The sequence below is a fragment of the Loxodonta africana genome, chromosome 7, assembly GCF_030014295.1.
Source record: "Loxodonta africana isolate mLoxAfr1 chromosome 7, mLoxAfr1.hap2, whole genome shotgun sequence".
In the NCBI taxonomy this organism is placed as follows: Eukaryota; Metazoa; Chordata; class Mammalia; order Proboscidea; family Elephantidae; genus Loxodonta; species Loxodonta africana.
Window position 1 is genome coordinate 23125477 of NC_087348.1, and position 72089 is coordinate 23197565.

The following is a 72089-nucleotide window of genomic DNA, read 5'->3' on the forward strand; positions in this document are numbered from 1 at the left end:
TTCTCGTATTCTTTGTTCAGCATACAGATTAAATAGGTATGGTAAAAGAGTACAGCCCTGGTGCACACCTGTCCTGACTTTAAACCAATCAGTATCCCCTTGTTCTGTCCGAACGACTGCCTCTTGATCTATGTAAAGGTTCCTCATGAGCACAATTGAGTGTTCTGGAATTCCCATTCTTCCCAGTGTTATCCATAGTTTGTTGTGATCCACACAGTCGAATACCTTTGCATAGTCAATAAAACACAGGTAAACATCGTTCTGGTATTCTCTGCTTTCAGCCAGGATCCATGTGACATCAGCAATGGTATCCCTGGTTCCACATCCTCTCCTGAAATTGGCCTGAATTTCTGGCAGTTCCCTGTCGACATACTGCTGCAGCCGTTTTTGAATGATCGCCAGCAAAACTTTGCTTGCGTGTGATGTTCATGATATTGTTCTATAATTTCCACATTCGGTTGGATCACCTTTCTTGGGAAAAGGCATAAATATGGATCTCTTCCAGTCAGTTGGCCAGGAAGCTGTCTTCCATATTTCTTGGCATGGACGAGTGAGCACCTCCAGTGCTGCATCTGTTTGTTGAAACATCTCAATTGATATTCCATCAATTCCTGGAGCCTTGTTTTTTGCCAACGCCTTCAGATCAGCTTGGACTTCTTCCTTCAGTACCATCGGTTCCTGGTCATATACCACCTCTTGAAATGGTTGAATATCGACTAGTTCTTTTTGGTATAATGACTCTGTGTATTCCTTCCATCTTCTTTTGATGTTTCCTGCATCGTTTAATATTTTCCTCATAGAATCCTTCACTATTGCAACTCTAGCCTTGAATTTTTTCTTCAGTTCTTTCAGCTTGAGAAACACCGAGCGTGTTTTTCCCTTTTGGTTTTCCATCTCCAGCTCTTTGCACATGTCATTAGAATACCTTACTTTGTCTTCTCGAGAGTTCCTTTGAAATCTTCTATTCGGCTCTCTTACTTCACCAATTCTTCCTTTTGCTTTAGCTGCTCGATGCTCAAGAGCAAGTTTCAGAGTCTCCTCTGACATCCACCTTGGTCTTTTCTTTCTTTCCTGTCTTTTCAGTGACCTCTTGCTTTCTTCATGGATGGTGTCCTTGATATCATTTCACAACTCGTCTGGTCTTTGGTCACTAGTGTTCAATGCATCAAATCTATTCTTGAGATGGTCTCTAAATTCATGTGGGATATACTCAAGGTCATACTTTGGCTCTCGTGGACTTGCTCTGATTTTCTTCAGTTTCAGCTTGAACTTGCATATGAACAATTGATGGTGTGTTTCACAGTCAGCCCCTGGCCTTGTTCTGACTGATGATATTGAGCTTTTCTATCGTCTCTTTCCACAGATGTAGTCAATCTGATTTCTGTGTGTTCCACCTGACAAGGTCCAAGTGTATAGTCACCGTTTATGTTGGTGAAAGAAGGTATTTGCAACGAAGAAGTCGTTGGTCTTGCAAAATTCTATCATTCGATCTCTGGCATTGTTTCTATCACCAAGGCCATGTTTACCAACTACTGATCCTTCTTCTTTGTTTTCAACTTTTGCATTCCAATCACCAGTAATTATCATTGCATCTTGATTTCAAGTTTGATCAATTTCAGACTGCAGCAGCTGATAAAAATCTTCTATTTCTTCATCTTTGGCCCTAGTGGTTGGTGCGTAAATTTGAATAATAGTCATATTAACTGGTCTTCCTTGTAGGCGTATGGTATTATCCTATCACTGACAGCATTGTACTTCAGGAGGGATCTTGAAATGTTCTTTTTAATGATGAATGCAACACCATTCCTCTTCAAGTTGTCATTCCCAGCATAGTAGGCTATATGATTGTCTGATTCAAAATGGCCCATACCAGTCTATTTCAGCTCACTAATGTCTAGGATATCGATGTTTATGCATTCCATTTCATTTTTGATGATTTCCAATTTTCCTAGATCCATACTTCGTACATTCCAGGTTCTGATTATTAATCGATGTTTGCAGCTGTTTCTTCTCATTTTGAGTTGTCCCACATCAGCAAATGAAGGTCCCAAAAGCTTTACTCCATCCACGTCATTAAGGTCAACTCTTGTTTGAGGAGGCAGCTCTTCCCCAGTCATCTTTTGAGTGCCTTCCAACCTGGGGGGCTCATCTTCCAGCACCATATCAGATGATGTTCCATTGCTATTCATAAGGTTTTCACTGGCTAATGCTTTTCAGAAGTAGACTGCCGGGTCCTTCTTCCTAGTCTGTCTTAGTCTGGAAGTTCAGCTGAAACCTGTCTTCCATGGGTGACCCTGCTGGTATCTGAATACCAGTGGCATAGATTTCAGCATCACAGCAAGCCCTCCACAGTACAACAAACTGACAGACACGTAGGGGAATGTACAAACATACCATATGTTATTTTTCTAATCCAGTTCAGAGGTAAGCAACCTCTGACCTATAAGGTTTAGTTGATCCCCTCATTCATTTATGTATCATTGCCTATGGATGATTTTATCAATACAACAGCAAGTGTGAATGGCTATAACACCAAGTTTATGGTCTCCAAAACCTAAAAAAAACTACCTGGCCAACTTACTGGAAAAGAAGCATATTTATGCCCTGTCATGGATTGAATTGTGCACCCCTAAAATATGTGTCAACTTGGTTAGGCCATGATTCTCAGTATTGTGTGGTTGTCTTCCATTTCATGATTTTTAAATCATAATCGCTGCCTGTGGTTAAAGAGGATTAGGGCGGAATGTCACACCCATACTCTGGTCACATCCCTGATCCAATATAAAGGGAGTTTTCCTGGGGTGTGGCCTGCACCACCTTTTATCTTACAAGAGATAAAAGGAAAGGAAAGCAAGCAGAGAATTGCTTTCACCAAGACAGCAGTGACGGGAGCAGAGCACACTCTTTGAATTTTGGTCCCTGTTCAGAGAAGCTCCTAGTCCAGGCGAAGGTTGGTGCAACGACCTTCCTCCAGAGCTGGCAGAGAAAGAAAGACTTCCTCTGGAGCTAACACCCTGAATTTGGACTTCTCGCCTACTACCCAGTGCTGTCAACTCAATTCCGACTCATAGAGACCCTATAGGACAGAGTAGAACTGCCCCATAGAGTTTCCAAGGAGCACCTGGTGGATTCAACAGATGTTGTGAAAATAAATTTCTCTTTGTTAAAGTCACCCACTTGTGGTATTTCTGTTATATCAGCACTAGATGACCAAAACACACCTATTCCCAAGAAAGGCGATCCCACCAAATACAGAAATTTTGAACAGTATTATTAATAGCACACACAAGTAAAATTTTGCTGAAGATCATTCAAAAGTGGCTGTAGCAGTATACCAACAAGGAACTGCCAGGAATTCAATCCAGATTCAGAGGATGAAGTGGAATAAGGGAGATCACTGCTGATGTCAGATGGACCTCAGTTGAAAGCAGAGAATACCAGAATGATGCTTACCTGTGTTTTATTGACTATGCAAATGCATTTGACTGTGTGGATCATAATAAATTATAGATAACATTGTGAAGAATGGGAATTCCAGAACACTTAATTGTGCTCATGAGGAACCTGTACACAGATCAAGAGGCAGTCATTCAAACAGAGCAAAAGGATACTGCATGGTTTGAAGTCAAGAAAGGTGTGCATCAGGGTTGTAACCTTTCACCATACCTATTAAATCTGTATGCTGAGCAAATAATCTGAGAAACTGGACTATATGAAGAAGAACGGGCATCAGAGTTGGAGGACTCATTAATAACCTTTGATATGGATGACACAACCTTGCTTGCTTAAAGTGAAGAGGACTTGAAGCACTTACTGATGAAGATCAAAGATCACAGCCCTCAGTAGGGGTTACACCTCAAAATAAAGAAAACAAAAATCCTCACAACTGGACCAATAAACAATATCAGGATAAGTGGAGAAAAGTTTGAAGTTGTCAAGGATTTCATTTTCCTTGGTTCAATAATCAACACCCATGGAAACAACAGTGAAGAAATCAAAAAAGATGCTTTGCATTGGGCAAGTATGCTGCAAAGGACCTCTTCAAAGTTTTGAAGAGCAAAGATGTCACCTGGAAGACTAAGGTGTGCCTGACCCAAGCCATGGTGTTTTCAATCGCCTCATATGCATGCGAAAGCTGAACAATGAATGAGGAAGACTAAAGAAAAATTGAAGCCTTTGAATTGTGGAGTTGGCAAAAAATATTATATATACCGTGGACTGCCAAAAGAAAGAATAAACCTGTCTTGGAAGAAGTATTACCAGAACCCTTCTTAGAAGGAAGGGTGGAGATGCTACATCTCACATACTTTGGCCATGTTGTCAGAAGGAATCAGTCCCTGGAGAAAGACACCATGCTTAGCAAAGCAGAGGGTCTGTGAAAGAAAGACCCTCAACAAGATAGATTGACACAGTGGTTACAACAATAGGGTAAGCACAATGATTTTGAGAATAGTGTAGGACAGGGCAGTGTTTTGTTAGGTTGTACATGGGGTGGCTATGAGTCAGAACCAACTCAATGGCACCTAACAACAACAAAGCCTAACATATCCTGATTCTAATACATTCACTGCCACTCTGTCAATTTCAACTCGCAGTGACCCTGTAGAGTTTCCAAGGCTGTAAAACTACAGAAGCAAACTACCATGTCTTTCTCTGGCAGAACTTTTGGTGGTTTCGAACTGCCAACCTATTGGTTAGGAGTGCTTTAACCACCGTGTCGTCTGACTTGAAGACAATGTTAATCTGTTTCTGATTGAATGTGTTGATAGAAATTTGAGTTCTTAGTTTTACGCTATTGCAAATAATGTGACTTTTAATATTTTTGTACGTGTTGTGAATGGTGGATATTCACTTATTTCTCTTGGGTATAAAGCTAGGAATATGATTTTTGAGCCTTTGGGCACGTGTATGCCCCGCTATAGTAGGTACTGCCATACAGTTTTCCAATGTGGGATGCCAATGCCCACTTCTACTATCAATGTATGAGAGGTATGATTTTTATGCATTCTCACCAATACTGGATATTGTCCATTATTTTTGTTTTTGCCATTCTGTAGCTGAGGTATTGTACTCTATTGAAATTTACTTTTTATTTATCTGAGCACAAATAAAGTTGTATAACCTTTTTTCAAAATATAAAATGCATATTAAATTGTCAATGCAGACTAGGAGGCCAGTGAAAGGAGCAATTTTTAAAGGCATTTGGCTTTCTGTAACTAACAGTATTAGCTGACTTCATTGTCACAGGCATTTCAGATCAAACAGACTAGAGGTGCAATGTAGTCCTTTTGTAGGAAGATTAAGTCAGTAATCTTTTTTTTTAATGTGTTCAGTAGTGGGGATGGGATTACACAACAGTAGAATCTTATATTGGTCCCTGGGAGGTGCTAACAGATTATGCTCAACTACCAGCCTAGAGGCTGGAGGCTTTTAACCCACCCCACAGCACCAAAGAAGAAAGGCCTGGCTATGTATTTCTATAACAATTACAGTCAAGGAAACCTTGTAGAGAAGTTCCACTCCTCAATACATGGGGTCACCATGAGTTAAAATCAACTTGGCAATATTTTTTTGTTTGTTTCAGTTTTGGTTTAGAATCCTAGATACAGAGTCAGAATTTGTCAGCTGGAACTGATTGGAGAGATAAGCTATTCTGACCTCGTGTTAAAAAAAAAAAAAAAAAAACATAGGGAAGACGGGGTTTGTGAGGAAGGGCAAATTATGAAATGGTACAATGTTTAGAGTGGCACGGCATGCCTTGCTTCTAGCATGTTTCTGGGGATGATTTACTGGGAAGGTTAAAATTTGCTGCCTCTGTCTTTAAAAGAGCACTCCCCCTTACTAAGTCCTAGACCATTATTACTGCTCTTTTCTTACAAAAGTGGTTAAACAGCCACTATCAACAAGATAATCTGTTTGCTGTGTTTTACATATAACCAAATCACTAGCCACTCTCATGTTTAGGGATTTCATCATTAAGCCTGAAGAAAGGAGTCAAGATATAGGAATTCACCTATAATATTAGCCCACTGGAGCCCTGGTTGTGCAGTGGTTAAGAGCTTAGCTGCTAACCGAGAGGCTGTTAGTTCAAATCAACCAGATACTCTTCACAAACCCTATGGAATAGTTCTATTCTGTCCTATAGGGTCACTATGAGTCGGAATCAACTCAACTACAACAGTGGGTTTTATTAACCCACTATCCTCAGGCATTGGTAGTATAGTATTTGGATAATGATATTTACCATCAGTCATTAGTGAATGCATGAGAAGGGTGTGATGTAAAGAGAGAGAGAATGGAAGATAGCAGTGAGGATTGTAGACGGCTTAGGATAGATTAAAGCCTTTGATATTATGTTTTTTCCATTTCTGTTGAATCCCAAGGAGAAATGGAGAAGGATTAGTTTAAGCCATCTGACAAAGTTCCTGTGTGAAACATAATATCCCTAAAAAAGATTCCCATGAAGGAGTTTTTCAACTTGTCTTTGCATATATTCAGGGAGATGATGCCTGAAATTAATCAAATTGTTTAATCCATTCCAGATATTCATTTATTGAGCTTAGAATGAATTATTTATCAGGCTTAAAATTTACTTTTCTTCAGCTCAAAGCCATTTGATGTAATTAAAGAGGCCATTTTGCCACCAAATCACTCTTTGATGGTGTCATATATAACTGTGATATGGAAGGAAGATGGGTTAATTAGAGTCCATGAATATATAACCTAAATTAGAGAAAATCTACTGAATCTGGTAACCCCCAAAACGTTGTTTGGGCATTAATATATGTGAAGCACACTTTTATGCCATTCTGCTGTACGTAAGTACCAATTCCAAAAGAGTGTGGATTAATCGAGAAAATATTGTGGAAGAGGGATTCAAAGCAATCCCTCCCCATGCATTTTCCCACCATCTTACCTTTCACAAACATTCACAGTGTCCAAAAAAATAAATGCCATTTGGAAAAGCAGAGGAGCTCTTGGGATTTACCAGAATTCTGAAATGTTTTCATAAAATGATATTTTGCAGTGGCAGGTATATTGCCTATGACATTCCGAGGCTTTTTAGCTTCTATGCTTGTTAGGAATAATTAACAGTGTCCTTGAGACTTGCATCAAAAAATAAAAGAAACAAAAAAAAACCTTGCCATCAAGTTGATTCCGACTCATAGCAACCCTATAGGACAGAGTGGAGCTGCCCTATATGGTTTCCAGGGACCAGCTGGTGGGTGGGTTAGAGCTGTCAACCTTTTGGTTAGCAGCCATAGCACTTACCATTTGTATAGTCCTTTGAATATAGGATTCTATTCATGTTTTCTGAAAAAGTCACTTGCTTTCTTTTGGCTATAAAAAACAAGACCAGAGCCCAATGAAGTAGGCACACATCAAGAAAGTACCCAAATGCATATTCTTTAATTCCCAAGTAATTAATATGCATATCTTTATAGATGCATTACCTCTAATAACCACAACCATATTATGAACACTCTTATAAGGTGTAAACAAATATGTTCAAGGCGTATACTATTGTTTTGATTGCCATGTAAACATCACTCAAAAAATGTTATCAAGTATGTTGATATTATCATGTATGTGTTTTCCCATTCTATGTCATGGACACAATGCAGGTGCTTGCTATAACAGGGATGGACCACTCATCATCACAGAATGCTCATAATCTCAGTTTATACACAATGATTTAATAAACCAAGTGACAGATAAAATGATACCCTGAGGAGGGGGTGGTTTATGCCCAAGACTAGGGGAATTTGTCCAGGCCTGAGATAGGCTGGGGAGAGGGAATGAAAGGAAGTTTTCCTAGAGGAAGGGAGGGGAGAGTTAAGAATTACAGCACAAGGATGGGCTTCACCAAGGTTCCTTCTTTTTGTTCTTCTATAGCTAATAATTTGAGGCTTCATTTTCTCTAAAAAGTCATAAGAATATCCACCTCATGACCACTAATTGCCAATCCTTCTGCCTCAAATGCTTTCCTCTCCCCCACTTTACGTATCCATTCATCGTTTAGATCAGAAAATATACGAGCCCAGTTCAAAGAAGTTTTTCTTCTTTTCACAGTAGATTGAGACATTTTACTGTGGATTAAGAGCACATTACCTTATCATTTCATGATGTTATTATGAATTATTTGAATTATTAGTTAATTAAAGTTCATCATTTACACTGAATTATAGAGTTCATTAGTATAGAAACCACTGGATTGGCCATAAAATACAAAACCCCTAGAAGTATAGTAGATGCTGAATAAATAACCAATAACTCCTGGAATAATTCAGTTAATGCATACAGGAAACATTGAACAAATAAAAATTTGAAACACTAATAAGGAGACCAGAAAGTTTTCTAAAATTAGAGAGTACTATATTTAAACTGAAGATACATAAGAAAGTATAGCATATTTAGGAAAAAAAAAGTACTTAATAATTGGTATAGTAGGTAATTTGTATAAATATTCACTGTATTAAAGAATTTGAGACCACATTATACTATACTATATGATTTGAAGAAAACTGCAACTTCCTATGTGTGTGTTTAACTATTTAAAACCACATTTTATTTTTGAGTTTTTCCAGAGCTTCTTTCACATCTTTATTTCTTAGGCTGTATATCAGCGGGTTTAACATGGGAATAACAAGGGTATAAAACAATGAGGTCATCTTGTCTTGATCTAGAGAGTAGGCAGAACTTGGCCGGAAATACATAAAGAGCATAGTTCCCTGGAAAATAGCAACAGCCGTTAAGTGGGAGGTGCAGGTGGAGAAAGCTTTGAACCTTCCCTCAGCAGAGCGGATCTTTAAGACTGAGAGGATGATGTAACAGTAAGAGACAAGAACCCATGAAAGGGTACTCAGTTCTATGAAGCCAAAAATGGTGAATATCACTAATTCATTGACCTGCGTGTCCGAACAAGATAGCAACAGAAGAGGAGGGACATCACAGAAGAAGTGGTTAATTTCACTTGACCCACAGAAACATAAGCGGAAAGTTAATGTCGTATGTATCAAAGCGTCCACCATGCTCACCAGGTAAACCCCAGCCATGAGCGCAGAACACACCCTGCTGGACATGTTGACTGTATAGAGCAAGGGGTTGCTTATGGCCTTGTACCTATCAAAGGCCATCACTGCCAGCAGGAGACACTCAGAATCTGCAAAGACACAGAAGATGAAGAACTGCAGAGCACAGCCATAGAAGGAAATTGACTTGTCTTTGGCTAAGAGGTCCACCAGCATCTTGGGCCCAACTGCTGTGGAATAGCAGAGGTCACAGAAGGAGAGGTGGCTGAGGAAAAAGTACATTGGTGTTTGAAGCTGGGAGTCCATTGTAATTAAAATGATCATTCCAAGATTTGCCACAAGAATAATGATGTAAACAACCTGAAACATGATGAATATGGTCACTTTGATCTCAGGGTTATTAGTAATTCCCACGAGGCGGAACTCAGTCAAGGAGGAACAATTCTTACCAGCCATTCTTCTTTGTTCTCACTATAAATGGTTTTAAAAATGATCAAGACAATAACAGATCAGGGTTTAACTCTGTTAGACAGCCACAAAATATTATCAGAAGGCAGAACACTTTCTTTCTCTAAATTGCCTTCTTTATCCTAGGAAATTAGCCCAGATAAATGTCACTAACAAAGTGGCATTGTTGTTATTAAAAAAAATCCAAACTGTCTTGACTAGTGAGGAGCTTTGATATGTCCCTCTTGGTATTTGACGTTTGTATCTTGTCTGAGGCGGTAGGTCTGAATAAATCTAAGGCTTATTCCCGATTTTAAACGATAAACCACCCGTTTCAGGGAGACGCAGCTGGAAGACACAGGCCTCAGGGTCGGAGGCGCGAAGAGCACTACCTAGCTGCGCCACAGAAGTGATCACAGTTTTTTGTATTCGTACAGAAATATAATTGATTTATTCAGAAACTATAAATGCTACAGCATATAATAAATGAAAGTTCTTACGGTACTTTGGTGTATGATGTCTTTAGTGTTATCTGAATAACCAAACGTGAATACAATCTGTTTTATCCAACTTTTCCATCACCCTCTTCTCCTCTTTGCTGACCATGTGTTGTCCGGTTACATGACTGACCAGATCCCGAGGGATATGCCCACTGACAAACTGAAGAGAAATGATACAAAGTGGGAAATGTAGAATTTAACATACACATCTGTATGTCTTTGGATTTTTACATTGAATTTTCCATAAAAATTGAAAATAGAAAGAATAATAAATGTTTCAAGAAATATTAAGGGTTCATTTCCTTGTGTGACTGTGTGTGTGGGTGACTGTGTGTGTGTGTGTGTCTGTTAGTGTGTGTGGATCTCTCTGTTAGTACATAAATATTGAAATGGGAATGGTGCTCTGATTTTTATTTCTTTCTGTACTTATGTATTATAGTTTGTGTTCCATATGAACTAGAATTTATACATATTGGCATTTTTAATGTGCTACCTCAACTATGGAAACCCTGGTGGCGTAGTGGTTAAGTGCTATGGCTGCTGACCAAAGGATCGGCAGTTCGAATCCACCAGGCGCTCCTTGGAAACTCTCTGGGGCAGTTCTACTCCTTCCTATAGGGTCGCAATGAGTCGGGATTGACTCAAGGACACTGTTTTTTGTTTTTTTTTTTTTAACCTCAGCTATGGTTGGAATAGCAGTAGGACAAATCTTAAATTCATATATGTAGTGAAATCACTTAAACAGTAATAAAAAGTAATGATTTGCTTATGAATTTTAGTTAAAAAATAAATTAATAACATATTTACTCATACAAATGAGGTCAGTCAAATTCACACAGCTTTAACAAGGTATGGTTTGGCTGTTAGATTGCAGAGTTTTTTAGGCACATGCCCAGCATAAGTCGGTATAAAATGAATCATTTACAAGGTCCTCAATATTTGACTCCCTGCTTTTCAAAAAAAAAAAGAAAATTTTTTCCCCTACGGTCTCTTAATTTGTCAATTCAGAATCCTACCTGAGATGAGCATGTCTTTCTGTTCTGATTTTGGGTAGGTGAACACTAGACAGGTCACATTTTATTTTTACTTAGTGACATTTGGGACTTAGGTCTCTAAAGCCTGTGCCCTCATTTTTCTGTGTTGTGTACACATGGGATTAATTAGATTCCTTGTTCTGTGTGTTTACCCTGTGAATGTTGCAACAACTTTAGCAAAGACTGAAGTTTTTATACACACTGATCAATGTCCAGTAACAATTGAGTTTAATGCTATGCTTTATGGCCACCTTGAATCTACAATATCCTTCAGTCACATCACACGTCTAATGAAGCTCAAATCCTCTCTACTAAGTGATTTTCATATCTTTTCCATTGTTCATCCTGTTTTTTTCCCCCCACTTCTGAAGAAACTTCTTTACTACCTTTTTTAGATATATGACAATCCTATAACAGTTTTTATTTCATTAGTCACTGTCTGATTCTGTTCCCCCACCCACATGTCACCCACCCCCAATCCAATGACTTTATGAGTGTATAACATCCATTATACATAATCAAATCTGCCTTGAATTTTTTTTTTCTGTTTGTATTTATTTCTCTCAAAATTTTTAGTCTCTAGAATAAGAATTTCCAAAAGTAATGGGTCATTATATGTTTGCTCTTAAGTATTTTCTGGTTCTTTGGTGGATAAAGAACCAATAGTAGAAATAAATAGACTTTAAAGGCTCTTTCTACTGTTATAGTTGATAGGTGCAATGATGAATCTTTTTAAGGAAACATATGTGTTAGGATGATACTTTCAAGAAAACATAAACTTAGTTCTCTTTTTTCTCTCTTTCTTTCTCTATCTATCTATGTTGTTGTTAGGTGCCTCCAGTCAGGTCCAACTCCTAGCGAACCTCTGTAAAACAGAATGAAACACTGCCCTGTTCTGCGCCATACTCACAATCTGTGTTATGCTTGAGTCCATTACTGCAGCCACTGTGTCAATACATCTTGTTGAGAGTCTTTCTCCTTTTCACTGATGCTGTTCTTCACTGAGCCTGAGGTCTTTGTCCAGGGACTGATCCTTCCATATAACATGTCCAAAGTGTGTGACTCTTAGTTGCTGCCATTCTGGCTTCTAAGGATTGAATTCTGCTTGTGCTTCTTCCAAGACAGATTTGTTCATTCTTTTGGCAGTCCATGGAATATTCGATATTTTAACCAACACCATAATTCAAAGGTGTCAGTTCTTTGGTCTTCCTTATTCATTGTCTAGCTTTTGCATGCGTATGAGGTGATTGAAAACACCATGCCTTGGGTCAGGCACACCTGAGCCTTCAAGATGACATCTTTGCTCTTCAACACTTTAAAGAGGTCTTTTGCAGCAGATTTGCCCAATGAAATGTGTCTTTTGACTTCCTGACTGCTGTTTCCATGGGTATTGATTGTGAATCCAAGAAAAACAAAATCCTTGACAACTTCAGTGTTTTCTCCATTTATCACAATGTTGTTTATTGGTCCAGTTGTGATAATTTTATTTTCTTCATGTTAAAGTATAATCCATACTGAATATTGTGGCCTTTGATCTTCATAAGTAAGTGTTTCAAGTCCTCTTCACTTTCAGCAATCAAGGTTGTGCCATTTCCATAAGGCAGGTTGTTAATGAGTCTTTCTCCAATCCTGCTGTTTCATTCCTCTTCATGTAGTCAATCTACTCAGATTATTTGCATAGCATACAGATTGAATAAACCAAATTCAAACCCATTGCCATTCAGTTGATTTGGACTTGTAGTGACCCCATAGGACAGAGTAGAACTAACCCAAAGGGTTTCCAAGGAGCGGGGATGGATTCAAACTGCTGACTTTTTGGTTAGCAGCCAAATACTTAACCACTGCACCACCAGGGTTCTACTGATTAAATAGGTATTTTGAAAGGATACAACCCTGACACCCAGCTTTCCTGATTTTAAACATGAATTATCCCTTGTTCTGTCTGAATGACTGGCTCTTGATCTACTTTCAGGTTCCTCATGAGCACAACTAAGTGTTCTGGAATTCCCATTCTTCCCTATGTTATCCATAATTTGTTATGATGCACACAGTTGAATGCCTTTGCATAGTCAATAAAACACAGGTAAACATCTTTCTGGTATTCTCTACTTTCATTCAGGATCCATCTGACATTACCCATGTATCCCAAGTTCCATATCCCCTTCTGAATCCACGTTGAATTTCTGGCAGTTCCCTGCTGATGTAATGCTGCAACTGCTTTTAAATGGTCTTAAGCAAAACTTTCCTTGTCTGTGATATTATTGATATTGTTTGGTAATTTCAACATTTGGATGGATCACCTTTCTTTGGAATAGGCATAAATATGGATCTCTTCCAGTTAGCTGGCCAGGTGTCTGTCTTCCAAATTTCTTGGCTTGAATGAGTGACCACTTCCAGCGCTGCATCTGTTTGTTGAAACATCTCGATTGGTATTCTGTCAATTCCCTGACCCTTGTTTTTTGCCAATGTCTTCAGTGTAGCTTGGACTTCTTCCTTTAGTACCATTGGTTCCTGATCATATGCTACCTCCTGAAATGGTTGAATGCTGACCAATTCTTTTCGGTATAATGACTCTGTGTATTCCTTCCACCTTCTTTTGATGCTTGCTGTGTCATTTAATATTTTCCCTGTAGAATCCTTCAATATTGCAAATCAAGACTTGAATTTTCTCTTCAGTTCTTTCAGCTTGAGCAATGCTGAAAGTGATCTTCCCTTTCAGCAGAGAACAGATCTCTGCACATGTCATTATAATGCTTTACTTTGTCTTCTCAAGCCACCCTTTGAAATCTTCTCTTCAGTTCTTTTATTTCATCATTTCTTCCTTTTGCTTTAGCTACTTGATGTTCAAGACCAAGTTTCAGGGTATTTTCTGACATCCATCTTGGTCTTTTCTTTCTTTCCTGTCTTTTCAATGACCTCCTGCTTTCTTCATGTATGATGTCCTTGATATCATTCCACAACTCATCTGGTCTACGATCATTTGTGTCCAACATGTCAAATCTATTCTTTAGATGGTCTCTAAATTCAGATAGGGTATACTCAAGGTCATACTTTAGTTCTCAGGCACTTGTTCCAATTTTTGTCAGTTTCAACTTAGGCTTACATATTAGCATTTGAACTTACATATGAGCTATGTATATATATATATATATATATATATATGTTTTCATATATAAAAATCCGTTGGTGTAGAGTCGATTCTGACTCATAGCAACCATAAATCACAGAGTAGAACTGCCCCATAGAGTTTCCAAGGAGCTCCTGGCAGATTCAAACTACTGACCTTTTTGTTAGGAGCTGTAGCACCTAACCACTATGCCACCAGGTTTCATATATATCTAGATATAGATATGTATGTATGTATATATATATATATATCAAAATAGAATTTTTTTTAAAATCAACCATAAAAAACTTTTTTTGTATTATTCTTCATTAAGGACAGGGATAATTGGGAGGTAATAGAAACATGATTTTGTACCTACTCACTCTTCCCCTGACCTCCATAGCTATCAATGTATTTTGCCACACTCCCTGAATGTTAGTCCACCATTTCAGTCCCCTTGGCCTTGACAGGACTTCTTCATCAGGGCCCAGATCTCAATCATGTCTTCATCTTGTTCTAAATCATAAAAATATCTATCCCCCCTTCCTTCTATAAATGTGTACTTTAAGTACCTTTTCATTCAACAATGAACTTTCAGGGGCAGAAGTATGATTTTAAATATAGTCCATCGTAGTGTTCTTACTAATGACAGATGTTTTCATATATTAACTTTTCACAATATTTTATGTATTTCTTGTATTATCTTATGCATCCTAAGTTATCTCTAACAATCTCATTATATAAATGTGGGAAGTGAGACCAGAGCTAGTAAATAAACATCTGGAGGATCACTGGCATTAGGTTTATCTGACTCCAAAGCATTTGCTCACAACCGATGCCTGACTATGGTGTAATAAAACAGATTGCTCTTTAAAAAATAACTTCCTTTGCTACTCTTAGGGCTTTATAGTGCTTTTATGTTAAAACCAAGGTTGCAAATACACAAAAATAGCAATCCAAATATTTTCAGAAATCTAAGAGAACATAAAGGTCATCAAAGTCCCACCAAATCAGGATTCTAACAACGATTAAGGTTAAAAAAAAGCAAATAGAAAGTGTCACCAGATTTGAAACATAATCTATTTTATTTATCTTAGCTGAACACTTCAATGTTATTAACTTTGGTGTGAAATGGGGTACTGTATTGCATAATTCCAGGGAGGGCATAAATAATAAGAAAGATGGTATCACCTGAAGTTGTACAAGATGGCAGCTCTGTGAAAGTTGACTGTATTGGCCACATTCTGAGTCATATTTGATAATTGTGAATTGTTTCAGGACACTGGCAAGCTCACATTTCTATGTTTATTAAGCATCTACTGTCAGTTGATATTTTTAGATAATGCATAATAATTATATTCAACCATGGTACCTTGTATCTTAAAGCAGTTCACTTATTTCTTTACAACAAAAGAAAATATTGTGAAATTTGCTTACACAGGAAAAGAAAAAAAAGAAGTGATAGACATAAGCCAGTGAATCTACTCAACATTCCAGATAATTTCTTGTTTATTCTGAACCCTCACTGGGAGTAGACAGAAATAGCCTTTTTCACTTTTCTTGTAAAGTATGATCACGCCTTAAGCTGCACTCATTAAAATAAAGCATTCCTGATATTGAGCAAAGTGCTGTTAGTTGATACATTTCAATGACTTTTCATATTTCTTTGTAATTTTTTACATTATGATTCCAATACTACAGTACCCAATGTACTTCCTATGCTAGACGTTATTGAGACAAAGATCCAACAACCTCACTAATTGTTAGTAATTGTCCACCAAGTAATCTCATGAAGTTGATGCCTTTATGTTACTCAAGAGCTTTGCTACAATTACCTACTTTTCTGGTGCACATTTGGAAGAGGCAAAGTCATTCTTGATCTTATTCTTCTAATTTCTTTCCAAACTAATTTTCCCCTCAAGCATTTTCCTGTCTCCTGGGATGCCAAATTCACTCTAGCTACACTCTAATTAGGCAAGACCCATACTTTTCCTACCAAAACATGACTGCCCCTCCAGGCTATCTAGTCTAACTTCCTTTCCACCCTTCCCATTAAAACTGAACCATGGTGGCTATATTCTCATTAAAAATTGGATAAGCTATTTAACCTCCCAAAGGTATTTATGTTTAATTGAAGATGGATTCCTTAGATCATGGGGAAAAAATTATTTAAGGCAGAATTTAAGACATCAGAAGGAAGCAAGTTGGGAAAAAAAAAAAACGGTACCTAAACAAATTCCCTAATGTCACTAGTGCCATTAACAAAATGCAAACATTTACTTATAAGCACACTTTCTTCAGAAAATAGTTGTCTTGCCCTAGGGCATGGGCTCTTTGAAAAAAATATACTGATATCAGTGTACATTAAATTTCATTGCAAGACAGCAAGTTTTAATTATAAAAAGAATATTCACTGAAATATCTGATGAAAATTTCACCTTTAATTTTCCAAAAAATATGTTGAAATTTATTGTACATAAGGCATTGCTAAAAATCAAAATTTATACTTAAGAAATTTTGAAACTTCTTACAATCAAATGGTGAATAGGCTGTGCTTAGAAAAGTCTTTTGGTGTGTAAGGAACACATAAAAAATACTCAAGTAATAGAGGCACAGTTACAGGAATTTTTGCAAAACACAAATACCTTGAAACTTGCATACAGACCAAGAAACAAAATATTGCCTTTCTACATCTTCCTTCTTAAGTCATAAGCCCACTATCTGCAGGGTTAACTACTTTCCTAACTTTCATTGTGATAGATTGTTTTCTGACTCATACATGAGTGTATACTTAGAGTATGTGCTGTTTTCAACATCGTGTTTGTAAGAGCCTTCCTTGTTGTTGCATGCAGTTGTAGGAAATTCATTTTCATTGTTGTATGGTGGATATTCCATTGTATAAGTTATATCATCATTTATTTATCTATTCTAATGTTGATAGGCAGTTGAATTGTTTTCCTTTTTGCTATTACCAATAATATCGTTGTGAACATTCTTATGCATGTCTTTTCATGGAGATGTACACATTTCTCTTTGGTGGTAAACTAGGAATTGGAATACGATATATACACTCAGATTTACTAGGTACTGCCAAACTGTTTTCCTAAGTAGGAGACGCTTCACCAGCGTATGAAACATCTGGTTGGTCCACACAATCACCGATCCTTAATATGACTGTTATTTTAAGTTTGGCCATTAAGTAGAACATGTTATTTTATTCATGACTAAGAAGGTTAGATATCCACTTTTATGAAGTGTCCATTAAAATAAAAGTGTGGAGTAAGAGACAGGTTAAATGTGTCTGTCTTAGTGGTACGGGGAATCCTGCATCGCATGCTATTTTACTGTTATCATTGTCACTGTCATTTCAGGTAAAACTGGCCTACAGATGCAACACAGTCCTTTGGATAAATATCATACCACCCACCTGTTTTATTTATGTATTTAATCTCTCCTAAATAAATTTAAAGCAGTAATAGCATAATGTATATGTACATACAGAACATGCCAGTTGGAAAGCACAATAAAGATTATCTAGTTAACAGCTCTCTTTTCACAGAGAAGGAACTAAGGCCCAAAGAAAACAGGACTTGTTAAAGGTCACACTTACTGTAAATTTAGACAGAGAGTCAGACCCATTTTTCCCTCTATTACTTTCCTAGTTCATAATATGTTTCTACAGTGGATGTCAAACTACCTTAGAATTACTGCACTTAATAGTGAAAAACACACTGGATTATTGAACATTATTACCTTTTCAGTTTATCAAATTTTTCTAGCTAGGTTATCACCAATATGTAGCTAGTGGTTAGTATTATCATACCTATATCACTATGAGCCAGAACCGACTTAATGGTACCTAACAACAACAACAACGTACTCTAATCTATGATGGCTGTGTTATGCTTGTGTTTAGGTATACTGGTGCTGTGCAGAAGGAAGCAGCTAAGATTAAAAAAAAAAAAAGGCCAAAAATATTAATTCATTATAAACAGGGATGGCTAATGTCTTATTTCTTATTAATGTCTAAAATATTATTAAATAATATTAAATGGTGGGAAGATGAGAAGCATAAGAGTTGGAAGGACAGAGTGAAGGAAAAGGGTAGGTTTGAATTAGAGTAGGATAGATTAAAATATTTGAATATTAGCTTTCCCTATAGAAGACCAAGATAGAAAGGTCTTATAAGTCATCTGCCCAAACCCCTAGTTGAATCATGAATTCCCCAATGTGTCTAATGAGGGATTATTCATCCTCTACTTGTACAAATTTAGGCACAGGGATCTTATAAATTTTACAAATCAGCTTATTCCATTTAGGCACTCTTTTATTGAGCTTAAAATGCTTTATTGAATGAAATTAAAGTATCCTGGTTAGAATTAGAATGCATCATCATAATTCCATGAGTTTATAGGGGTCAATATGCAGTTAAAATTTGACTTTAAGCACAGTACAATCATCATATGGGAGAGCTATGTGCTAGCTAGATGGTAGCTTTGTACCTTCTGATATAGAGGAAACTCATTAGACCATTCTTTGCTTGGAATTTAATATGATTTGAAAGAACGCCTGCATGCTGCTATTCAAGACAGCAACTAGTTCACAGGTAACATTTCCAAAAAAGCAAGGATTAATTGAGAAGGCATTAGGTCCAAAAGAAGCATCAGCCATTGTCTTAGACTGTGCTCTCTAGAGAAGCAAAACTAGTAAAACACATAAGTATATACAGAGATTTATACCAAGGATATGGCTCACATGATTGTAGAGGCTGGAAGGTCCCAAGTCCCTGGGTCAGGATAGATGCTTCCCCCCGGTTCACATAGCCACAGGGGCTAGTGAACCCAAGATCAACAGGTTAGAGAAGTGGGCTTTTGCTCACAGATTGTGAAGATCCATGAATCCCAACATTGGCAGGCAAGACTGCAGGTAAGCCGCAAGCTCAAGTCCCGAGAACCAGAGATCAGACAAAGAGGATCCAGAAGGAGCAAAAGCCCTCCAAGTCCTGCCAGAATGTCCACATGTACTTGATGTAGGCTATACATCCAATGAACCTCTCTTCAGTTGAACTGAAGAGAGGTTCATTGGGTGTATAGCCTACTCAACAAAGTCCCCATCATAGAGGTGGTAACATTATATCAAATCTCCTTATGAAAGGAATAACTACATCATACAACTGTCAAACCACTGAGAATCAAGGCCCAGGCAAGACGACACACAACCTTAACCATCACACCCATCCTTTTTATTTTTTTTCCTACCTTCATACTCATCCTACCATGTGAAAATAAATTTTTCTTTGTTAAAACCATCCACCTGTGGTATTTCTGTTATAACAGCACTAGAAAACTAAGACATAATTTGGTACCAAAAGTAGAGTGCTGCTCTAACAGGTACCTAAAATGTGGAAGAAGTTTTGAAACTGTGAATGGATAGAAGACTTCGAAGGAAGTGAAGAAAACTATTAACACCAGAGAAGGCGTAGATGACGAGAAACATCAGCAGAGGCCCGGCAGCAACAGCGAACTGGCAGCAGCTGAACCAGGAGACTAGGTCCAGATATGCTGGAGTCGACCCATGGAGCAAGACAGCTGAGTTCCTGTGGGAAGGAGGCTTTCTGGCAGAGTGGGGCACCTCCAGGCACTTATCTGTGGAGCTACTGAGCTTTGGAACACTTGCCCCAACAGGCAGAAGAGGGCATGAAACCTGAGGGCCGAGAGGCCAAGGAACACAGGAAGCCAAGCTGCCTCAGTCTCAAAAGGTATGGTAAAGACCTCTGGGGTTTCAAAGAGTGGAGCCATTGCCTCTGGTGTTTCTAATAGTGTAGTCACCACTCAGATGGACTAGGAGAATGGTGTACCTAAAGCCGAGGGAGCAGAATTGTCATTCCAAGTGGGCCTGGAAGGCAATGCTGAACCACAGGGCCAAGGGACCTCCACTTAGAATCTGGAGAGTGTGGCTAATACGTAGAGCCTGGAAGACAGAGCTAATGTGTAAATGGTAATATAGAACAAAGGATTATTTGTGAAGCCTTGAGGGCTAAAGTAATGTGTTCTGCTGACTTGCTTGGTACCTATTATGCCCTCTTTCTCTCCGATTTCTCCCATTTGTAATGGAAATGTCTACTCTAAGTAACCTATAAGTTTTTGTTTTTTTTTTTTTGACTTGGTATTTTGTATGCTCTCACTTTCAATGTCCTTTTTTATTACTAGCTGCACTGATCTCTTTCCAAAAGGGTACAGGGCCTTCTTGGCAGTCTAGGTCTACCTCTTCTTCTTTGTTCTCTTGGGAGATGGCTTTCAGCCTACAAGGTAGTAAGTAGCTAGGAAGGCTGCCTGGCACTTTTGGCCTGTAAATTCTTCTTACTGCTTCTCTTGGTCAGAGTACATGTGGCAGGCCAGTTCCACTAGCTGAGAGATTTTTATATTAGTTTTTTTGCCTGTTGTAAACAAAAAGATTAGAGTCCAGATGTCTGGCATGCATATCTTTAGTTTAATAAAGAGTTTCTTGCAGTTGTTTTGTGATGTGTACACATTCAACCATCTGTGGGCTGTGTGCTTGAAGATGCTATGTAATCCTTGCAAAAATGATACATAAGCTCTGATGCAGAAACTGCTTTTTGGAATTCCGTAAAGACAGCCTCTGTTGTTGCTGGACTTTCCTTTGGTGTCAACTCTTAATAAACTTTCTCTCTCTTTCTGACCTGGAGTAAGCTTCATTGGCTCAACTGCTCCGGGGCACGGACTCAAATTTCGTAACACAGACCGTCTTAGACATGGAAATTGTATAAAGAAGTAGATTGTAAATGGCTACATGACAGTCATAGACCATGACAGCAGACATGAGACATTCCACATTGGCAAAGGCCCTCAAAAAGTACATCTGGATGATACATAAATTATATGGAATCCTCTTCTGCACAGATAAGTAAACCGCCAACATTTTGGCAGAGACAGCAGAGGATTAGGAGATATTGCAGAAAGACAGGTTGCTCAAATATGAGTGTGTGAAGTCTAGAATCCATCTTGATCAGTAGGAGCATCCCTAGATTTGCAATCACTGTTATAACACAAACCAGGAGAAAGAGCACAAAGAGCCCCTGCTGCACATCCTTTCTGTCAGAAAACCCTAAGAATATGAAGTCAATAAAGAAAGAGTGGTTCTCAGTGGCCATCACTTAGATCTATGAAATCCCTGAAAGAAGGAAGTGGAAGTGAAAGGTTAGCATCATTTTACTGTCTTCATATTTTAACCTCGGGTCCTTTGTCTCTTTTTGTAATTAAAAATAATTGAAGGAAAAATTCTAGAAATTGCTTGAAGTGAACCCACTCAACTGGAAATATTTCTATTGTGATGCAAATCTATTAAATAATAATGACAATAATATCTTTTACATTTTCATAGCTCTGTGCAGATTTCGTAAGGTCTTTAGGGGGCAAAAAGGATTAAACACTCATTTATTAACCTAAAAGTTGGCACCATGGGAGAAAGGCCTGGCAATCTGCTTCCATAAAGTTTACAGTCAAGAAACTCTATGGAACAGAGTTCTACTCCACAGCACTTGGGATCACCATGAGTCAGTTCGACTCAATCGCAGTGAGTTAGGTTTGGTTTTACACAGAGACTACAGTACACTTTTATCTAAATTACATCATGTTATTTCCACATAGGCTAGCATAGACTAAAGCCTTTGATGTTTTCTCCATTTCTGTAGACTTCTAGGAAGAAATGTAGAAGGATTAGTTCAGGCCATCTGACCAAGTTCCTATTTGAAGCATAAGATCCCTAAAAAAAATTTGTCCTTGAACAAACTCAGGGAGATGATGTCTGCAATTAATCACATTGTTTAATCCATTTAAGATATCCATTTATTCAGCTTAAAATGAATCCTTTATTTGGCTTAAAATTTCCTTTTCTTCAATTCCAACTCACTAGTTGTGATTAAAGATGCCCATATGCAAATTAAATCAGTCTTTTGATGGTGTAATATATAACTGTGATATGGAAGATAGATGCAGTGAATGTACCTTCTGAATTAGAGAAAGTCCACTGGACCTAGTACCCACCAAACATTGTTTGGACATTAATATATATAAGAGGTCATTGAAAAGGCAGGAAAGAAAGAAAAGATCAAGATGGATGTCAGAGGAGACTCTGCAACTTTCTCACGAACATCAAGCAGCTAAGTCAAAAGGAAGAAATGATGAAGTAAAAGAACTGAAAAGAAGATTTTGAAGGGTGGCTCGAGAAGACAAAGTGAAGTGTTATAATGACATCTGCAAAGAGCTGGAGATAGAAAATCAGAAGGGAAGAACATGCTCTGTGTTTCTCAAGCAGAAAGAACTGAAGAAAAAATTCAAGCTTCGAGTTGCAATAGTGAAGGATTCTAGGGGGGAAATATTAAATGATGCAGGAAGCATCAAAAGAAGATGGAAAGAATACACAGAGTCATTACACCAAAAAGAATTAGTCGATGTTCAGCCATTTCAAGAGGTAGCATATGATCAGGAGCTAGTGGTATTGAAGGAAGAAGTCCAAACTGCTCTGAAGGCGTTGGTGAAAAACGAGGCTCCAGGAATTGATGGAATATCAATTGAGATGTTTCAACAAATGGATGCAGCACTGGAGGTGCTCACACTTCTATCCCCAGAAATATGGAAGACAGTTTCCCCCCAAATGACTGAAAGAGACCCATATTTATGCCTATTCCCAAGAAAAGTGATCCAACCAAATGCCAAAATTAGAGAACAATATCATTAATATCACATGCAAACAAAATTTTGCTGAAGATTGTTCAAAAATGGCTGCAACAGTATATTGACAGGGAACTGCCAGAAAATCAGGCTGGTTTCAGAAGAGGACATGGAAGCAGAGATATCATTGCTGACGTCAGATAGATCCTGGCTGAAAGCAGAGAATACCAGAAGGATGTTTACCTGTGTTTTATTGACTATGCAAAGGCATTCGACTATGTGGATCAAAACAAATTATGGACAATAGTGTGAAGAATGGGAATTCCAGAACACTTAATCGTGCTCATGAGGAACATTTACATGGATCAAGAGGCAGTTGTTCGGACAGAACAAGGGGATATTGATTGGTTTAAAGTCAGGAAAGGTATGCGTCAGGGTTGTATCCTTTCACCATACCTATTCAATCTGTGGAAACCCTGGTGGCGTAGTGGTTACGTGCTACAGCTGCTAACCAAAGGGTCGGCAGTTCAAATCTGCCAGGCACTCCTTGGAAACTCTATGGGGCAGTTCTACTCTGTCCTATAGGGTCACTATGAGTCGGAATTGACTCGACGGCATTGGGTTTGGTTTTTTTTTTTTTTTTTGTGGTATTCAATCTGTATGCTGAGCAAATAATCTGAGAAGCTGGGCTATATGAAGAAGAATGGAGCATCAAGTGTGGAGGAAGACTCATTAACAACCTGCGTTATGCAGATGACACAATCTTGCTTGCTGAAAGTGAAAAGGACTTGAAGCACTTGCTAATGAAGATCAAGGACCATAGCCTTCAGTACTGATTGCACCTCAACATAAAGAAAACAAAAATCCTCACAACTGGACCAATGAGCAACATCATGATAAATGGAGAAAAGATCGAAGTTGTCAAGGATTTCATTTTACTTGGTTCCACAATCAACACCCATGGAAGTAGCAGTCAAGAAATTAGGTGACACATTGCATTGGGTAAATCTGCTGCAAAGGACCTCTTAAATGTGCTGAAAAGCAAAGATCACTTTGAAGACTAAGGCGGGCCTGACCCAAGCCATGGTATTTTCAACTGCCTCATATACATGTGACAGCTGGACAATGAATAAGGAAGACCAAAGAAGAATTGTCGTCTTTGAATTGTGGTGTTGGTGAAGAATATTGAATATACCATGGACTGCCAAAAGAACGAACATAACTGTCTAGGAGGAAGTACAACCAGAGTGCTCCTTAGAAGCAAGGATGGTAAGACTACGTCTTACATACTTTGGACATGTTGCCAGAAGGGATCAGTCCATGAAGAAGGACATTATGCTTGGGTAAGTACAGGGTCAGCAGAAAGGAGAAAGCCCCTCAATGAGGTGAATTGACACAGGGGCTGCAAAATTGAGCTCAAGCATTAAGATTGTAAGGATGATGCAGGACCAGGCAGTGCTTCCTTTTGTTGTGTATAGGGTTGCTATGAGTCAGAATAGACGCAATGGCACCTAACTAGAACAACAACTTATGTAAACACATTTGCTTGCCATTCTTCTTTTCATAGGTAACAATTTTAAAATACTGTTGATTAATCTAATGGGCAGTTCTACTCTGTCCTATAGGGTCGCTATGAGTAGGAATTGACTCCACGGCACTGGGTTTTTTGGGTGGCTTAATAGAAAAAATATTGTGGAAGAGGAAACCCTACAAACTTTTTCAAAACAATCTCTTCCCGTATACTTTTTTCTACCATGTTACCTTTACCAAATGTAGCACAGTGTACCACATAAGAAATGCTACTTGGAAAAGTAGAGGAGCTCTTGGGATTTACTGAAATCTGAATGTTTTCTTAAAGTGATGTTTTACAATGGCAGCTTTATTGCCTATGACATCGAGTGGCTTTTAGCTTCTCTATTTGTAATGAGTAATTAGAGTGTCCTTGAGTCTTGTATAACCCTTTGCCATCCAGTTGATTCCAACTCATAGCGACCCTTTAGGACAGAGTAGAGCTGAACCTATAGAATTTCCAAGGAGCACTTGGTGGATTAGAACTGCTGACCTTTTGATTAGTATTCATAGCTCTTACTACTATGTCACCATGGTTTCCTGAGTCTTGTATAGTCCTTTAAATATAAGGCTATATCCATGTTTCTGAACCAGCCTCTTGCTTGTTCTTGGCTATCAAAAAACTAGAACAGAGCCCAATGAAGTAGGCACACATCAAGAAACTACCCAAATGCATGTTCTTTAATTCTCAAGTAATTAATGTGCATATCTTTACAGATCCATTACCTCTAATAACCACAACCATATTATGAACTTTATTACAAGGTGTAAAAAGAATATTCAAGGAATACACTATTCTCTCAGTTAATTCTGTTTTGACAGCCATGTAAACATAACTCAAAAACTGTTATCGAATATGTTGATTTTATCATGTATCTGTTTTCCCATTCTATGTCATGGACATAATGCAGGTGCTTGTTATAACAGGGATGAAACAGTCCTGATCACAGAATGCTCTTAATCTCAGTTTATATGCAATGATTTAACAAACCAAGTGACAGATAAAATGAGGCCCTGAGGAGAGGGTAGCTTATGAACCAAGACTAGGAGAATTTGTCCAGGCCTGAGATGGGGTGAAGAGGGGTAATGAAAGAAAGGTAGGGGTGAGTTAAGAATTATAGCACAGGATAGGCTTCACCAAGGCCCTTCTCTTTGATCTTCAATATCTAATAATTTAGGCCTTCATTTCCTCCAAAAAGACATAGTCATATCCACCTCAGGACCACTAATTGCTGACCCTCCTGCCTAGAATAAGTTCCTCTCCCCCACTTTGCAGCTCCTTTCATTATTTAGATCAGAAACTACATGTGCCCATTTCAAAGAAGTTTTTCTTCTTTTCACAGTAGATTGAGACATTTTACACTGGATTAAGAGCACCTTGCTTTTTCATTTCATGATGTTTTATAGTTTTTATGAAAAATTTGAGTTATTAGCTAATTCAAGTTCACCATTTACACTGGATTATAGAATCCATTGCTATAGAAACCACTGGATTGATCATAAAATACAAAACGTCAAGAAGTATAGTAGATGTTAAATAGGCTATCAATACTCCTGGAATAATTCAGTTAATGCATAAAAAACAAAAATAATTGAACAAATAAAATTTTTATACACTAGTAAAGAGACTGGGACATTTTCTAAAGTTAGTACTGTATTTAAAGTGAAGACACATAAGACAGTATAGCATATTTAGGAACCCACCCAGAAAAAGTACCTAATAATTGGTGTAGTAGAGAATTAGTATAAATACTCATTGTATTAAAGAATCTGAGACCACATTATCCTGTACCATAGGATTTGAAGAAAACTGTTTATGTGTGTGTATAACTATTTAAAACAGCTTTTTATTTTGCAGTTTTTCCAGAGCCTCTTTCACATCCTTGTTCCGTAGACTATAAATCAGAGGGTTTAACATGGGGATGACAAGGGTGTAAAACAACGAGGTCATCTTGTCTTGATCTAGAGAGTAGGCAGAACTTGGTCGGAAATATGTAAAGAGCACAGTTCCCTGGAAAATTGCAACAGCAGTTAAGTGGGAGGTGCAGGTGGAGAAAGCTTTGAACCTTCCCTCGGCAGAGCGGATCTTTAAGACTGAGAGGATGATGTCACAGTAAGAGACGAGAACCCAGGAAATGGTACTCAGTTCAATGAAGCCAAAAACAGTGAATATCACTAACTCATTGACCCGTGTAACTGAGCAAGATAGCAACAGAAGTGGAGGAACGTCACAGAAGAAATGATTAATTTCATTTGACCCACAGAAACATAAGCGGAAAGTTAACGTGGTGTGTATCAAAGCGTCCATCATACTCACCAGGTAAACCCCAACCATGAGCACGGAGCACACCCTGCTGGACATGCTGACTGTATAGAGCAAGGGGTTGCTAATGGCCTTGTACCTATCAAAGGCCATCACGGCCAGCAGGAGACACTCAGAATCTGTAAAGATACAAAATATGAAGAACTGCAGAGCACAGCCACAGAAGGAAATTGATTTGTCTTTGGTTAAAAGGTCCACCAGCATCCTGGGTCCAACTGCTGTGGAATAACAAAAGTCAGAGAAAGAGAGGTGGCTGAGGAAAAAGTACATTGGAGTTTGAAGCTGGGAGTCCATTCTAATTAAAATGATCATTCCAAGATTTGCCACAAGAATAATGAGATAAACAACCAGGAACAAGGTGAATATGGTCACTTTCATCTCAGGGTTATTAGTAATTCCCACCAGGTGGAATTCAGTCAAGGAGGAGCAATTTTCTCCATCCATTCTTCTTTGTTCTTTTTCTAAATGGCTATAAAAATGATCAAGACAATGATCAGGGTTTAATTCTGGTAGACATCCACATAATATTCTCTGTAAGGCAGAACACTTTCTTTTTCTGTAAATTGTCTTCTTTATCCTAGGAAACTAGTTCAGATAAATGTCACTGAAAAAGAGGCATTTTTATGTTATCGAAAAAATTCCAAATGTCTTGAATAGAAAGTTCAAAAATTTTAATTCCAAATCCATATGTCACTCTTGATACATGACAATTATATTTTATCTGAGACAGTAGGTTTGAATAAAACTAAAGCTCATTCCAGATTCAAAATGATATTTGAAAAGAAAACAGTAGAAGACTAGGCCAGAAGATACAGGCCTGAACATCGGATGTGTAAATATAAACACCTGGTTGCACCAAAAAAGTGATCACATTTTTTTGTGTTCATCTAGAAACATAATTGATTTTAAAGATTCAGCAAGAGTGAATGGTCCTGCATATAAGTTAATAAACGCAAGTTACAACGTTACTGTTTTGGTGTATGATTTCTTTACATTTTCCTGAATAGTGAAACATGACTACAACACGTTTATTTGACTTTTCTATCACATTTCATCTCCTCTTTGCTGACCATTTATAGTCCAGTTATATGACTGATCAGATCCCAAAGGAGGTTTATTGACAAACTAAAGAGAAGAGAAAAGAAATGGGAAATACAGAATTTTACGCACACATTTGCTTCTTTTTGGATTTTTAAATTGAATTTTCAATAAAAGTAGAAGTAGGAAGAGGAATAATGTATGTTCCAGAAATATTAAGAGTTCATTTCCTTGTGTGAGTGTGTGTGTGTGTGTGTGTGAATTTCTCTGTTGGTATATAAAAATTGAATGGTGGTCTGATTTTTCTTTCTCTACATAGGTATAATATTGTGTGGTCCATATGAACTAGAATATATACATATTGGTATTTTTAATGTGATTCCTCAATTATGGTTAGAATAGCACTAGGACAAATCTTAAATTCACATATATAATGATATCATTTAATAGTAATTAACATTAATGTTTTACTTATGAATTTTAGTTACAATATAAATTAATAAAATATCTCCTTTACTCATACAAATAAGGTCAGTCAAATTCACACAGCTTCAACCATAAGATATTAAGGTTTGGCTGTTAGACTGAAGTTATTTAGGTGAATAAGCAGGCATAAAATGAGTCATTTACAAATTCCTCAATATTTGATTCCTTATTTCCCCCCCCATTTTTTTTTCCTACAGTCTTTTAATTTGTCAATTCAGAATCCTACCTGACATGAGCATGTCTTTCTCTTCTGATTTTGGGAAGGTGAGCACTAGGGAGGTGACATTTTATTTTTACTTAGTGACTTTTGGGACTTAAATCTCTAAAGCCTCTCCCCTCATTTTTCTGGGTTGTCTAAACATGGGACTAATTAGATATCTTCTTCTGTATTTTTCCTCTGTGAATTCTACAAAAACCTTCGCAAAGACCAAAGTTTCCATACGAAGTGATCAATGTCCAGTTACAACAATTGAGTTTAATGCTATGCTTTATGGCAACGTTGAATCTACACCATCCTGCAGTCAAATCACACATCTAATGAAGCTCAGATTCTCTCTACTAAATGATTTTCATATCTTTTCCATTGTTCATCCTGTTTGTCTCCATTTCTGAAATAAACTTCTTCATTGCCCCATTTAGATATATGACATTGTTTATTTTCATTAATCACTGTCTGATTCCCTCCCCACAACCACATGTCACCAGACTCCCAATTCAATGATTATGTGATTGTATAACATTCATTACACATAGCCTACTCTGTCTTGAATTATTTATTCTTTTTTTTTTTTTTCCTGTTTGCTTCTCTGAAAATTCTCACAGCCTCTGAAATAAGAATTTCCAAAAGTAATGGGTCATTAAATGTTTGCTCTTAAATATTTTCTGGTTGTTTGGTTGATAAAGAACAAATAGTAGAAATAAACAGACTTTAGAGTTCTTTCTACTCGTATAGTTGATAGGCGTAAGGATGAAACTTTTTAAGAAAACATATGTGTTATGATGGTGATTTCAAGAAAATATAAACTTTGTTCTCTCTCTCTCTCTCTCTCACTACCTATCTATGTTGTTGTTCTTGTTGTTCTTGTTAGGTGCCCTTGAATGGCTTCCAATTCACAGTGAACCTATGTACAACAGAAAAAAAAACACTGTCCGGTCCTGAGCCATTCTCACAATCCTTGTTATGCTTGAGCCCATTCTTGCAGCAACCACTGTGTCAATCCGTCTCCTCGACAGTCTTCTCCTTTTTTGATGACACTGTACTTTACCAAGCATGGTGTCCTTCTCCAGAGACTGGTTACTCCTGACAGCATGTTCAAATTATGTGAGACTTAGTCACGCCATCTTTGCTCCTAAGGAGCATCCTGGTTGTACTTCTTCCAAGACACATTTGTTCATTCTTTTGGCAGTCCATGGTATATGCAACATTTTTTGCAAACAGTATTATTCTAAGGCTTCAATTCTTCTTCATTCTTCCTTATTTATCATTCAACTTTTGCATGTATATGAGGCAATTGAAAACACCATGGCTTGGGTCAGGCCCAGCTTAGTTTTCAAGGTGACCTTTTTCAACACTTTAAAGACAGCCTTTCAGCAGATTTGCCCAGTGTAACATGTCTTTTGGTTTCTTGACTGCTGCTTGCATGGGTGCTGATTATGGATACAAGATAAAGGAAATGCTTGACAACTTCATTCTTTTCTCTGTTTATCATGATGTTGCTTATTGGTACAGTTGTGAGGATGTTTGTTTTCTTCATATTGAGGTGTAATTCATATTGAAGGTTGTGGTCTTTGATCCTCATCAGTAAGTGCTTCAAGTCCTCTTCACTTCTGCAAGCAAGGTTGTGTCATCTGCATAATGCTGGCTATTAATGAGCCTTTCTCCAATCCTGATGCCCCATTCTTCTTCATATAGTCCATCTTCTCACTTGGTTTTCTCGACACATGGATTGAATAAACCAAAACCAAAAGTGTTGCTGTCAAGTCAATTCTGACTTCTAGAGACCCTGTAGGACAGAGTACAGCTGCTCCAAGGTGTTTCCCCAGAGCAGGTGGTTGATTCAAACTACTGGCTTTTTGGTTAGCACCAAAGACTTAACCAGTGCACCACCAGGGTTCCAAAGCTTGAGTAAGCACGTTGAAAGGACACCAACCTGATGTTCACCTTTCCTGACTTTAATCTTATTCAAATGACTGCTTCTTGATCTATGTACAGGTTCCTCATGAGCACAATTATTTCTGGAATTCCCATTCTTTCCAATGTTATTCATAATTGGTTATGATTCACACAGTCGAATATCTTTGTATAATCAATAAAATACAGGTAAACATCTTTCTGGTATTCTCTGCTTTCGACCAGGATACATCTGGCATCATCCATGATATCCCTCATTCCATGTCTTTTTCTGAATCCACATTTAATTTCTGGCAGTTCTCTGTCAATGTACTGCTACAACTGATTTTGCATCATCTTCAGCAGAATTTTACTTGCCTGTGATAGTAATGATAATGTTTGATAATTTTTGTATTTGGATGGATCACCTTTCTTTGGAATAGGTATAAATATGAATCTCTTCCTGTCGCTTAGCCAGGTAGCTGTCTTCCAAATTCTTGGCTTAGAGGAGTGAGTACTTCCAGTGCAGCATCCATTTGTTGAAACATCTCAATTGTTATTTTGTCAATTCCTGGAGCCTTGTTTTTTGCCAATGCCTTCAGTGTAGCTTGGAATTCTTCCTTCAGTACCATCAGATCAGTTCCTGATCATAGGCTGCCTCCTGAAATAGTTGACATCAACCAATTATTTTTGGTATAGTGACTCTGTGTATTCTTCCATCTTCTTTTGTTGCTTGCTGTGTCACTTAATATTTTCCCCATAGAATCATTTAATATTGCAATTCGAGGCTTGAATTTTTTCTTCAGATGTTTCAGTTTCAGAAATGCCGAACATGCTCTTCACTTTTGGTTTTCTATCTCCAGGTTTTTGCACATGTCAGTATACTACTTTACTTTTTCTTCTCAAGCCACCTTTGGAAATCTTCTGTTCGCTCTATTACTTCCTTATTTATTCCTTTTGCTTTAGCTACTTGATGTACAAGAGCAAGTTTCAGAGTATTTTCTAGCCTCCATTTTTATCTTTTCTTTCTTTCCTGTCTTTTTAATGACCTCTTGCTTCTTTCATGTATGATGTCTTTGAAGTCATCCCACAACCGGTCTGGTTTGATCATTAGTGTTCAACATATCAAATCTATTCTTCAGATGCTCTCTACATTCAGGTAGGATATACTCAAGGTCACTGTTTAGATCTTGTGGACTTGATCTAATTTTCCTCAGTTTCAACTTGGACATGCATATGAACATTTGAACTTGCATGTGAGGGATATGTATATATATATATATTTGTAATAATGAAATTATACATAAGAAAAAATGTACAAAGTCTTCAATTTCTACATGTACAGTTCAGTGAAGTTAATTACATTCTTCATGTTTTGTAACTATTCTCACTATCCTTTTTCAAATGATTCCATCAAAACTAAGATTAAACTCAATGTCTCCTTAGCAAAAATTCCTTCTTCCTCCTTCCCTCTCACCCCTAATAACCACTAATAATCTTTTTTCTGTATGTTTGGTTTTGTCATACAAATGAGATCATACAATATTTGTTCATTTGAGATTGACTTATTTTGCTCAACATGATGCTTTCAAGGTTCATTTGTGTTGTGGCATGCATAGCATAATTCAGAATTTCATTTCTCTTTATAGATGAATAGTCTTCTATTGGGTGTATATACCACATTTTGTTTACCCATTAATTTGTTGATGAACATTTCAGTTGTTTCCTCCTTTCAATTATTATAAAAAGTGCTGTAATGAACATGGCAAGGGGAGTGCTGTATATTTTTAAAAATTACCTTTTGGCAATACATAGTGGTGATGGTTGTATAACATATTTATTGCAATTGGTATCATTAAATTGTACATGAAAACATGATTCATTGGCATATGTTTATATATATACCAAAATTAAATTTTTTGAATCACACATAAAAATAATTTTGTGCATTATTATTCATGATAGCACATTGAAAATTTGGAGGTACTAAAAACATGATTTTGTTCTCTCTCAGTCTTCCCCCTACATCCATAGTTATCAATGTACTACACCAAACTCCTTGAATGTTAGTCTACCATCTTGGTCACCTTTGCCACCTTGAGAGGACTTCCTCGTCAGAGCACAGAGCTAAATCATATCTTCATCTTGTTCTAAATCATAAAAATATCTATTCTTTCTTCCTTCTATGAATGTTTATTTCAAGTACCTTTTCATTCACCATTGGACTTTCAGGGGCACAAATATGATTTTAAGTATAGTCCATTGTAGCATTCTTATTAATGATAGGTATTTTTCATATATTAACTTATCACAATACATTATTTATTTCTTGCATTAGCTTGTGCATCCTAAAGTGCCTCTAACAACTTCATTATATAAATGTGGAAAGTGAGATCCAGAGATAGTAAATAGACTTCTGGAGAATCAAGTATGTTAGGTTTATTTTACTCCAAAGCATTTGTTCACAGCTGATGCCTGACTACAGTGTAATAAAACAAATTTCTCTTTAAAGAATAACATTCTTGGATGCGGGGCCAAGATGACAGAGTAGTCAGATGCTTTCGGTGATACCTCTTACAACGAAAGACCTGAAAAAACAGGTGAAATAATTATATATATAATAAACCAGGAGCCTTGAACATCAAAGGAAAAGTTAGGAAATCTGACTGCGTGGCGGGGGAGAGAGAGATGGTTCAGAAGTGGTAAGGAATTGCCAGACATGGCTCAGTGGGAACAGGCGCCCTTCAGGCACTATCTCCTGGAGCAACCGTGGCTGGGCAGGTGGTAGCATTTGGGATTTCGTTTCCTCGAGAGAGACAGTGAGCTGCACAATCTACTCACACCTCCGGAACCAGTGAAGAGTGGCACTCTCAACAAAAGCTTAGTGCTTGTGTTTATTTTACTGTGCCCCCAGCCTCCAAGCTGGCTTCTGTGGCTGTCAATTTCCCTGGGCCTGAGATAGGTCCTGCTGTATGCCCTGAGCTGTTATCCAGTCTTGGAGAAGGAATAAATTAATAATTGGGCAAAAAGTTAACCTGCCAGCTCCACTAAGCTGGGGATCTCAGGACAGAAGCAGCTCCTGCCCAGGCACAAATGGTCCACGGGCACTGAATAACTTTCACCCCTGCACGGCCCTGTGCAGGTCCATATAAGGAGATTAGGCCCTTGTTGGCAGACTGCAATGGTGTAAGTGCTTGAGATCTGACTTCAACTGTTTCATCTGTGTGGTGGAAAGGAGGGTTTTTGATGTTTGACATCACTTTGCCTATTAAACAGGCTCCTCACCTATCCATATCAGGGGCCTGAGGACTGGTGGCTCCACCCTTTTCACCTAGCCACCCACAACAGGGGTCTGAGGATAAGTAGTGCCTCCCAGTCCTTATTACCAAAAGCTTTGGGTGTCCATGGTCCAGTTGCAGAACGCCCCCAAATATGCTTTCTAGGGAGAAGGGACATTCTTTCCTCACGGACATGCAGGGCACAGTAGCCATCTTCCTGCCTTGTTCAGAGCATGATCCCCTGCTGCAACCACATACCTGTACCTACAACAATCACTCCTGCCCCTTTAATACTGTAGGACAGAGCCTGTACCACACACTTGATGACCAACTACCTGAACACCTGAGCTGAATCCATGCAAGAAAAGTGAACGGACTTCTAGGCTCATATGCCTGGTAACAGCTCTAGCCATCTGGTGATGAGATGCTAGAGATTCAAAGGGGGAAAATAATCAAGCCAGTTCACTCAAGCAGCCTATTTGGGCATATCAAAACAAAATAAGGCAAGAAGCTAGGATACAGTAAGCAAACATAAAATAAATTAATACAATAACTTATAGATGGCTAGGAGATAACAGTCAATATCAAATTTCATAAAGAAGCAGACCATGATTGCTTCAACAAGCTCCGAAAACAAAGAATCAAGGAATCTTCTGGATGAAGATATCTTCCTGGAAATACCGGGTGTAGAATACAAAAGATTAATATATAGAACTCTTCAGGAAATCAGGAAGGAGATCAGGCAAAACACAAAACGAGCCAAGGAACACACACATAAACCAGCTGAAGAAATTAAAATGGTTATTCAAGAACATAATAAAAAATTTAATAGGTTGCAAGAATCCACAGACAGCAATCTGAAATTCAGAAAATTAACAGTAAATTTATAGAATTAGAATTAAAATTATAAAAGTCAGAGAAGCAGAATTGAGGAAATGGAATACACAATAGTGAGACTGAATATAAAAACTTGGCACCAATATATTCAAAGAAAAATCAGATAAAAGATATTAAAAACAAATGAAGAAACCCCAAGAACTGTGTGGGACTCTATCAAGAGAAATAACCTACGAGTGATTGGAGTACCAGAACAGGGAAGAATAACAGAAAATACAGAGAGAATTGTTGGAGATTTGTTGGCAGAAAACTTCCCTGATATCATGAAAATGAGAAGATATCTATCCAAGATGATCACTGAACCCCACATAAGGTAGATCTCACAGGAAAATCACCAAGACATGTTGTAATCAAAATTGCCAAAACCAAAGATAAAGACAGAATTTTAAGAGCAGCTATGGAGAAGCAAAAAGGCACCTATGAAGGTGAGTCAATAGAAATAATCTCAGACTACTTGGCAGAAACCATGCAGGCAAGAAGGCAATGGAATAACTTATATAAAGCATTGAAGGAAAAAAACACCAGCCAGGAATCATACATCCAGCAAAACTGTCTCTGAAATATGAAGATGTAATTAAGACACTTCCAGACAAAAGGAACTTTAAGGAATTTGTGAAAACCAAACCAAAACTACAAGAAATACTAAAGGGAAATCTCTGGTAGAAAATCAATAATATCAGCTATCAATGCGAGACTAGAACACAGGAAAGAGCAACCAGATATCAACCCAGATAGAGAAATCACAAAACTAAGTCAAAATAAAAAAGTGCTCAAAATGGGGAAACAGCGATGTCATTATGTAAAAGATGACAACAATAAAACAATAAAGAGGGACTAAAAAATGTAGTCATAGATCTTTCATATGGTGAGGAAATCCAGGCAATATAAAGAAATAGAAGTTAGGTTTAAACTTAGAAAAATAGGGGTCAATATTAAGGTAACCACAAAAGAGACTAACAATGCTACACATTAAAATAAAATAAAATACATGAAAACTCAGCAAAAACAAAATCAACAACAATAAAAAGGAGGAAAAGACAACATAAACTACTCAGCACAAAAAAATTAGTGGAAAAAAGAAACTGTCAACAACACACACAAAAAGACATCAAAATGACAGCACTAAACTCATATCTTTCCATAATTACACTAAATGTAAATGGACTAAACACACCAATAAAGAGACAGAGAGTGGCAGAATGGATTAAAAAAAAAAATCCTTATATATGCTGCTACAAGAGACACACCTTAGGCTTAAAGGCATAAAATTCAAAGAATGGAAAAATGTGTATATATCAAGCAAACAACAATCAAAAAAGAGCAGGAGTTGCAACACTAATTTCTGACAAAATAGACTTTAAATTTAAATCTACCACAAAGGATAAGGAAGGACACTGTATAATGATTAAAGGGCCAATATACCAAAAGGATATAACCATACTAAATATTGACGTCCCCAATGACATGGCTCCAAAATACATAAAAGAAACTCTAGTATCACTGAAAAGTGAGATACAGATCCACGATTATAATAGAAGACTTCAACACACCACTTTTGGTGAAAGACGGAACATCCAGCAAGAAGTTCAATGAAAGACACGGAAGATTTAAATGCCACAATTAACTAACTTGACCCCATAAACGTATACAGAACACTTCACCCAACAGCAGCCAAGTATACTTTCTTTTCCAACACACATGGAACATTCTCTGGAATAGACCACATATCAGGTCATAAAGCAAGCCTTAACAGAATCCAAAACATCAAAATATTACAAAGCATCTTCTCTGACCATAAAGCCATAAAGCTAGAAGTCAATAACAGAAAAAGCAGGGAAAAGAAATCAAACACTTGGAAACTGAACAACACCCTGCTCAATGTGTTAAAGAAAAATTAAAGATGGAATAAAGAAATTCATAGAATTCAATGAGAATGAAAGCACTTCCAATCAGAACCTTTGGGACGCAGCTAAAACAGTGCTCAGAAGTTAATTTATAGCAATAAATGCACACATCCAAAAAGAAGAAAGAGCCAAAATCAAAGAATTATTCCTACAACTTGAAAAAATAGAATGAAACAAAAGAAAACCTTAGGCACCAGAGGAAAGCAAATAATAAAAATTAGAGCAGAACTAAATGGAATAGAAAACAGGAAAACAATTGAAAGAGTTAACAAGACCAAAAGGTAGTTCTCTGAAAAAATTAACAAAATTGATAAACCATTGGCCAAACTCACAAAGCAGAAGAGGAAGAAAAGAACCCGAATAAGAAATGAGATGAGGGATCTCACAACAGACCCAACTGAAACTGAAAGAATCATTATCAGATTACTGTGAAAAACTGTACTTTAATAAATTTGAAAACCGAGAAGAAATGGATGAATTTCTTACCTAAACTACTTAACTAAACTAACACTAACAGAGGTAGAACAGCTAAAGAAACCTACAACAAAAGAAGAGATTGAAAAGGAAATTAAAAAAACTCCCAACAACAACAAAGCCCTGACCCTGATGGCTTCGTTGAAGAGTTCTGCCAAAGTTTCAGTGAAGAGTTAACACCGCCACTACTAAAGGTATTTCAGAGCAGAGCAAAGGACGAAATACTCCCAAACTCATTTTATGAAGCCAAAATATCCCTGATATCAAAACCAGGTAAGGAAACTACAAAAAAAGAAAATTACAGACCTATATCCCTCATGAACTTACATGCAAAAATCCTCAACAAAATTCTGGTTAATAGAATTCAACAACGTATCAAAAATATCATTCACCACAACAAAGTTAGATGCAGGGATGGTTCAACATTAGAAAAACAAACAATGTAATCCATCATATAAATAAAACCAAAGACAAGAACAACATGATCTGATCAATTGATTCAGAAAAGCCATTTGACAAAGTCCAACACCCACTCATGATAAATACTCTCAGCAAAATAGGCAACAGCCAGCACCATCCTGAATGGAGAGAGTCTGAAAGCACTCCCCTTGAGAATGGGAACCAGACAAGGATGCCCATTATCACCACTCTTATTCAACATTGGCTGGAGGTCCTAGCCAGAGCAATTAGGCTAGATAAAGAAATAAAGGGCATCCAGACTCCTAAACACAAAACGAAAGCCCAAAGAAGTAAAAGCATCTCTATTTGAAGATGAAATGATCTTATACACAGAAAACCCTAAAGAATCATCAAGAAACCTACTGCGATTTTGTAGTCAGACCCTGTAATAGAAAAGCTTTTTTAAGTAAACAGTTCAAGTGTCAAACTTATTTCCTATTATTCTTATCTTCCTATCTACTTCGATGTCCCTATCTACTTCGATGCCCAAGATTAAGATTAGACATGATTAAAAAAAAAAAAAAAAAAAACCTTAAATGATTTCTAGTCAAACATGATTCATTATTTCTGGCTCACTACTCCTTATATAAGCATTATCTTTTAATTTCATAATGTAGGCTACAAATATGCATATACCTACACACTACACAGGCACTCACACACAGACACACAAACACACACACACACACTCTCTCCCTTTAACCACATGCACAAAATAAAGAATTGTTTTAAGAGAGAAAAACTAACCAAAATCTCACTACATAGGAATAACCATGTTTTGCTGTATCATTTACCAGATGAAAAAAAAATTAAAGTAAAATGAGTTCAGAAAAATCATACTTTATATCTAAATAAGTATTATGAATACTATTGTATTCTTTTATTCATGTACATTGATTTATTTAATCTATGATATTGAAAATTTGGTATATAAACAATTCTTCATTAAAAAAAAAAGATTTGACTGGAATTTAAAACTGTATCTAAACAGCTTCCCTGGTGTCAGCAGTGTCCTTAACGTAATACTATGTAAGCAACTCTCTACCTATAAACTTCTTACTTCAGAAAATAGTTGCCTGGTGCTGAAGTATGGGTATTATGATGGAAATTCAGTGCATGATACTGGCCCCAAAGAGAACCAGAGACACTCAGGCTCCACGGTGCTGCAAACAAGGCTAACAGAGAGAGACTGAGTTTATAGGAACATCACTGTTCTTATCAAGGCAGCATGTTTTTAATAACATAAAAGATAATTATTTAGTGAAATAATCTATGAAAGCTGTGTGATTAATTTTACAAATATCTTGTGAAACCTTACTGTGTACAATAAATTGCTGGAGATTTAAAAAATAACAGATGCTCTGCTGCTTACTATCTCATAGTGAGTAGGCTGTTTATGAAATACTTTCTGAGGTACAGTATGAAAATAGAAAATTCTCAAGTAATAAATTGTACAACAAATTTAAATTTCAGAAATGCAAACATCCCTGCAGCCAGAACACAGACCAAAAACCAGAGCATTATCAGTTTTTTGGAGACTGTCCACAGGCCCTACAAAAAATTGTTATGCAATGCAATAGATTAGTTTCATATGTTTTTGAACTATTTACGAGTGAAATCATAGTTTTACACTGTTATTTCTGGTTTCTTCCACTTAGCAATGTTTGTGAGATTTCTCCATGTCGTTGCAGTTGGCAGTAGATCATTCATTCTCATTTCCGAGTAGTATTTTAATGTACACACATACCATACGTTATTTATCTAATCCTATGCAGGAGTAGGCAAGCTATGACTCATAAAGTTTAATTGAAACACAATCCCGTGATGCCCTTATATATTATTACATATGGCTGTTTTGTCAAATAAGGAAGGGCAGTTATGAGAGGCTGTGTCAGAAACCATATGGTCCCCAAAGTCTAAAATATTCTATCTGACTCAAATAAAATGTTAATCAACTCCTGATTTAATGTTTTGATAGAAAATTGAGCTGTTGGTTTTATATTAGTGCTAATAACATGGCTGTTACTGTTACTGTATGTGTTTTATGGGGGATACTCACTTATTTCACTTGGGTATAAAACTAGGAATGTGATTTTTTTTTTCAGTCAAGGGGCATGTATATGTCCAGTTATAGTAGGTACTGCCTCTCAGTTTTCCAAAGCAGGATGCCAATTCCCACTCCCACTATCAATGTGTGAGAGCTATGGTTGTTCCACACCCTCACCAATACTGGATGTTGTCCGTCATTTTTGTTTTAGCCATTCTGTAGTTGAGTTATGGTACTGCATTAAGGTTTACTTTTCATTTATCTGAGCACAAATAAATTTATGTAACTCATTTTTTTTTTTGTTTTTTAATGAAGTGCATATTAAAATGTGAATGACATATAGGAAGTTTATCAAAGGAGCAATTTTTTTAAAGCATTTGGTCTTCTGTGCCTAACATTATTTGGTGATATCATTGTGACTGCCATTTCAGATCAACCAGCCAAGAGGTGCAATGTAGTCCTTCTGTATGAAGATTAAGTCATTAATTTTGGCTTTTGTTTTTAATCTCTTTAATAGTGGGGATGGGTTTATAACAGTAGAATCTTATATAGGTTCCTGGATGGCACCAACTGTTTGTACTCAACTGCTAGCCTAAAGGTTGGGGGCTTGAACCCACCCCACAGCACCAAGGAAGAAAGTCCTGATAATCTGCTTCTGTGAAGATCACAGTCAAGAAAACTTTATAGAGCAGTTCTACTCTGTAACACTTGGTTGGAAATGACTTGGCACTGTTTTCGCTCTTTTTTTTTTTGGTTTAGAATCATAGATGCAAAGAGACAGAATTTGCCAGCTGGAAAGGACTACAGAGATAATCTAATCTGACCCTGTCTTTTATACGGGGAAAAATGAGGTGCGGTGAGAAACAGTGACTTATTAAATAGCACAATGATTTAGAATGGCATTGCATCCCTGGCTCCTAGCAATGTTTCTGGGGAGGATTTACTAGGAGTGTTAAAAACTGCTGCCTCTCTCTGTCTTTGAAAGAGCACCTCCCACTTACTGAGTTATTGAGCATTATTACTCCTCTGTTCTTACAGATGTCTTTAAACAGCCCTTATCGGGAGTATGGAAACCATGGTGGCGTAGTGGTTAAGTGCTGCGGCTGCTAACCTAAATGGTCAGCAGCTCAAATCCACCAGGCACTCTTTGGAAACTCTATGGGGCAGCTCCACTTTGTCCTATAGGGTTGCTGTGAATCGAATTGACTCGACTACACTGGGTTTGTTTTTTTTGGTTTGATCAGCAGTATGTATCAATTTGTTTGCTGTGTTACAAACCAAAAAAAGCCAAACCCACTGCGGTCGAGTCGATTCCAACCCATAGCGACTCTATAGGACAGAGTAGAACTGGCCCATAGAGTTTCCAAGGAGTGCCTGGCGGATTCGGACTATACATATACACAAATCTATCGTCACTCTGCCCCTTTTATGTTTAGGGTTCCGGTGCTGTGTTGAAATTTACTTTTTATTTAGCTGAGCACAAATAAAGTTGGATAACTACTTTTTTTTTTTTTTTAAGTGTATATCAAAATAAGAACGACAATTTCCTGAAGAAAGAAGTCAAGATATAGGAATTCCACTATAATATTAATCCTTATAGGCCAGGCTTTGGTAGTCTCATATCTGGGCAATAATATTTGCCATCGGTCATTATCGGATGAGTGAGTAGGTTGTGTTGTAAAGAGAGAGAGAATGGAAGTTAGCAGTAAAGACTGTGGACAAGCTAGCATAGATTAAAGACTTTGATACTATGTTTTCTCCATTTCTGTAGAAGCCCAAGAAGAAATGTAGAAGGAGTAGTTCAGGCCTTCTGACCAAGTCTCTATGTGAAACATAAGATCCCTAAAAAAAAAAAAAATTACTGGAAAGGAGCTATTCAACCTATCCTTACACAAATTCAGGAAGATGATACCTGCAATTAATCAAATTGTTTGATCCATTTCAGACATCCTTTTATTCAGCGTAAAATGAATCATTTATTTGGCTAAAAATTTCCTTTTTTTCAGTTCAAATCCACTAGATGTGATTAAAGAGGCCCATATGCAAATTAAATCAGTCTTTTGATGCTGTAATATGTAACTGTGGTATGGAAGGAAGATGAGTTAATTAGATGCCACGAATGTATCTTCTGATTAGAGAAAATCTACTGAACCTGGTACCTGCCAAACATTGTTTGGACATTAAAAATTGTACACGCTTTTATGCCATTCTGCTTTTCATAAGAAACAATTTGAAAAGAGTGTGGGTTGATTGAGAAAATACTGTGGAAGAGGAAACCCTAAAAACATTTTCAAAACAATCCCTCCTTATCTACTCCTTCTACCATCTTACCCTTCCCAAACATATCACAGTGTACCACATAAGAAATGCCCCTTGGAAAAGCAGAGGAGCTCTTGGGATGTACTGAAATGTTGAAATGTTTTTATAAAATGACTTTGCAATGGCAGCTATTTTGCCTATGACATTCAGTGGCTTTTAGCTTCTACATGTGTAATGAGGAAACCCTAGTAGGGTAGTGGTTAAGTGCTACAGCTGCTAACCAAGAGGTCAGCAGTTCGAAACCACCAGGTGCTCCTTGGAAACTCTATGGGGCAGTTCTACTCTGTCCTATAGGCTCGCTATGAGTCAGAAATGACTCGACGGCAGTGGGTTTGGGTTTTTTTTTTTTCTGTGAAGTGAGTAATTAACAGTATCCTTGAGTTGTGTATAACCCGTTGCATTTGAGTTGATTCCAACTCATAGTGACCCCATAGGACAGAGTAGAACTGACCCACAGAATTTCCAATGAGTGCTTGGTGGATTAGAACTGCTGACTAGCAGCCATAGCTCTTAATCTCAAGCCACCAGGGTTTCCTGAGTCTTGTATAGTCCTTTAAATATAAGGCTGTAACCATGTTTCTAAACCAGCCTCTAGCTTTATTTTAGCTATTAAAAAACTAGAACAGAGCCTGATGAAGTAGGTACACATCAAGAAAGTGCTCAAATTCATGCTCTTTAATTCTTAAGTAATTAATATACGTATCTTTATAGATCCATTATTAAGTTTCTTACAAGGTGTAAAAAATATATTCAAGGTATATACTATTATCTCAATTAATTGTGTTTTGACTGCCATGTGAACATCACTCAAAAATGTTAATGTATATTGATTTTATCATGTATCTGTTTTCCCATCCTATGTCATGGACGCAATATAGGTGCTTGTTATAACAGGGATGAAACACTCTTCATCACAGAGTGCTCTTAATCTCAGCTTATACGCAATGATTTAACAAAGAAAGTCACGGATAAAATGATGCCTTGAAGAGAGGGTGGTTTACGAACCAAGGCTAGGGGAATTTGCTCAGGCCTGAGATGGGGTGGGGAGGAGGGATGAAAGGAAGGAAGAGGCAAGCTAAGAAATATAGCGCAAGGGTGGGCTTCACCAAGGTCCTTCTTTTTGATCTTTTATATCTAATAATTTGGGTCTTTATTTCCTCTAAAAAGACATAGTCATAGCTACCTCATGACCACTAATGGCCGATTCTCCTGTCTACAATACTTTCCCCTCCCCCCACTTTGCATCTCCTTTCATCATTTAGATCAGAACCTACATGTGCCCATTTCAACCAAGTTTTGCTCCTCTTCTTAGCAGATTAAGACATTTGACTTTGGATTAAGAGCACCTTATTTTTTGTTTCACGAAGTTTTATAGTTCATTATGAATAATTTGAAATATGAGTTAATTAAAGTTCACCATTTACAGTGGATTATAGAATTCATTAGTATAGTAACCACTGGATTGATCATAAAATACAGAAAGTCAAGAGTATAGTAGATGTTAAATAAACAATCAGTAACTCCTAAAATAATTCAGTTAATGCATAAGAAATAAATTAGAACAAATAAAATTTTTATACACTAATAAAGAGACTGGAAACATTTGTAAAATTAGTGAGTGCTATATTTAAACTGAAGACACTTAACAAAGTACAGCATATTTAGGAAAGTACCTAATAAAGGGTACAGAAGAGGATTTGTACAAATACTGATTGTATTAAAGAATTAGAGACCACATTATACTCTACTAATAAGATTTGAAGAAAACTCGAACTTCTTACATGTGTAACTATTTAAAACAACATTTTGGTTTTTAGTTTTTCCAGAGCTTTTATCACATCTTTATTTCTTAGGCTGTATTTATACCAGGGGGTTTAACATGGGAATAACAAGGGTGTAAAACAATGAGGTCATTTTGTCTTGATCTAGAGAGTAGGCAGAACTTGGCCGGAAATACATAAAGAGCACAGTTCCCTGGAACATTGCAACAGCAGTTAAGTGAGAAGTGCAGGCGGAGAAAGCTTTCAACTTCCCCTCAGCAGAGTGGATCTTTAAGATTGAGAGGATGATGTAACAGTGAGAGACTAAAACCCCTGAAAGGGTACTCAGTTCAATGAAGCCAAAAACAGTGAATATCACTAACTCATTGACCTGCGTATCTGAACAAGACAGCAACAGTAGCAGAGGAACATCACAGAAGAAATGGTTAACTTCGCTTGAGCCACAGAAACATAAGCGGAAAGTTAACGTGGTGTGTATCAAAGCGTCCACCATGCCCACCAGGTAAACCCCAGCCGTGAGCACGGAGCACACCCTGCTGGACATGTTGACTGTATAGAGCAAGGGGTTGCTAATGGCCTTGTACCTGTCAAAGGCCATCACTGCCAGCAGGAGACACTCAGAATCTGTAAAGATACAAAATATGAAGAACTGCAGAGCACAGCCATAAAAAAAATTGATTTGTCTTTGGCCAAGAGGTCCACCAGCATCTTGGGCCCAACTGCTGTGGAATAGCAGAGGTCACAAAAGGAGAGGTGGCTGAGGAAAAAGTACATCGGTGTTTGAAGCTGGGAGTCCATTCTAATTAAAATGATCATTCCAAGATTTGCCACAAGAATAATGAGATAAACAACCAGAAACAAGGTGAACATGGTCACTTTCATCTCAGGGTTATTAGTAATTCCCACGAGGCGGAATTCAGTCAAGGAGGAGTAATTCTCTCCATCCATTCTTCTTTGTTCTTATTGTAAATGGCTATAAAAGTGACCAAGAAAATGATAGATCAGAGTTTAACTCTGGTAGACATCCACAAAATATCCTCTGTAACAAAGGGTACAGAAGAGGATTTGTGTAAATACTCATTGTATTAAAGAATTAGGGAACGCTTTCTTTCTGTAAATTGTCTTCTTTATCCTAGGAAACTAGTTCAGATAAACAACCCTGAAAAAGAGTCATTGTCATGTTATTGATAAAAATACAAAAAGTCTTGAATAGAAAGTTTAGAAACTTTGATTCCAAATCCATATGTCACTCTTGATATATGACAATTATATCTGATCTGAGGCAGCAGGTTTGAATAAACCGAAAGCTCATTCCAGAATCCAGATGATATCAGAAACACACGACAGTCAGAGAGGCACAGCCAGAAGGTGCGGGCCTAAACATTTGACATGGAAAAATAAATACTTGATTGCACAAAAAAAGTGATCACTTTTTTTGTATTCATCCAGAAACATAATTGATTTTAAGATTTAGCAACTATGAATTGTCCTGCATATAATAAATGAAAGTTACAATGTTACTGCTTTGGTGTATGATGTCTTTAGTTTTACCCGAATAGCTAAACATGAACAACACATGCTTTATTTGACTTTTCTATCACACTCCATCTCCTCTTTGCCAACCATTTATAGTCCAGTTATGTGACTGACCGGATCCCAAAGGATATGAGTGTTGATAAGATAGATAAATGAAAAAAGCATAGGAAATACAGAATTCAAAACACACATTTGCATCTCTTTGGATTTTTAAATCCGATTTTCAATAAAGATTGAAAATAGGAAGAGGAATAATAAATGTCTCATAAATATTAAGGGTTCGTTTCCTTGTGTGAGTGTATGTGTGTCTGTGTTTGTGTCTGTGAATGTGTGTGAATCTCTCTGTTGATATATAAAAATCAAATGTTGGTTTGATTTTTATATCTTTCTGTACTTAGGTATTACAGTGTGTGGTCCCCATAAACTAGAATTTATACATATTGGTATTTTTAATGTGATTACTCCATTATAGTTAGAATAGCTCTAGAACAAATCTTAAATTCACATATATATTGATATCACTTGAACAGTAGTAAGAATTAATGTTTTATATATGTATTTTAGTTACAATATAAATTAATAAAATATCTCCTTTACTTATACAAATGAAGTCAGGCAAATTCACACATCTTCCACCATAAGATATTATGGTTTGGCTTTTAGATTGCAGAGTTTATTTATGTGAATTAGTAATTATAAAATGATTCATATACAAATTCCTCAATATTTGATTCCTCATTTCCCCCCCAATTTTTTTTTCTATTATCTTTTAATTTGCTGATTCAGAGTCCTACCTGAGATAAGCATGTCCTTCTCTTCTGATTTTGGGCAGGCGAACAATAGGCAGGTCACATTTTATTTTCACTTAGTGACATTTGGGACTTAAACCTCTAAAGCCTCTGCCCTCATTTTTCTGTGTTGTATAAACATGCGATTAATTAGATTCCTTGTTCTGTGTTTTTCCCCTGCGAATGCTACAAAAACTTTAGCAAAGACCCAAGTTTTCATACAAAGTGATCAATGTCCATTAATAGCCATTGAGTTTAATGCTATGCCTTATGGCAATGTTGAATCTACACCATCCTCCAGTCAAATCACACAGGTAATGAAGCTCAGATCCTCTCTACTACATGATTTTCACATCTATCCCATTGTTCATCCTGTTTGTCTCCATTTCTGAAACAAACTTCCTCACTGCCCCATTTTGATATATGACACTCTTATAATGGTTATCCTTTATTTCCATTAATCAGTTTCTGATTCCTTTCCCCCAACCACATGTCAACTGACCCCCAATCCAATGATTTTGTGATTGTATAACATTCATTACACATAGTCCACTCTGTCTTGAATTATTATTATTATTTTCTGTTTGTTTCTCTGGAAATTCTCACAGACTCTGGAATAATAAGTGTTTGCTCTTAAACATTTTCTGGTTGTTTTTTGGATAAAGAACAAATAGTAGAAATAAACAGACTTCAAGGACTCTTTCTACTCTTATTGTTGATAGATGCAAGTATGAAACTTTTTAAGAAAACATACACGTTCTGACGATGCTTTCAAGAAAATAAAAAACTTAGTTTTACTTATTTATTTATTTCTCTCTTTCTCTCTAGCTATCTATCTGTGTTGTTGTTAGGTGCCCTTGAGTGGATTCCAACTTATAGCAAACCTATAAACAACAGAACAAAACACTGCCTGGTGTTATCATCACAATCCTTGTTATGCTTGAGCCCATTCTTGCAGTCACAGTATCAATCCACCTCCTCAAAAGTCTTCCCCTTTTTTGATGATGCTGTACTTGACCAAACATGATGTCCTTTTCCAGGGACCGATTACTCCTTACAGCTGGCCCAAATTATGTGAGACGTAAGGTCAAGCACACCTTAGTCTTCAAGGTGACATCTTTGTTTTTCAACACTTCAAAGAGGTCCCTTGCAGCAGATTTGCCCAGTGCAACATATGTTTTAATTTCTTGACTGCTGCTTCCATGGGTGTTGATTGTGGATGCAAGTTAAGTGAAATGCTTGACAGCTTCAATCTTTTCTCCTTTTATCATAATTTTACTTATTGATACAGTTGTGAGGATTTTTGTATTCTTCCTGTTGAGGTGTAATCCATACTGAAGGTGATGGTCTTTGATATTCATCAGTAAGTGCTTCAAGTCCTCTTCACTTTCAGCAAGCAAGGCTGTGTCATCTGCATAATGCTGGTTGTTAATGAGCCCTTCTCCAATCCCGATGTCCCATTCTTCTTCTTACAGCCCATTTTCTCAGATGACTTCCTAGGCATACAGACTGAATAAACCAAAACCAAAAGTGTTGCTGTCAAGTCAATTCTGACTCCTAGTGACCCTATAGGACAGAGTAGAACTACCCCCTAGTGTTTCCAAGAAGCAGCTGGTGGATTTAAACTACTGACTTTTTGGTTAGTGCTGAAGGTTTAAGCACTGCACCCACTAGGGTTGCACTGGTTGAATAAGTATGGTGAAAGGATACAAACCTGATGCCCACATTTCTTGCCTTTAATCCACGAAGTATCCCTTGTTCTGTTCAAATGACTGTTTCTTAATCAATGTACAGGTTCCTTATCAGCACAATTAAGTGTTCTAGAATTCCCACCCTTCCCAATGTTATTCATAATTTATGATTTACACAGCTGAATGCCTTTGCATAGTCAATAAAACACAGGTAAACATCCTTCTGGTAATTATACTACTTTACTTTGTCTTCTCAATCTACCCTTGGAAATCTTCTGTTCACTCTTACTTCACCATTTCTTCCTTTTGCTATAGCTACTTGATATTCAAGAGCAAGTTTCAGAGTGTCTTCTAACATCCATTTTGGTCTTTTCTCTCCTTCCTGTCTTTTTGGTGATCTCTTGCTTTCTTCTTGTATGATTCCCTTGAGGTCATTCCACAGCTCATCTGGTCTTTGATCATTAGTGTTCAACGTATCAAATATATTTTTGAGATGCTTTCTACATTCAGATATGCTATACTCAAGGTCACACTTCAGATCTTGTAGAATTGTTCTAATTTTCCTCAGTTTCATCTTGGACTTGCATATGAACATTTGAACTTGCATGTGAGCTATATATATGTATATGTATCTACTTCTAATAGTGAAATTATACATAAGAAAAAATAAACCAAGTCAACATTTACTACATGTACAGTTTGATGAAATTAATTACATTCTTCATATTGTGTAACTATTCTCACTATCCTTTTTGAAATGATTCTTTCAAAATTAACATAAACTCAATGCCCCCTTAGCAAAAATTCCTTCTTTCTCCTTCCCTCTCTCCGCTAATACCACTAATAACCTTTGGTTTCTATATGTTTGCTTATCTCATATAACTGAGATCATACATACAATATTCATTCGTTTTTTTTAAATTAACTTTTATTAAGCTTCAAGTGAAAATTTACAAATCCAATCAGTCTGTCACATGCAAGTTTACATACATCTTACTCCCTTCTCCCACTTGCTCTCCTCCTATTGAGTCAGCCCTTTCAGTCTCTCGTTTCGTGACAATTTTGCCAGCTTCCCTCTCTATCTTCCCATCCCCCCTCCAGTCAAGGGTTGCCAACACACTCTCCAGTGCCCACCTGATTTAATTAGCTCACTCTTCATCAGCATCTCTCTCCCCCCCGCTGACCAGTCCCTTTCATGTCTGATGAGTTGTCTTCGGGGATGGTTCCTGTCCTGTGCCAACAGAAGGTCTGGGCAGCATTGCCGCCAGGATTCCTCTAGTAGCAGTCAGACCATTAAGTATGGTCTTTTTATGAGAATTTGGGGTCTGCATCCCACTGATCTCCTGCTCCCTCAGGAGTTGTCTGTTATGCTCCCTGACAGGGCAGTCATCGATTGTGGCCGGGCACCAACTAGTTCTTCTGGTCTTAGGATGATGTAGGTCTCTGGTTCATGTGGCCCTTTCTGTCACTTGGGTTCTTAGTTGTGGTGTGACCTTGGCGTTCTTCATTTTCCTTTGCTCCAGGTGGGTTGAGACCAATTGATGCATCTTAGATGGCCACTTGTTAGCATTTAGGACCCCAGACGCCACATTTCAAAGTGGGATGCGGAATGTTTTCATAATAGAATTATTTTGCCAATTGACTTAGAAGTCCCCTCAAACCATGTTCCCCAGACCCCCGCCCCTGCTCTGCTGACCTTTGAAGCATTCATTTTATCCCGGAAACCTCTTTGCTTTTAGTCCAGTCCAGTTGGGCTGACCTTCCATGTATTGAGTGTTGTCTTTCCCTTCACCCAAAGCAGTTCTTATCTACTGATTGATCAATAAAAAACCCTCTCCCTCCCTCCCTCCCCTCTTCGTAACCACAAAAGTATGTGTTCTTCTCAGTTTTTACTATTTCTCAAGATCTTATACTAGTGGTCTTATACAATATTTTTCCCTTTGCCTCTGACTCATTTCACTCAGCATAATGCCTTCCAGGTTCCTCCATGTTATGAAATGTTTCAGAGATCCGTCACTGTTCTTTATCGCTGTGTAGTATTCCATTGTGTAAATACACCACAATTTATTTACCCATTCATCCGTTGATGGACACCTTGGTTGCTTCCAACTTTTTGCTATTGTAAACAGAGCTGCAATAAACATGGGTGTGCATATATCTGTTTCTATGAAGGCTCTTGTATCTCTAGGGTATATTCCTAGGAGTGGGATTTCTGGGTTGTATGGTAGTTCTATTTCTAACTGTTTAAGATAACACCAGATAGATTTCCAAAGTGGATGTACCATTTTACATTCCCACCAGCAGTGTATGAGAGTTCCAATCTCTCCGCAGCCTCTCCAACATTTATTATTTTGTGTTTATTGGATTAATGCCAGTCTAGTTGGAGTGAGATGGAATCTCATCGTAGTTTTAATTTGCATTTCTCTAATGGCTAATGATCGAGAGCATTTTCTCATGTATCTGTTAGCTGCCTGAATATCTTCTTTAGTGAAGTGTGTGTTCATATCCTTTACCCACTTCTTGCTTGGGTTGTCTGTCTTTTTGTGGTTGAGTTTTGACAGAATCATGTAGATTTTAGAGATCAGGCGCTGGTCCGAGATGTCATAGCTGAAAATTCTTTCCCGGTCTGTAGGTGGTCTTTTTACTCTTTTGGTGAAGTCTTTAGATGAGCATAGGTGTTTGATTTTTAGGAGCTCCCAGTTTTCGGGTTTCTCTTCATCATTTTTGGTAATGTTTTGTATTCCGTTTATGCCCTGTATTAGGGCTCCTAGGGTTGTCCCAATTTTTTCTTCCATGATCTTTATCGTTTTAGTCTTTATGTTTAGGTCTTTGATCCACTTGGAGTTAGTTTTTGTGCATGGTGTGAGGTATGGGTCCTGTTTCATTTTTTTGCAAATGGATATCCAGTTATGCCAGCACCATTTGTTAAAAAGGCTTTCTTTTCCCCAATTAATTGACACTGGTCCTTTGTCAAATATCAGCTGCTCATACGTGGATGGATCTATATCTGGATTCTCAATTCTGTTCCATTGGTCTATGTGCCTGTTGTTGTACCAGTACCAGGCTGTTTTGACTACTGTGGCTGTATAATAGGTTCTGAAATCAGGTAGAGTGAGGCCTCCCACTTTCTTCTTCTTTTTCAGTAATGCTTTGCTTATCCGGGGCTTCTTTCCCTTCCATATGAAATTGGTGATTTGTTTCTCTATCCCCTTTAAATATGACATTGGAATTTGGATCGGAAATGCTTTATATGTATAGATGGCTTTTGGTAGAATAGACATTTTTACTATGTTAAGTCTTCCTATCCATGAGCAGGGTATGTTTTTCCACTTAAGTATGTCCTTTTGAATTTCTTGTAGTAGAGCTTTGTAATTTTCTTTGTATAGATCTTTTACATCCTTGGTAAGATTTATTCCTAAGTATTTTATCTTCTTGGGGGCTACTGTGAATGGTATTGATTTGGTTATTTCCTCTTCGGTGTTCTTTTTGTTGATGTAGAGGAATCCAAGTGATTTTTGTATGTTTATTTTATAACCTGAGACTCTGCCAAACTCTTCTATTAGTTTCAGTAGTTTTCTGGAGGATTCCTTAGGATTTTCCATGTATACGATCATGTCATCGGCAAATAGTGATAGCTTTACTTTCTCCTTGCCAATCCGGATACCACTTACTGCTTTGTCTAGCCTAATTGCCCCGGCTAGGACTTCAAGTACGATGTTCAATAAGAGCGGTGATAAAGGGCATCCTTGTCTGGTTGCTGTTCTCAAGGGAAATGCTTTCAGGTTCTCTCCATTTAGAGTGATATTGGCTGTTGGCTTTGCATAGATGCCCTTTATTATTTTGAGGAATTTTCCTTCAATTCCTATTTTGGTAAGAGTTTTTATCATAAATGGGTGTTGAACTTTGTCAAATGCCTTTTCTGCATCAATTGAAAAGATCATGTGGTTTTTATCTTTTGTTTTATTTATGTGATGGATTACATTAATGGTTTTTCTGATATTAAACCAGCCTTGCATACCTGGTATAAATCCCACTTGGTCAGGGTGAATTAGTTTTTTGATGTGTTGTTGGATTCTATTGGCTAGAATTTTGTTGAGGATTTTTGCATCTATGTTCATGAGGGATATAGGTCTATAATTTTCTTTTTTTGTAATGTCTTTACCTGGTTTTGGTATCAGGGAGATGGTAGCTTCATAGAATGAGTTGGGTAGTATTCCGTCTTTTTCTATGCTTTGAAATATCTTCAGTAGTAGTGGTGTTAAGTCTTCTCTGAAGGTATGGTAGAACTCTGCAGTGAAGCCGTCCGGGCCAGGGCTTTTTTTTGTTGGGAGTTTTTGATTACCGTTTCAATCTCTTTTTTTGTTATGGGTCTATTTAGTTGTTCTACTTCTGAATGTGTTAGTTTAGGTAGGTAGTGTTTTTCCAAGAATTCATCCATTTCTTCTAGGTTTTCAAATTTGTTAGAGTACAGTTTTTCGTAGTAATCTGAAATGATTCTTTTAATTTCATTTGGTTCTGTTGTGACGTGGTCCTTCTCGTTTCTTATTCGGGTTATTTGTTTCCTTTCCTGTATTTCTTTAGTCAGTCTAGCCAGTGGTTTATCAATTTTGTTAATTTTTTCAAAGAACCAACTTTTGGCTTTGTTAATTCTTTCAATTGTTTTTCTGTTCTCTAATTCATTTAATTCAGCTCTAATTTTTATTATTTGTTTTCTTCTGGTGCCTGATGGGTTCTTTTGTTGCTCACTTTCTATTTGTTCAAGTTGTAGGGACAGTTCTCTGATTTTGGCTCTTTCTTCTTTTTGTATGTGTGCATTTATCGATATAAATTGGCCTCTGAGCACTGCTTTTGCTGTCTCCCAGAGGTATTGATAGAAAGTCTTTTCATTCTCATTGCATTCTATGAATTTCCTTATTCCCTCCTTGATGTCGTCTATAACCCAGTCTTTTTTCAGGAGGGTATTGTTCATTTTCCAAGTATTTGATTTCTTTTCCCTAGTTTTTCTGTTATTGATTTCTACTTTCATTGCCTTGTGGTCTGAGAAGATCCTGTGTAATATTTCGATGTTTTGGACTCTGCAAAGGTTTGTTTTATGACCTAATATGTGGTCTATTCTAGAGAATGTTCCATGTGCACTAGAAAAAAAAAGTATACATTGCAGCAGTTGGATGGAGAGTTCTGTATAAGTCAATGAGGTCAAGTTGGTTGATTGTTGTAAGTAGGTCTTCCATGTCTCTATTGAGCTTCTTACTGGATGTCCTGTCCTTCTCCGAAAGTGGTGTGTTGAAGTCTCCTACTATAAATATGGAGGTGTCTATCTCACTTTTCAATTCTGTTAAAATTTGATTTATGTATCTTGCAGCCCTGTCATTGGGTGCATAAATGTTTAATATGGTTATGTCTTCCTAATCAATTGTCCCTTTTATCATTATATAGTGTCCTTCTTTATCCTTTGTGGTGGATTTAAATCTAAAGTCTATTTTTTCAGAAATTAATATTGCTACTCCTCTTCTTTTTTGCTTATTGTTTGCTTGATATATTTTTTTCCATCCTTTGAGTTTTAGTTTGTTTGTGTCTCTAAGTTTAAGGTGTGTCTCTGGTAGGCAGCATATAGATGGATCGTGTTTCTTTATCCAGTCCGTGATTCTCTGTCTCTTTATTGGTGCATTTAGTCCATTTACATTTAGCGTAATTATAGATAAATAAGTTTTTAGTGCTGTCATTTTGATGCCTTTTCATGTGTGTTGTTGGCCATTTCATTTTTCCACATACTTTTTTGTCCTGAGGCGTTTTTCTTAGTAGATTGTGAGATCCTCATTTTCATAATGTTTAACTTTATGTTAGTTGAGTCGTTACGTTTTTCTTGGCTTTTATTTTGAGTTATGGGGTTGATATTCCTTTTTGTGGTTACCTTATTATTTACCCCTAATTTTCTAAGTAAAAACCTAACTTGTATCCTTCTATATCGCCTTGTATCACTCTCCATATGGCAGTTCAGTGCCTCCTGTATTTAGTCCCTCTTTTTGATTATTGTGATCTTTTACCTATTGCCTTCCATGATTCCCTGTTATGTGTATTATTTTATTTATTTTTTAGAATTAACCTTAATTTGTCTCTTTTTGTGCTTTCCCTATTTGAGTTGATATCAGGACGTTCTGTTATGTGACCTTGTATTGTGCTGGTACCTGATATTATTGGTCATCTGACCAAACAATCTCCTTTAGCATTTCTTGCAGCCTTGGTTTCATTTTTGCAAATTCTCTAAACTTGTGTTTATCTGTAAATATCTTAATTTCTCCTTCATATTTCAGAGAGAGTTTTGCTGGATATATGATCCTTGGTTGGCAGTTTTTCTCCTTCAGTGCTCTGTATATGTCGTCCCATTCCCTTCTTGCCTGCATGGTTTCTGCTGAGTCATCTGAACTTATTCTTATTAATTCTCCCTTGAACGAAACCTTTCTTTTCTCCCTGGCTGCTTTTAAAATTTTCTGTTTATCTTTGGTTTTGGCGGTTTGATGATAATATGTCTTGGTGTTTTTCTTTTTGGATCAATCTTAAATGGGGTTCGATGAGCATCCTGGATAGATATCCTTTTGTCTTTCATGATGTCAGGGAAGCTTTGTGTCAGGAGTTCTTCAACTATTTTCTCTGTGTTTTCTGTCCCCCTCTCTGTTCTGGGACTCCAATCACTTGCAAGTTATCCTTCTTGATAGAGTCCCACATAATTCTTAGGGTTTCTTCATTTTTTTTAATTCTTTTATCTGATTTTTTTCAGCTATGTTGGTGTTGATTCCCTGGTCCTCCAGATGTCCGAGTCTACATTCTAATTGCTCGAGTCTGCTCCTCTGACTTCCTATTATGTTGTCTAATTCTGTAATTTTATTGTTAATCTTTTGGATTTCTACATGCTGTCTCTCTATGGATTCTTGCAACTTATTAATTTTCCACTATGTTCTTGAATAATCTTTTTGAGTTCTTCAACAGTTTTATGAGTGTGTTCCTTGGCTTTTTCTGCAGTTTGCCTAATTTCATTTGTGATGTCTTTGAGCATTCTGTAAATTAGTTTTTTATATTCTGTATCTGATAATTCCAGGATTTTATCTTCTTTGGGGAAAGATTTTGATTCTTTTGTTTGGTTGGTTGGAGAAGCTGTCATGGTCTGCTTCTTTATGTGGTTTGATATGGACTGCTGTCTCCGAGCCATCACTGGGAAACTACTTTTTTCAGAAAATACGCTAAAAAAAAAATGCAGTCAGATCCCTATCAGAGTTCTCTCTCTGGCTCAGGCTATTTGGATGTTAATGGAGCCACCTGGGGAGGGTGGGGGAGGGATCAGAGAGCTAGGAGAGTAGCACCTCAGAATATAGCCCGAGTTTCTTGTCTTACTTGGAGTGACTATTATATCTGAGATTTCCGGGGAGCGCGTCACCTATATGTACTGGCTGTGTGGAGATTGCTCCCCGGGGGGTCTGGCCTGCTGGCGTCACGGTCAGATCCTCCGCTGTCAGCCCCACCCCCAAGGTTAAGGCTCCCCAGCTGGGATGGTGCACTCCCTACTCCAAAATCAGTTGCTACCTCCCGGCGACTCCCCGTCCCGCCAGCCGCGTTGCGCGCCGCCCCCACGTACCGGGTGGGCTCCCTCCCCCAGGGTCCGCTCAGGACAGCCGAGCAGCTCCCCACGCCTGAGCGGCTACTGCGCATCCCGGCTGGGACGCCACTCTCCCCGCTCCAAGACCAGCCACTGCCTCCCGGGGACTTCTTCCACCGGCTGCGCCCCCACCCGCCCACATTAACAGGGTGGGACCGCCCCGGGGTCAATTCAGGGGGATGGAGCTTCACCCCGTGCTCTCGCCCCGCCCGTGCCCGCCAAAATCCCGGCAGGACAGCTCCCCGGCTGGGACGCTGCTCTCCCCGCTCCAAGACCAGTCACTGCCTTCCAGGGACTTCTCCCACTGGCTGCGCTGCCACGCCGCTCGCGGAAACCGGGTGTGCGCCACCCGCGAAAATGGCTGGGCCTCCCCCCGGGGTCAATTCAGGGGAGTGTAGCTGCTCCCCGTGCTCGCGCCACGCCCGCTCCCCGCCCAAATCCTGGCGGGACAGCTCCCCGGCTGGTAAGCTGCTCTCCCTGCTCCAAGACCAGTCACTGCCTCCCGGGGGCTTCTCCTACTGGCTGCGCCACCACGCCGCCTGCGTGAACCGGCTGGGCTCCCTCCCAGGATGAGTTCGGGGGCTAGGTCTGGGCCCCTTGTCTATGCCGTCTGCCCCCCTGGGCTCTGCCCCAAATCGGGCTCCGAAGGTCACCTGACTGGTATGCTGGCTCCTGGCTCTGAAAACAATCGCTGTCTCCCCATATTTGTTCGTTCTCCGTCTCTAAATCTGTGTTTGTTGTTCAGAGTTCGTAGATTGTTATGTATGTGATCGATTCACTTGTTTTTCCGAGTCTTTGTTGCAAGAGGGATCCACGGTAGCGTCCACCTAGTCCGCCATCTTGGCCCCCGACCAATATTCATTCTTTTGAGATTGACTTATATCACTCAGCATGATGTTTTCAAGGCTTATCTGTGTTTTGGCATGTATGGCATGAGTCAGAATTTCATTTATATTTATGGTTGAGTAATCTTCCATTGGGTGTATATACTACATCCATTAATGTGTCGATGAACATTTCAATTGTTTCCTCCTTTCAACTATTGTAAAAAGTGCTATAATGAACTTTGCAAGGTGAGTGCTGTTTATTTTTTAAAATTGCCTTTTGGCAACATATACCAATGATGGTTGCAAAACATATTTATTGCAATCACTGTCACTGAGTTGTACATGAAAAAATGTTTCATTGGCATGTGTTTTCATATGTCTATATAAATACAGATATACCCTAAAATAAAAATTTTTAAATTGCCCATGAAAATAATTTTGTGTATTATTCTTGAGAGCACATTGAAAATTTGGAGATACTGGAAACATGACTATGTACCCACTCAATCTTCCCCCTAAATCCATAGTTATTAATATATTATGCCGAACTTCCAGAATGTTAGTGTACCATCTTCATCACCTTGGTGCCTTGAGAGGACTTCTTTATCAGGGCCCAGAGCTAATTCATGTCTTCATCTTGTTCTAAATCATAAAAATATCTATTCCCTCTTCCTTCTATGAATGTGTGTTTTAAGTACTTTTTCATTCACCAGTGGACTTTTGGGGGCACATATATGATTTTAAACACAGTAAGCTGTAGCATCCTTACGAATGATAGGTATTTTTAATATATTAACTTATCACAATATATTAAAATTTATTTCTTGCATTAGCTTGTGTATCCTAAACTGCCTTTAATAACTTCACTATATAAATGTGGAAAGTGAGATCCAGAGGTAGTAAATAAATATCTGGAGAATCAAGGGCATTAGGTGTACTTGACTCCAAAGCATTTTTTCACAACCAATGCCTAACTACAGTGTAATAAAACAAATTTCTCTTTAAAGAAAAACTTTCTTGGAGGTGGGGCCAAGATTGTGGAGTATTCATACGTCTCTGGTGATTCCTCTTACAAAAAAGACTGGAAAAACAAGTGAAACAATTATATATATGATAAGCTAGGAGCCCTGAACATCAAAGGCAAGTTAGGGAAATTGGACTGAGTGGCAGGGGGAGGGAGAGATGGTTCAGAAGCAGCAAGGAGTTGCTGGTCCTGATTCAGTGAGAACTGGTTCCCGTCAGGCACGATCTCCCTAGAGCAATGGTGGTGGGGCTGGCAGTAGCATTCATGATGCAATTTCACTGGGACAGACAGTGAGGCACACAACCTACTAGCGCCTCCGGAACCAGAGAAGAACGGCACTCTCAGAAAATCTAAGTACTTGTGTTTATTTAACTCTGTCCCCAGCCCCCAAGTCAGCTTAATAGATGTAGATTTCCCTGGGCCAGAAATAGGTCCTGCTGTGTGCACTGAGCCATTATCCCAGTCTTGGAGAAGGAATAAATTAATAATTTGGCAAAAAAAGATAATCTGGCAGCTCCATTAAGCTGGGGAGCTCAGGACAGAAGTGGCTCCTGCCAGGCATAAACAGTCCACAGACATTGAATAACTTTCACTCCTGCATGGCCCTGTGTGGGCCCATTTCAGATTAGACCGTTGTTGGCAGACTGCAATGATGTATGTGCTTGAGATCTGATTTCAACTGTTTCTGTTCTGAGATGGAGTGGTGGGTTTTTAATGTTTGACACTGATTTCCCTACTAAACAGGGTCTTCACCTACCCATATCAGGTGCCTGAGGACTGGTGGCCCCAGCCATGTCACCAGCCCACCCACAACAGAGGCCCAAAGATAAGTGGTGCTTCCCAATCCTTACAACCAAAAGCTTTGGGTGCCTATGGTCTGGCTGCAGAATCCATCCAACTGTGTGTTCTAGGGAGCAGGGATGTGCTTTCCTCACAGACACTCAGGGGACAGTAGTCAGCCCTCTGCCTTGTTCAGAGCATGACTCCCTTCTGCAACCAGATACCTGTGCCTATGCCAAACACCCCTGCCCCTCTAAGACTGTAGAACAGAGCCTGTAGCATACACTTGATCATCAACTACCTGGACACCTAAGATGAATCCATACTAGAAAAGTGAACAGACTCCTAATCTAATAAACTTGGTAATAGCTCCAGCCATTTGGTGACAGGAAATTACAGCTTCAAATGAGCAAATAATCAAGCTAACTCACTCAAGAACTCTATTTGGGTATACTAAAACAAAACAAAGCAGGAAGCAAACATAAGTTAATACAATAACTTATAGATGGTTCACAGAAAACAGTCAATATCAAATCTCATAAAGAAGCAGACCACAATCTCTTCAACAAGCTCTGAAAACAAAGAATCAAGGAATCTTCTGGATGAAGATGTTTTCTAGAAATACCAGATATAGAATGCAAAAGATTAATATACAGAACTCTTCAAGAGATCAAGGAGATCAGGCAAAACACAGAACAAGCTAAGGAACACACATATAAAACATTTAAAGAAACTAAGAAATTTATTCAAGAACATAATGCAAAATGTAATACTCTACAGAAACCCATAGAAAGACAGCAATCAGAAAATTCAGAAGATTGACAATAAAATTACAGAATTAGACAACTCAATAGAAAGTCAGAGGAGCAGAATTGAGCAAGTAGAAGGCAAAATTTGTGAGACTGAGACTGAAGATAAAACACTTGACACCAATATATTTGAAGAACAATAAGATAAAAAAAATAAATAAAAATAAATGAAGACATCCTAAGAGTCATGTGGGACTCTATCAAGAGAAATAACCTACAAACGATTGGAGTACCAGTACAGGGAGTGATAACAGAAAATACATAGAGAATTGTTGAAGATTTGTTGGTAGAAAACTTCCCTGATATTGTGAAAGATGAGAAGATATCTATCCAAGATGCTCACTGAACCCCACATAAGGTAGATATCAAAAGAAAGTCACTAAGACATATTTATAATCAAACTTCCCAAAACCAAAGATAAAGAGAGAATTTTAAGAGCAGCTAGGGATGAACAAAAAGTTCCCTTCAAAGGAGAGTAAATAAGTTCTGACTACTCGGCAGAAACAATGCAGGCAAGGGTGACTTATATAACGCATTGAAGGAAAAAATTGCCAGCCAAGAATCATATATCTAGCAAAACTGTCTCTCAAATATGAAGGCAAAATTAGGTCATTTCTAGGTAAACAGTAGTTTAAAAAAATTGTAAAAGCCGAACCTAAACTGCAAGAAATACTAAAGGTAGTTCTCTGGTTAGAAAATCAATAATATCAGATATTTGAGTTGGAATCAACTCGACGGCACTGGGTTGGGTTTTGGGACCCAAGACTAGAACACAGGAGAGCAACCAGATATCAACTCATATAAGGAAATCATAAAAATAAACCAAGATAAAAAAATGCTCAAAACAGGTAATCAGCGATGTCATTACGTAAAAGATGACAACATTAAAACAATAGAGACTAAAAATGTAGCCATAGATCTTTCCTATGGAGAGAATATCAGGGTGATGTAAAGAAATAAAAGTTTGGTTTAAACTTAGAAAAATAGGGATAAATATTAAGGTAACCAGAAAGGAGACTAACAATCCTACACATTAAAGAAAAAAAAAAAGGAAAGAAATACATAATCAGCAAAAACAAAATCAACAACAATGAAAAAGAAGAAAAGACAATAGATAAACAAAAACTACTCAGCACAAAAAAAATAAGTGGAAAAGGAAACTGTCAACAACACACAAAAAAAGACAACAAAATGACAGCACTAAACTAATACCTGTCCATAATTACTCCGAACGTCAATGGACTAAATGCACCAGTAAAGAGACAGAGAGTGGTAGAATGGATTAAAATAAATGACCCATCTATATGCTGCCTGCAAGAGATACAACTTAGACTAAAATGCACAAACAACTAAAACTCAACGGTTGGAAAAAATATATCAAACAAACAACAATCAAAAAAGAGCAGGAGTGGCATTATTAATTTCTGACAAAATAGACTTTACAGTTATATCCATCAGAAAGGATAAGGAAGGACATTATATAATGATTAAAGGGACAATATACAAGGAGGATGTAACCATATTAAATATGCACCCAATGACAGGGCTTAAAGATACATAAAAGAAACTCTAAGAGAATTGAAAAGTGAGATAGCTCCACAATAATAGTAGGAGACTTCAACACACCACTTTGAGTTAAGGACAGGACATTCAGAAAGAAGCTCAATAAAGGAACAACAATAACACACACACACACACACAAAAAAAAAAACATTGCTATCAAGTTGATTCCAACTCATAGTGACCCTATAGGACAGAGTAGACTGCCCCATATGTTTTCCAAGGAGCTCCTGGTGGATTTGAACTGCCGACCTTTTTGGTTAGCAGCCATAGCTCTTAACCACTATGCTACCAGGGTTTCCAATAAAGACACAGTTTTAAATGCCACAATCAACCAACTTGACTTCACAGACATGCACAGAACACTCCACCCAACAGCAGACAAATATACTTTCTTTTCCAATGCACCTAGAACATTCTCTAGAAGAGACCACATATTAGGTAGCATTATGCTACCAAGATGTTGAAATATTACAAAGCATCTTCTCTGGCCATAAAGCCGCAAAAGTAGAAATCAGTAACAGAAAAAGCAGGGGAAAGAAATCAAACACTTGGAAACTGAACAACACCCTGTTCAACGACGACTGGGTTAAAGAAGAAATTAAGGATGGAATAAAGAAATTCATAGAATCCAATGAGATTGGAACACTTCCAATCAGAACCTTTGGGACACCGCAAAAGCAGTGCTCAGAGATCAATTTATAGCAATAAATGCACACATCCAAAAAAAGAAAAAAGGTCCAAAATCAAAGAATTACCCCTACCAGTTGAACAGATAGAAAGAGAGCAACAAAAGAAACCCTCAGGCACCAAAAGAAAGCCAAAACTGTCGAGTCGATTCCGACTCATAGCGACCCTAGAGGGCAAAGTAGAACTGCCCCACAGAGTTTCCAAGGAGCACCTGGCAGATTTGAACTGCCAACCTCTTGGTTAGCAGCCGTGTACTTAACCACTATGCCACCAGGGTTTCCCCAAAGAAAGGAAATAATAAAATTTAGAGCAGAATTAAATGAAATAGAGAACAGAAAAACAATTGAAAGAGTTAACAAGACCAAAAGCTGGGTCTTTGAAAAAATTGACAAAATTGATAAACCATTAGCCAAACTGACAAAAGAAAAACAGGAGAGGAAGCAAATAACCCTAATAAGAAATGAGATGGGTGATATTGCAACAGACCCAACTGAAATTAAAAAAGAATCATATCAGATTAGTATGAAAAATTGTACTCTAACTAATTTGAAAACCTAGAAGAATTTCTAGAAACACACTACCTACTTAAACTAACACAAACGGAGGTAGAACAACTAAATAAACCCATAATAAAAGAAGAGATTGAAAAAGTAATTTAAAAACTCCCAACAACAACAACAAAAAAGCCCTGGCCTGGATGGCTTCACTGCAGAGCTCTACCAAACTTGCAGAGAAGAGCTAACACCACTACTACTAAAGGTATTTCAGAGCATAGAAAAGGATGGAATACTCCCAAACTCATTCTATGAAACCAGCATATCCCTGATATCAAAACCAGGTAAAGACACTGAAAAAAAGAAAATTGCAGACCTATATCCCTCATGAACTTAAATGCAAAAATCCTCACCGAAATTGGAGCCAATAAAATTCAACAATGTATCCAAAAAAAAAAAAAAATCATTCACCAGAACTAAGTTGAATTCATACCAGGTATGCAGGGATGGTTCAACATTAGATAAACAAACAATGTAATCTATCACATAAATAAAACCAAAGATAGGAACCACATGATCTGGTCAATTGATTCAGAAAAGGCATTGGACAAAGTCCAACACCTATTCATGATAAATACTCTCAGCGAAATAGGAATAAAAGGAAAATACCTCAACATAATAAATGCATTTATACAAAGCCAACAGCCAACATCATCCTAAGCAGAGAGGGTCTGAAAACTTTCCTCCTGAAATCGGGAACCAGACAAGGAAGCCTTTTATCACCACTTTATTCAGCTGGAGGTCTTAGCCAGAGCAATTAGGCTAAAGAATTAAAGGCCATCCAGATTGCTAAGGAAGAAGTAAAAGTATCTCTATTTGCAGATGACATGATCCTACACACAGAAAACCCTAAAGAGTCCTGAAGAAAATTACTGTAATTTTGTAGTTAGACCCTGTAATAAAAAAAAAAAAAAAATGTAATAGAGAAGCTTATTTAAGTGAATAGTTCAAGCATTGAATATAGCCCAAACTTATTTCCTATTATTCTTATCTTCCTGTCTACTTTGTTTTCCAAGATTATACTGACTTGAAAAAAAAAAAAAAACTTAAATGATTTCTAGGCAGGCAACCATGATTCATTATTTCTGGCTCACCACTCCCTATATAACCATTACCTTTTAATTGCATAATATACTCTAAAACATGCACACATTCTCACACCACACATGCCCTTACTCACGCACACACACACACTCTCCCTTTAACCACATGTAAAAGCTAAACAGTTGTTTAAAGGGAGAGAAAGCTAACCAAAATCTCACTGCCTAGGGATAACCATGTTTTGTTGTGTAACCTACCAGATTTAAAAATTTTAAAGAAAAATGACTTCAGTATAAATACACTTTATATGCAGAGAAGTATTATGAATAATACTGTATTTATTTTTATTCACGTATATTGATTTATTTAATCTATCCTATGATAATGACCATTTGGTTTACAAACAATTCTTCGTGAAAAAAAAAAAAGATTTTACTGGAATTTAAATCTGTATCTAAACATCTCCCCTGGTGTCACCAGTGTCTTTAGCATACGACTATGTAAGGAACTGTTGTTCACCTATAAACTTCTTACTTCAGAAAATAGTTGTCTGACACTGAAGCATGGCTATTATGCAAGAAGAAGTTCAATGCACGAAACTGGCTCCAAAGACAACCAGAGCCACTCAGGCTCCAAGGTGCTGCAAACGAGGCTAGCAGAGGGAGACTGGGGGTTTATAAGGACGTCGCTGTTCTTATCAAGGCAGCACATTTTTAATAACATAAAGGATAATTATTTAGTGAAATAATCTATGAAAGCTGTATGACTGATTAATTTACAAACATCCTGTGAAAACTTATTGTGTACAATAAATTGCTGAAGATTTAAAAAATAATAGATATCCTGTTTCTTACTATCTCATAGAGAGTAGACTGTGAAATACTTTCTGAGGTACAATAGCTAAATAGAAGATTCTCAAGTAATAAATTGTACAGCGAATGAAATTTTAGAAATGAAAACATCCCTGCAGTCAGAATACAGATCGAAAACAGAACATTATCAGCTTTTTGAATACTGTCCATAGGCCCCACAAGAAATTGTCATCCAATATAATAGATTCGTTTTACATGTTTTTGAACTATTTAGAAGTGAAACCAGACAGTTTTTATACTGCTATTTCTTCTGCTCAGCAATATCTGTGAGATTTCTCTGTGTTGTTGCAGCTGGCAGTAGATCATTCATTCTCATTGCTGAGTAGTATTTTTTTTTATTATTTTCATTGTGCTTTAAGTGAAAGTTCACAAATCAAGTCAGTGTCTCATACAAAAATTTATATACACCTTGCTATACGCTCCTAGTTGCTCTCTCCCTCATGAGACAACACACTTCTTCTCTCCACCCTCTATTTCCATGTCCATTCAGCCAGCTTCTGTCCCCCTCGGCTTTCACATCTCCCCTCCAGACAGGAGATGCCCGCGTAGTCTCATGTGTCTACTTCATCCAAGAGACTTACTCCTCACCAGTATCATCTTCTATCTTACAGTCCAGTCCAATCCCTGTCTGAAGAGTTGGCTTTGGGAATGATTCCTGTCTTGGGCTAACAGAAGGCCTGGGGACCATGACCTCCAGAGTCCTTCTAGTCTCAGTCAGACCATTAAGCCTGTTATTTTAATGAGAATTTGAGGTCTGCATCCCGCTGTTTTCCTGCTCCTTCATGGAGTCTCTGTTGTGTTTCCTGTCACAGCAGTCATCAGTTGTAGCCAGGCATCATCTAGTTCTTCTGGTCTCAGGCTGATGAAGTCTGTAATTTATGTGGCCTTTTCTGTCTCCTGGGCTCATCATTACCTTGTGTCTTTGGTGTTCTTCATTCTCCTGTGCTCCATGTGGGTTGAGAGCAAATGACATGTCTTAGATGGCTGCTTGCTAGCATTTAAGACATCAGAAGCCACTCTCCAAACTGGGATGCAGAAAGTTTTTTTAAAAAGATTTTATTATGCCAATTGACCTTGATGTGCCCTGAAACCATTGTCCCCAAGCCACCACCTCTGCTATGCTGGCCTTGGAAGCATTCGGTTTAATCAGGAAACTTCTTTGCTTTTGGTTTAGTCCAGTTGTGCTGACCTCTCCTGTATTGTGTGTTGTCTTTCTCTTCACTTAAATTAGTTCTTGTGTACTATCTAATTAGTGAATCCCCCTCTCCCTGTCTTCCTCCCTCCCCCATCTCATAACCATCAAAGAATATTTTCTTCTCTGTTTAAACTGTTTCCCGAGTTCTTATAATAGTGGTCTCATACAACATTTGTCTTTTTTCAACTAATTTCACTCAGCATAATGCCTTCCAGATTCCTCCATGTTATGAACTGTTTCACAGATTCATCTTTGTTCTTTATTGATGCATAGTATTCTATTGTGTAAATATACCATAATTTATTTATCAATTGATCCTTTGATGAGTACTTTGGTTGCTTCCATCTTTTTGCTAATTATAAACAGTGCTGCAATGAACATGGGTGTGCACGTATCTCTTCGTGTAAAAGCTCTTATTTCTCTGGGATATATTCTGAGGAGTGGGATTGCTGGATAGTATGGCAGTTCTATTTCTAGCTTTTTAAGGAAGTGCCAAATCGATTTCCGAAGTGGTTGTACCATTTTACGTTCCCACTAGCAGTGTATAAGTGTTCCAGTTTCTCCACAACCTCGCCAATATTTACTATTTTGTGTTTTCTGGATTAATGCCAGCCTTGTTGGAGTGAGACAGACTCTCACTGTACTTTCGATTTGCATTTTTCTCATGGCTAATGATTGTGACCACATCCTCCTGTATCTATTAGCTACCCGAATGTCTTCTTTAGTGAAGTGCCTTATTCTTGGCCCATTTTTTAACTGGGTTATTTGTCTTTTTGTTGTTGAGCTTTTGCAGTAAAACATATATTTCAGAGATCAGCTGCTATTCAGAAATGCCATAGGTAAAAATTTTTCCCAATCTGTAGGTAATCTTTTTAATCTTTTGTTGAAATCTTTGGATGAGCATAGGTGTTTGAATTAGGAGCTCCCAGTTATCTAATTTCTTTTCTGGTGTTTGTATGTTTTGTACACTGTTTATGCCATGTATTAGGGCAGACTGGGAAGAAGTTCCCAGCAGTCTACTTCTGAAAAGCAGCAGCCAGTGAAAACCTTATGAATAGCAGTGGAACATTGTCTGATATAGTGCTGGAAGATAAGCTGCTCAGGTTGGAAGGCACTCAATAGATGACTGGGGAAGAGCTGCCTCATCAAAGTAGAGTCGACCTTAATGATGTGGATGGAGTAAAGCTTTCAGGACCTTCATTCACTGATGTGGGATGACTCAAAATAAGAAGAAATAGCTGCAAACATCTATTAATGATCAGAACCTGTATTGTATGAAGTATGAATCCAGGAAAATTGGAAATCATCAAAAATGAAATGGAGTTGGGGGGCCAAGATGGCTGACTAGGTAGACGCTACCTCGGATCCCTCTTGCAATAAAGACTCGGAAAAACAAGTGAATCGATCACATACATGACAATCTACAAACCCTGAACAACAAACACAGATTTAAAGAGTTGACCTGAGTGACAGAGATGGAGAATGAACAACTACGGGGAAGCAGCAACTGTTTTCGGAGCTTGAAGCCAGCGTCCCAGTCAGGTAACCTTGGCGCCGGGCTTAGGACTGGGCACAGGGGAGCTGAACACGGCATCCGGTCACGGCGCAAACATGGGGCGCAGCCCTACTCCCCTGAACTAACCCCGGAAGGGGGCCCAGCCAGTCTGCACGGGCGGTGTGGCAACTCGTCTGGCTGGACGAGAAGTTCCCGGGAGGCAGCGACTGATTTTGGAGCTGGGAGTGCAGCATCCCAGCCGGGGAGCCTTGGCCCTGAGCTTTGGACTGGCAGCGGAGGAACTGACCGCGGCTTCTGCGGGCCAGACCCTCAGGGGCAATCTCTACACAGCCAGCACACACAGGCGACGCGCCCCTCGGGAATCTCAGATACAATAGTCATCCCAAGCAAGATAAGCAACTTTGGCTATATTCTGGGGTGCTACTCTCTCCTGTTTTTCTGAACCCTCCCCTCCCCTTCCCAGGCGGCTCCATTAACATTGGAATTTCCTGAGCCAGAGGGAGAACAGCTCCAGCTCCCCGGCTTTGCTTTTCCTTTTTTTTGGTCTTTTCCTAACCCATTCTTCTGGCCTGAGAGAAGCAACCACAAAAAACCCAGGGACCAAAAATCCTTCCCTAATTGGACTAAAAACACAGAACCAGCTCCAGCCAAGCATATATGATTCATATCTCAGGCTTTCATCCCTACAGGGAACAAGGTGGCTATTATAATGCAGAGACATTTCTGATAGGGATCTGACTGCATTTTTTTTAGCAGATTTACTGGAAAAACAAGTTTCCCAGGTCTGATATCTCTGCTTATTCAGCAGAGCCCTAACTGACCCACAACATGGAACTGAGGGCTGAAGCTCCCCCCAGACCACCTAGCCTCTTGCCTTAGGGGTTTAAGGAGGGTGACACCAACAATTTGTAGAGGTACTTGCATTGGGGGCCTAAGGTACAGCTGAAGAGCCCTCCCACCAAGGTGCTATAGGAATAGAGACACACCTACCTCACTGACACTTGGGGGAAGCCTGTCAGCATCCTGCCGCCCCAGAGTGTGAACCCCAGCTGCTAATAGAATCTGGTGCACAGAACTATCACCACTACTTCTCGAGGTGGATAGGTGACAGGGTGCAGCACACACTTGATGACCCAAAATCAGATTCTACTCAAGAATAGTGCATAGACTCAGGCATATATATCTGACAACAGTCCAAACCAGCTGGTAATAGGTCATAAGTAAGTCAAGGGCTACAACAAACAAGACAGTACAATCTAGTAGCCCATCCACATATATTGAAAGAAAACAAAACAAGATAAGACTCAGTGAGCAAATATAGAATACATCACTACTATATCTTTTTTTTTATATCTTAGTGAGTGATGGCTCGGAGACAGCAGTCGATATCAAACCACATAAAGAAGCAGACTATGACTGCTTCTACAACCCCCCGAACTAAAGATTCAAAATCTTTCCCAAATGAAGATACATCCCTGGAACTACCAGATACAGAATATAAAAAACTAATTTACAGAATGCTTCAAGACACCAGGGATGACCTCAGAAATGAAATAAGGCAAACTGCAGAGAAAGCCAAGGAACACACTGATAAAACTGTTGAAGAACTCAAAAAGATTATTCAAGAACACAGTGGAAAAATTAATAAGTTTCAAGAATCCATAGAGAGACAGCATGTAGAAATCCAAAAGATTAACAATAAAATTACAGAATTAGACAACACAATAGGAAGTCAGAGGAGCAGACTCGAGCAATTAGAATACAGAGTGGGAAATCTGGAGGACCAGGGAATGAACACCAACATAGCTGAAAAAAAATCAGATAAAAGAATTAAAAAAAATGAAGAAACCCTAAGAATCATGTGGGACTCTATCAAGAAGGATAACTTGTGTGTGATTGGAGTCCCAGAACAGGGAGGAAGGACAGAAAACACAGAGAGAATAGTTGAAGATCTGCTGACAGAAAACATCCCTGACATCATGAAAGACGAAAGGATATGTATCCAAGATGCTCATCAAAAACCCCATTTAAGATTGATCCAAAAAGCAAAACACCAAGACATACTATCATCAAACTTGCCAAAACCAAAGATAAAGAGAAAATTTGAAAAGCAGCCAGGGATAAAAGAAAGGTCTCCTTCAAGGGAGAATCAATAAGTTCAGACTACTCAGCAGAAACCATGCAGGCAAAAAGGCAATGGGATGGCATATACAGAGCACTGAAGGAGAAAAACTGCCAGCCAAGGATCACATATCCAGCAAAACTATCTCTGAAATATGAAGGCGAAATTAAGATATTTACAGATAAACACAAACTTAGAGAATTTGCAAAAACCAAACCAAAGCTACAAAATACTAAAGGAAATTGTTTGGACAGAAAACCAATAATATCAGATACCAGTACAACACAAGGTCACAGAACAGAACATCCTGATATCAACTCAAATAGGGAAATCACACAAAAAAAATTAAGATTAATTTTAAAAAGAAAAAACGCACAAAACAGGGAATCATTGAAGTCAATATGTAAAAGATCACAATAATCAAAAAGAGGGACTAAATATAGGTGGTATAGAACTGCCATATGGAGAGGGATACAAGGCGATATAGGACAATACAAGTTAGGTTTTTACTTAGAAAAATAGGGGTAAATATTAAGGTAACCACAAAGAGGTATAACAACTCCATAACTCAAAATAAAAACCAAGAAAAACGTAATGACTCAGCAAACATAAAGTCAAATACTATGAAAATGAGGATCTCACAATTTACAAAGAAAAACAGCACAAAAAAGTAAGAGGAAAAATGAAATTGTCAACAACAAAAAAAAAAGGCATCAAAATGACAACACTAAACACTTATTTATCTATAATTACACTGAATGTAAATGGACTAAATGCAGCAATAAAGAGACAGAGAGTCACGGACTGGATAAAGAAACACGATCCATCTATATACTGCCTACAGGAGACACACCTTAAACTTAGAGACACAAAAAAAACTAAAACTCAAAGGATGGAAAAAAATATATCAAGCAAACAATAAGCAAAAAAGAAGAGGAGTAGCAATAGTAATTTCCAACAAAATAGATTTTAAATTTAAATCCACCACAAAGGATAAAGAAGGACACTACATCATGATAAAAGGGACAATTGATCAGGAAGATATAACCATATTAAATATTGATGCACCCAATGACAGGGCTGCAAGATACATAAAACAAATTTTAACAAAATTGAAAAGTGAGATAGACACCTCCACAATTAGAGTAGGAGACTTCAACACACCACTTTCGGAGAAGGACAGGACATCCAGTAAGAAGCTCTATACAGACACGGAAGACCTACTTACAACAATCAACCAACTTGACCTCATTGACTTATACAGAACTCTCCACCCAACTACTGCAAAGTATACTTTTTTTTTTCTAGTGCACATGGAACATTCTCTAGAATAGACCACATACTAGGTCATAAAACAAACCTTTGCAGAGTCAAAAACATCGAAATATTACAAAGCATCTTCTCAGACCACAAGGCCATAAAAGTGGAAATCAATAACAGAAAAATTAGGGAAAAGAAATCAAATACTTGGAAACTGAACAATACCCTCCTGAAAAAAGACTGGGTTATAGAAGACATTAAGGAGGGAATAAGGAAATTCATAGAATGCAACGAGAATGAAAAGACTTCCTATCAAAACCTCTGGGACACAGCAAAAGTGGTGCTCAGAGGCCAATTTATATCGATAAATGCACACATACAAAAAGAAGAAAGAGCCAAAATCAGAGAACTGTCCCTACAACTTGAACAAATAGAAAGTGAGCAACAAAAGAACCCATCAGGCACCAGAAGAAAACAAATAATAAAAATTAGAGCTGGACAATGAATAAGGAAGACTGAAGAAGAATTGATGCCTTTGAATCGTGGTGTTGGCTAAGAATATTGAATATACCATGGACTGCCAAAAGAACGAGCAAATCTGTCTTAGAAGAAATACAGCCAGAATGCTCCTTAGAAGCAAGGATGGCGAGACTGCATCTTACATACTTTGGACTTGTCAGGAGGGATCATTGCCTGGAGAAGGACATCATGCTTCACAGAGTACAAGGTCAGCGGAAAGAGGAAGGCCCTCAATGAGGTGGATTGACACAGTGGCTGCAACGATGAGCTCAAACATAACAACGAATGTAAGAATGTCTCAGGACCAGGCAGTGTTTCCTTCTGTTGTGCTTAGGGTTGCTACGAGTCAGAACCGGCTCAAGGGCACCTAAGAACAACAACTGTGTTGTCCCTATTTTTTCTTTTGTGATTTTTATTGCTTTAGATTTTATTTTTAGGTGTTTGATCCATTTTGAGTTGGTTTTGTTCATGGTGTGAGGTATGGGTCTTTTTTCATTTTTTTTGCAGATGGATATGCAGTTATGCCAGCACCATTTTTTAAAGACACTGTCTTTTTCTCATTTAACAGATTTTGGGCCATTGGGCTCATATGTGGATGGTTTTATGTCTGGATTCTCAATTCTGTTCCATTGGTCTATGTACCTGTTGTACCAGTACCAGGTTCTTTTGACTACTGTGGCGGTATAATATGCTCTAAGATCAGGCCGTGTAAGGCGTTCCACTTTGTTCTTCTTTTTCAGTAATGCTTTACTTATACGGGGCCTCTTTCTCTGCCATATGAAGTTGGTAATTTGTTTCTCCATCTCATTAAAAAATGTTACTGGTATTTGGGTAGGGTTGCATTGTATCTATAGATTGCTTTGGGCAGAATAGACATTTTTACAATGTTGAGTCTTCCTATCCACTAGCAAGGTATGTTTTTCCACTTATGTATGTCTCTTTTGGTTTCTTGCCGTAGTGTCTTATAGTTTTCTTCTTATAGATATTTTAAACCTTCAGTTAGATTTATTCCTAAGTATTTTATCTTCTTATGGGCTATTGTAAATCGTATTGATTTTGTGATTTCCTCTTCAATGCCCTCTTTTTTGGTGTAGTGGGGTGCAACTGATTTATGTATGTTTAGCTTGTATCCTCATTTTCCTCTGAACATTTCTATTAGTTTCAGTAGTTCTCTTGAAGATTCTTCATGTTTTTTCTGTGTATAAGGTCATGTCATCTGCAAACAGAGATACTTTAACTTCTTCTTTGCCAATTTGGATGCTCTTTTTTCTTTACCTAGCCTAGTTGCTCTGGCTAGGACTTCCAGCATAATGTTGAAAAAAGAGTGGTGATAAAAGGCGTCCTTCTCTGGTTCCTGTTCTCAAGGGGGATGCTTTCAGGCTCTCTTTCTTTAGGATGATGTTGGATGTTGGCTTTGTGTAAATGCCCTTTATAATGTTGGGGAATTTTCCTTCTGTTCCTACTTTGCTGAAAGTTTTTACAATGAATTCGTGTTGGCCTTCGTCAAATGCCTTTTCTGAATCAATTGATAAGATCCTGTGGTTCTTGTCTGTTGTTTTATTTATGTGCTAGATTATATTGATTGTTTTTCTAACTTTGAACTATCCCTGCATACCTCGTATGAATCCCACTTGGTCATGGTGAATTATTTTTTTGATATGTCTTTGAATTCTATTGGCTTAAATTATGTCAAGGATTTTTGCATCTAAGTTCATGGGGGATGTTGGTCTTAATTTTCTTCTTTTGTGGTGTCTTTACCTGTTTTTGGTATCAGGGTTATGCTAGCTTCATAGAACGAGTTTGGGAGTATCCCATCCTTTTCTTTACTCTGAAATACCTTTAGTAGTAGGGGTGTTAACTCCCCTCTGAAAGCTTGGTAGAATTCTCCAGTGAAGCCATCAGTGCCAGGACTTTTCTTTGTTGGGAGTTTTTTAATTCCTTTTTCAATCTCTAGTTATAGGTTTATTTAGTTGTTCTACCTCTATTTTAGTTTAGGTAGGTAGTGTGTTTCTAGACATTTGTCCATTTCCTCTAAGGTTTCAAATTTGTTCGAGTACAACTTTTCATAGTACTCTATTATGATTCTTCTAATTTCAGTTGGACCTGTAGTGATATCATTCATCACATTTCTTATTCAGGTTATTTGCATTGTCTCCTATTTTG

General features: G+C 37.9%; 2 protein-coding genes and 1 pseudogene across 2 annotated transcripts; all 3 read right to left on the reverse strand.

Moving 5' to 3' along the window:
- Nucleotides 1–8555: 8555 nt before the first annotated feature.
- LOC100660245 (olfactory receptor 5W2-like) lies at nucleotides 8556–9491 on the reverse strand. The gene has a single exon (XM_010601635.3). It carries the CDS (start codon nucleotides 9486–9488, stop codon nucleotides 8556–8558), a length of 933 nt encoding a protein of 310 aa, XP_010599937.2. The 5' UTR covers nucleotides 9489–9491.
- A 16721-nt stretch (nucleotides 9492–26212) lies between these two features.
- LOC100658938 (olfactory receptor 5W2-like) lies at nucleotides 26213–27148 on the reverse strand. Its single transcript, XM_064289019.1, has one exon. The coding sequence runs from the start codon at nucleotides 27143–27145 to the stop codon at nucleotides 26213–26215; it is 933 nt and encodes a 310-aa protein (XP_064145089.1). The 5' UTR covers nucleotides 27146–27148.
- Nucleotides 27149–43506: 16358 nt separating this feature from the next.
- Nucleotides 43507–44442, reverse strand: LOC100658470 (olfactory receptor 5W2-like; annotated as a pseudogene).
- Between the last annotated feature and the right edge of the window lie 27647 nt (nucleotides 44443–72089).

Excerpts from the sequence above, each read along its gene's own strand:
- LOC100660245 (XM_010601635.3), bottom strand. The coding sequence starts at position 9,488 with ATGGCTGGTAAGAATTGTTCCTCCTTGACTGAGTTCCGCCTCGTGGGA.
- LOC100658938 (XM_064289019.1), bottom strand. The coding sequence starts at position 27,145 with ATGGATGGAGAAAATTGCTCCTCCTTGACTGAATTCCACCTGGTGGGA.